The 72,089-nt window shown below is 42.0% G+C and overlaps 1 protein-coding gene across 10 annotated transcripts; it reads left to right on the top strand.

Annotated features, from left to right (window-relative positions):
- The first annotated feature begins 31,624 nt into the window (after positions 1-31,624).
- Positions 31,625-65,261, top strand: PWWP2A (PWWP domain containing 2A). 10 transcript variants are annotated; one of them, XM_058545080.1, is made up of 4 exons: positions 31,651-32,272; positions 48,979-49,943; positions 60,398-60,517; positions 62,973-65,261. In XM_058545080.1, the coding sequence occupies exons 1-4, from the start codon at positions 31,698-31,700 to the stop codon at positions 62,984-62,986; spliced, it is 1,674 nt and encodes a 557-aa protein (XP_058401063.1). In that variant the 5' UTR covers positions 31,651-31,697; the 3' UTR covers positions 62,987-65,261. The 10 variants fall into 10 exon arrangements, with proteins under 10 accessions (XP_058401090.1, XP_058401099.1, XP_058401108.1 ...); XM_058545107.1 differs by lacking the exons at positions 60,398-60,517; positions 62,973-65,261 and adding an exon at positions 37,194-37,267 and having other exon boundaries at positions 31,625-32,272; positions 48,979-49,044; XM_058545116.1 differs by lacking the exons at positions 48,979-49,943; positions 60,398-60,517; positions 62,973-65,261 and adding exons at positions 37,194-37,267; positions 39,399-39,477 and having other exon boundaries at positions 31,625-32,272.
- The last annotated feature ends 6,828 nt before the right edge of the window (positions 65,262-72,089 follow it).

Below are 72,089 nucleotides of genomic sequence, written 5' to 3'. Positions count from 1 at the left end.
GTCTGTTTAGGTGTGGTGATTCTAATCTCTAGTCAATCTTCTCTGGTTGCTCCCTGGGGAAGGGATTTATGACAATTGAGTTCTTTTGGGAGGCTATGCTTTTTTGTTTTTTTTTTTGTGAGGAAGATCAGCCCTGAGCTAACATCCATGCTAATCCTCCTCTTTTTGCTGAGGAAGACCAGCTATGAGCTAACATCTATTGCCAATCCTCCTCCTTTTTTTTCCCCAAAGCCCCAGTAGATAGTTGTATGTCATAGTTGCACATCCTTCTAGTTGCTGTATGTGGGATGCGGCCTCAGCGTGGCCGGAGAAGCAATGCATAGGTGCACCCCCAGGATCCGAACCCGGGCCACCAGTAGCAGAGTGCGTGCACTTAACCGCCAAGCCACAGGGCCGGCCCAGGGAGGCTATGCTTTTAGACAGATAAGAGATTTCAGGAACTCAAATGCCTTCTGCTCAAGTAATTTTTATGCAACAGTGGCATATTCTTGACCCCTTCACTGAGAAGTCCAGGGATTGAGACTGCATCAGTTAAAGCTGAATCCAGGAGCTCAAATCATTTCCTCAAGTCTCAGATCTCTATCTCTCTCATACACATCAATTAATCCGTCAATCTGTTCCCCTCTCTCTTCCTCTCTCTCTATTTCTCTCCCTCTCTTTTCAGGCTGTCTTCTTCTGTGATGGCTTCATTCTCAAAGAAGTTCTTCCCATGTCATGGCCAGATGGTCTCCAGCACCTCCATATGTGCACCAAACCAATTGCTGGCAATTGTCTTTTCCCAAGAGTTCCAGCAAAATTCCTTGGATTGAGTCTCATTGGACCCAGCAGGGAAAGAAATCAGCTGACCAGCCAGGCCAGGCCTGGCACATGTGCTCACCCGGGAGCCGGGCCGATAGAAAGGCCAGGTCAGCTTCACCCAAACCGCATGGACTGAGAGAAGAGGAGGGGTGGTTTCCGGAAGGATAACTAGGGTGCTGCTAACAGAAGGAGCAGAGTGGATTCCAGGCAAGGGAAAACCACAGACGTCCTCTATACCGGGAGAAGTCTACACTGTGAGAAAAGCTGAATCATAGAAACTGTGGAATCCAGTCTCAGAAGGTTGGAGCTGAAAAATCCCTTAAAAGGGGACTCATGCAGCCCATTATGTGACAGCTGCTTGCTGGGAGCTGCACCCTGGCCCTGGCTGATGCCTGAGTCCTGGATAGCCTAGGGAATCGGAGAAAGGGTTCCCCAGGTGTTCCCTCCCTCCTCACTCCTCTTCCACTGGAAGATTCTGGGTCACAGCTGCCCACCAAGAGCCTTGTTTATGCTCCTTCCCAGTGAGTTCTGGGCTCTGGCCATCTGCCCGGCTGGCAGTCAGCCACACCGACCATGGGCTATATACTCCCTCCCTGACACAGAGGCCCAATCAGAAAGACATCCGGGGCTCCTCCGGAGCTAGAAGCAAGGCAGGGAGCAGGGAGCAGTTCAGCCTGAGACTGAGGCCCAGGGCCCTCCTCTGGCCTAGGATGCTGCCCGCCCCCCTCCGCCCCCCAGCCCTGGGAGCCAGGGCCCCGCCTCTCTAACCACAAACTGGAGCATCCTGTTCAGACCTGCTCAGACACTCCTGAGACCTGGGGCCATTATGCTTCTCCCAAGTGAGAGCTGAAAGCCGGAGGAAAGGATGGTTAGCCTAAACAAAGCCTCACAGAATGGAAAGGCCAGGCCTTCTCTCTCTCCCTCCACCCGCCGCTGAACCCACAGAGGTTCAGAGGCTCCAGAGAGGCCAGCAGACCGAGGTCTCAGAAAGATTCCTCAGATAAAGCCATCCTTCCTTCCTTCCTTCCTGTCCTCCTTCCCTCTTCACTTCTCCCCCTACAGAATGTTCCAGCAAAAAGGAAGCTTTAAAAACACCTACTCCAGAGATTGCAGACTGGCAGCTCACAGTTCGGAACATGTTGTATTTGGCCCTCCCACTGTTTAAGAAAAATTCTAGCCAACATTTAAAAAATTGGGAGATTTCACATAAAAATTCATGTGTGTGGCTTTTTTAGAAAGCTTGTAAGCTCTGTTAACACTGGGCCTGCGTGTCCACGTGGCACCGATTGGCGATGCTGAGTGCCAGCCACCCCTCTAGACAGATTAGGCATCCCACAGCTGCCCATGTAGAAAAGGAGAGGGCCATAGTCCCCTTTTGTCCCCTGCACTGAGACCAAGTACCAATTGCCGTTTTCCTTTTCCTGTAGCATTTTTGTTTTTATTACTTTAGATAGGTTGCATCTAGGACTCCATCAGAAATAGAAAACAAAAGACTAGTGGGGGGGAGTGTGTTTTAAGGAAATCAGAAGAGAACCTACCTCTTTGCAGAGGAAATGAATATGTTTCCATCATTAGCTTGGCCCCCGTGAGCATTTGGATTTGCAACCCCAATCTAATAACCCCCCTAATTTTGCAGAAGGACTAATCTGGGCCCAGAAGGGTACAGTCCAGTCTCTTGACCAAGGATGCATGGTGGGCCAGTGGAAAGGTGTCCACACCTGCACTTCTTGGATGGGGAAGGGGCTTTAGGCTCCCTCCATCCACGCCTGCTTTCAGCAGGGATAAGGACATCTTTCTGATGCAGCATCATCCTCATCGCTGCACCTCTTGCTTGAAGAGGGAGCCTTTGCAGAGCAGACAAGCAGCAAGATGAGAGATCTGGGCCCCCTGCCTGTCAGAGCCTTCCAGGAAGGAGGGCTGAGGTGGGATGGACCGAGGGCCACCATCTGAAGAGCTGTCTGGGAGCTGGGAGCTGACTTATTCTCCAAGGCTCCAGGATCTGTGCAGTGGTCTCCGGGAGGCAGACGTCATCTCAACAGAAGGAAGAAGTTTCTATGGAATCTTGCTGTTTGAAGAATGAGCTGCCTGGAGAGGGAGGAAGTTCCTGCTCTTGGAGATGGTCAAGCAAGGCCGAAGGCCATTGATGGGGATGTTGTAGGAAGATAAGAGGTGGAGGGTCTGGGTTGAATGGAGGTTAGTTTTTGGAGGTTCTGTGATAAATATCAGAGATTTTGGAACCCTCTAAAATCACAAAGTGTTATGTGTCTGAGGAGAGTATTTATGGCTTTTTTTCCAGTTGACAAAGAGTCACCTGAGCCTACAAACAGGTTGTTGAGTGAGTAGGAGGGGAGTCTGCCGAGAGGCAGGACAGCGCAAAGCGAGGAGCACAAGATTGTCCGTGCCCAGGTTCAACGCCCAGCTCCGTTTATCAGCCATCAGCCGTGCAATTCCCGTGGCCACTTACCTAACCTCTCTCTGCCTCTGTTTCTGCATCTGTAAGACAAGAAGAATCATGAGACCTCCTTTGTAGTCTTGTTTTTAAAGGTTAGGTGAACTTACAACAATGGTTGATATTGTATTAGCTATTATTATTGCTAATATTCCTTTCAACTCTGAGATTCTACCGTGAACAGAGTCACACGTTTTGAATGTGTGCATAACTGGCAAGGCTTCATATAGTCTTGCATTTTTGCAGGAAGGGATGCTTGATCCACAGGCGGGACTCTTTAACAAGGGAACTTCAATGCGTGGCAGGGCAAGGAGGGGAAGCTACATAGCTCCCCGTATTAGAACGTTCTTAATACGGTCTTGAACTAGTTAAACTTCTTAGGGCCTTGGTTTCCACATCCATAAAATGGGAGTCATGACAGCACCTACTTTTTAGGGTAGCTTTGAAGATTAAATAACATATTTCATTTTAAGCATTCAACCAGCATCTCACACATATGAGAAAGCACTCAATAAACTATATTTGTCAGCATCATTCTGGGTAGGGGGTTCTTTATGAAGATCCTAAAATCACAAGGCACAGGTCTACTGCACTGCACATACTAAGCCTCAATCATCACACTTGTATTTTCTGAGATTTACTTTTTACATGCCCAGCCTCGCCTCTTAGACTCCTAAAGCCATTGGGGACAAGAAATGGCAACTACCACAGATAGTGGAAAGAGCATGAACTCAAGAGCTGCGAGCTCTAGCCTAGGCTCTGACATGAACTGGTAGTCATGTCTCTGTGCTGGATCTCAACATTTCACTTGGACGAAAATATAGCTAAGAGTTATTCAGCGGCTCCCCTGGGCTGAGTGGGCTATGCCGACCTTTGTGTGGCTGATCTCATTTAACCACAGGATAACTTAGTAAAGTAGCTTGTATTATTATCATCCCATTTTACAGATGAGGAAACTGAGGCTCAGAGAGGAAACAAACCTGACTTCAGATCACAGGGGTTAAGAGATGGAGTTAGTTTTGCACCAAAGTGTGCTTCACCACTAAGCTGCCCTGGTTCAACACAATGATTTCTAGGAACTCAACACACCAACATCCTACGTAGCCAACAGTCAAATCCTAGAAAAGCCGATCTCACTCTGGGTGGTTTTATTCCCCACTCGGTCTCTCTGTCTTACCCACCTCACATCCATCTTCTTCCCACCTCTACCCTCAGGACCCCAGTACTTCTCCTGGGTTACCTGGACACCGGGTTCCAGCAAAGGAGGTACTGGTACAGAAAGCCTTCCTTGTATTTACTCATCTTTTCTAGGCCCTGGAGATATGAACTACTCCCGGTCCACACAGATGAATATCTCTCTCTTAGGTTGATGGCTTCTCAACATTTACTGAAATCGTTTACCTAAAGTGCCCATTTGTTGTATGGCGATTTGAATAATCAAGGCTTGTTCGAACCCCAGAGTGACTCTCGAGTGCCATTTATTCCACAAATGTTTATTAACTGCCAATAATGTGCTAGACACAGCCCTAGCTACTGGGCCAATGGGTCAGGGTTACTTTCTAGTGGAGGAAGGGGGAAGAATGAAACCAACCAGTACACGCATAAACAATTTCAGATAAGGATAAATGTCAGGGAGACAATAACACTAGGCGAGTAACAGACTGTGAAGAGATGTGGCTGGTGTGGAGTGTTCTCAGAGGAGGTGCGGCTGAGGTCAGGCCAGCCGCCAGAGACTTCAACATTTTTTTTTTTCCTGCTGAGGAAGATTTGCCCTGAGCTAACATCTGTGCCAATCTTCCTCTATTTCGTACATGGGACACTGCCACAGCATGGCTGGTGAGTGGAATAGGTCTGCACCCAGGATCCAAACCCACGAACCCCGGGCTGCCGAAGCAGAGCACATGGAACTTGAATCACTAGGCCACAGGGCCGGGCCCTGCCAGCGAGTTTAAACTCCACCATGGGGGCCAGCTTGGTGGTATAGTGGTTCAGATCCCAGGTGTCGACCTACACACTGCTCATCAAGCCATGCTGTGGCAGCGTCCCATATACAAAATAGAGGAAGTTGGGCACAGATGTTAGCTCAGTGACAATCTTCCTCAAGCAAAAAGAGGAAGATTGGCAACAGATGTTAGCTCAGGGCTAATCTTCCTCACCAAATAAAATAAAATAAAATAAACTTCACCATGGCCTTCATTCCTCAGAAGACCGTCAAGAGGAAGGTATTATTATCCTTATTTTACTGAGGAGGAATGAGGCTTCCAGAAGTTAAATAACTTGCCCTAGTTGCAAAGCTTGGAAGTGGCCAGCTGGGATTTGAACCACAGCCATTGCGTTGACTTCTCTGGCTTCCCTGTGAAATGAGTGGGTTAGAGTAAGATGACTCCTAAAGGTCCTTTCTCTAAAATCGCATATATACAAAGAGTGTACAAAGGAGATCTGGCGGCAACGCATGCCTCTAAGGGCAGGTCCTCCGGCTCTTTTCTCTCTACATGAGGAATAAAATACTAATTACGACACAAAAGCTGGGAGGGCCAGGCTTACTTATTTTCTCTCTGCTCACCGGGGTTTCAGGAAAAGCAGATCAGTGGTTTAGCAGCTGCTGGAACAGGTCAGCAGTCAAGATACCCAATGCAGATGCCTCAGGCCTGGAAATTCCTGCCTTGCGGAGAAAAGGGCCAGGCCCTCAGGCAGCCCAGAGAAGGGCTCGCCCAGGTGGACCAGCACTCCTGCTAGGGCTGTGGAGTCTCTTTCTAGAGATTTATGGTCTGGTGGTTTCAGGCTCACAGGAGCTGCAGGCTTGGCCTCCCCAGGCCTCCCTCTCCCACTCTACGGCAAAGTCCCACTCCGGGGTCACCTCAGCTATGAAACGGTCCCTGACTCAGACCACAGACAGAGTTAGCCAACTCGCCTGATTCTGCATTCTCGCTCCTGGTTCCTCCCTTTCTTAGAACACTTTTAGGAAAAAAGTGATAATAATGAATATTTGGCCCTGTGCTATGAGGCCTTATAAAATGATCCCATTTAATCTTTTGTTGTTGTGGTGGTAAAATATATGTAACATAAAATTTACCATTTTAACCATTTTTAAGTGTACTAATCAGTGGCATTAGGTGCATTCACATTGTTGTACAGTCAGCCCCTGGGCTTATTCTAGCCATCTCACATAAGTAGAATCACAAAATACTTGTCCTTTTGCGTTGGGCTTTTTTCTCTTAGCGTGATGCTTTCATGGTTCATCCATATTGTAGCATGTATGAATATTTCACTCCTCTTTAAGGCTGAATAATATTCCATTGTATGGATATACCACATTTTCCTTATTCATTCATCCATTAATGGACATTTGGGCTGTTTCCACCTTTTTGCTATCGTGAATATTGCTGCTGTGAACGTGAGTATGCAAATATCTGTTCAGGTCCCTGCTTTCAATTGTTTTGGGTATATATATCCAGAAGTGGGGTTTCTGGATCATTCATTTAAACTTATTATTTAGTTAAGAAAGAAGGTACCAGTATCATCTGCATTTTACAGATGGGGAGACCAAGGCTCAAAAGAATTTGCCCAAGGCCAGGAAGTAGGTAAAAGATATGCTGTCCCTACTTTCTTAGGGTTTATAGTCTAGAGGGGGAGAAGAAAGACATTAAGCAGCTAGTTACCCAAAAAGTTATTTGATCACAGTTGTGACAAGTTCTAGGTCTTCTCCTGCTCTGCCATAGCCGATGATCACCAAGCCCATAGCTGCTCCACTGTTCTCAAGTCCACCTTCTCTGCTGTGTCTCCGTGGCTGTGGAGTATCATACTGATATCCATGATATCTCCATGATATCACGCTGTATCAACAGCCTCCCAGGGGCCTCCCAGCTTCCAGGTCCTCCAGGCCATTTCTCACCCAACAACCAGGGGGGCCTTTCTAAAGTGCAAATCTAATCCTGCCACTGAACCCATTAAGATTCTTTAGTGTCTTCCTTGGGTCTTCTAAACTGGCTTATCAGTTCCTGTGTGTTCCTACTCACCTTCCCTCCTATGATAGTGGGACTGAAGACCTCAAATGCAGCCCGTGCCCAGGGTTTCACTACCTTGACACTACTGACATTTTGGGGGAAACCATTCTTTGTTGTGGCGGCTGTCCTGTGCATTGTGGGATATTGAGCAGCATCCCTGGCCTCTACCCACCAGATGCCAGTAGTACCTCCTCATCCCAGTTGTGACAATGAAAACTGTCTCTAGACATTGCCCAAGATCCTCTGGGGGACAAAATCATCCTACATCCACTCACTCCTCTATCTTTTGTGGTTGCAGGAACATTTACCCAGAAGCATTATTTATCTGATGAAGTCATACACATTCTTCAGGTGTCCCTCCTGGATGCTCCCATCAAGCTGTATCTTGTGTTTCCCCCACTAGACTGTGAGCATCTCGAGGGCAAGGACCACGTCTAACACCTCTTGGTATCTCCAGCTCAGCACCTGGCTCTAGACTGAACCCAATAAATATATGTTGGATGAATGAATGAGTAAATTAAGTATGAACCATACATCTCTCCTGAAAAATAATGACTTCCTTTTGAGGAGAACCATCCATCTCTGGGTCCCTAGTAGTCCCAGGAGGGTTTGGGCTTGGGGAGATTTTTCTGTTTACATTCACATTCACATATCCCTTATCATAACTCACCATCTCCACCCACTGACAGATGGGTTGCTAAGGAAACAAAAGTGTTTGGGGGACGCCTTAACTTTTGAAGTCAAGGACAAAGGGGCAGCTAGGGGTAGTGGGTCCCGGGCAGTGCTGTCCAACAGACTTTCCACGGTGATGGAACTATTCTGATAACCTACTCTCTTCAAATACAGTATCCACCAGCCACATATGGTTAATGAGCTCTTGAAATGTGGCAAGTGCAAATGACGAACTAATCTCTCTATTTCATTTAACTTGGGCTAATTTAAATCTAAATCTAGACAGGTCTAGAGCATCCATTTCAGAATCAAGGGGCTTGGATTTTAGTCTTGCCTCTGACTTTGACTCATCTGTGTGGGCTTGGACAAGTGCCTTTCCTTCTCTGATCCTCAGTTCCTGACTCTGTAAAATGAAGGACTAAGATTAGAAAAGGGATGACAAATATGGTTCCTCTAGCATGCTAGCCTTCATGGATTGCTGATGGCTGCCTGGAGCACAGTCGGGAGGAGAATTCTGAAGCCTTGTACTGCCAGGGAGGAGGAATGCAACGTCTGAATGAGCACTGTGGTGGATCCTGAGGGTCTGCTGCAGGCTTACGGCTCCGGGACTGAGTCCTTCATTTGCCTAGCTGCTGAGAGTGTTGTCAGGGCCAACTCAGCTGAGCCCCTCTCCCGACTTGCCCTTGGCTGAAGAGCGCCACCCCACTGGTCAATGTGGGTCCAGGAGGCAACTCTGCACAGGTCATTCCAGCTTTGGAGCTTCCAGTAGGATGCACTGGGGCCTTTGTTACACCTACATCATAATTCAACTTCTCCCCTGCCCCATCCTGCTTCCCTCCCTCCCCACAGCTGTTGATCCTGAAAGCATCTCCAGTAAATTTCCTGTGTGAAAATCTCCATCTCGGAGTCTACTTCCCCAAGAACCTGGTTCTAAGACAGCACGGTGATGGGGGGTGGGTGAGATGGGGAGATTGGTGATACTGGGGATAAGAATTTGCCACTTAGGGCCTGGAGAGATTATAAATCAGGTTTTCCCACAATGGCCCCTGGTACCTATAGTGAGTGACAGAAAACAGCTCAGCTACAGCCCTGCTTCTAGGAAACTATATTCCCACCTGAACCAGCCTCTGGTGCTGCTGTTGTAAGCAGAGGCCAAGCGTGAAAACCCCGGGGAAAGCCCACAGTTCACTAATCTCTGATGGTTCTCTCCAGCTTCCGCCTTGCCCAGAAGACCGTGAGGCTGCTCTGAGTTCCCTGACAGGCTGGCAGGCCCCAGGGAGCTTTGGAAGGGCAGAGAACCATCTGACATTGACAGAAGAGACAGCCCTGGGAGGAGGGGACTCCAGGCAGCAAAAGTCACAAGCCACTTGTCAGGGCTTCTCTGCTGTGTGGGACGGAGAGAGTAGCACTAGCAGGGTAGAAGACAAGTCTCTTGGTGTACACATTTGCTGGGTGTGTCTCTGTATGTTCCAGGTGCAAGCAAAAGGTACATTACAGGCATTATCTAATTTAATTTGTACAACTCCTTATGTGTTAGGGACTCCGATCCAGTTTTATAGAGAAGACTGAACTGAGGTTCAAAAAGAACTAACTCACCCAAGATTGCATAACCAGTAAGCGGCATTGCTGGGATTCAAACCCAGGACTTTGTGGTTCTGATGCTCACCTGAAGTCACTCCCATGCCCTGCTGCTGTTGTGATTGCAAGCCCAGAGGCTCACATTCATGAGAATATCAGAGCTGGATGGGCCCTTAAAAACCACCCAGTTGAGGCACATGGGTAGTAGGTGCTAAGCTATGTGCCAAGTCTGATCCCTGAGTGGTAGCTGATTAAGTCACTGTATTGAAAAGGATTCTGAGGCTGACTCCCAGTAGTGCCATGATCAATTAGTGATATCTGCCAAGGCAGGGGTATGTGTGGCAGAATGTAGGTGTGGTCTTAGTCATCCCAGAACCGGTCCTACCCCCTCACTGCACCAATGGAGAAACTAAGGCCCAAGAAAGTGATGAGACTTAAGTAAGATACAGGTTTGGACGGTGGCAGAACGAGGACCAGATTTTGGGCAACCAATTCTTCCCATTGTTTCCCAAGGTCAGTCTGCTTTTTGTGCCTTCTGCCTTGGATCCTGGCAAAGGGACTGCTTGCTGTACTTAAGCTCAGAAATATTCACTTCTGGTGGCATTTAAATTGGTGGTGAGCCCCCAGAAGTCAGGGGTCTCAGAGCCACCTAGTGCCACCTGTATCACTGGACTGGGATGAGAGTCCTGATAGGGAAATCTATGAACGCATAAAGAAACTCGAGGAATAGTTCTGCACCCGAGTCTGGACCTCAGGGCCCGCTGGAATTGAGCAGAGGCCACAGCCTGACCAATTAGCAGTTTCACCCTCTAGGGCTCCATTTCTCATTTGTCAACCAGGTTATTGTAGGATTAGGGGCAATTCCCAGGGACTTGAACAAAACCAATGTATTTAGTCTATGGCACTGATTTTGAGAAAATGTTTGCTTTATACTCTTGTTTTCTCTGCAATTGCTGAAAGAGTGTCACTTTACTGTCCCAAGGGAAAGCAATTTTCGCTATCTCCCTCCCTCCCACCAGAAGGATGCCACAAAGACGTTTCATAGGGCCAGCCCCAGTGGCCTAGCGGTTAAGTTTGGCATGTTCTGCTTCAGCGGCCCGGGTTCGGTTCCCAGGTGTGGACCTACACCACTCATCTGTTAGTGGCCATGCTGTGGTGGCGGCTCACATCCAAAAAGAGGAAGATTGGCAACAGATGTTAGCTTGGGGCGAATCTTCCTCAGCAAAAAAAAAGACATTTCACAAATCAGTTGGGCACCAACTGGAGCAAAGAAACAGATTAGTCAACCAGAAAAAGCACTGCTGGAAGCTGCGAGGTGGCAATGGAATGAATTACTATGGCACTGCTTGTTAAGAGCTCAGGGGATGTTTACTGAATGAATGAATGAATAACTCAAAGGTTACCTCCTCAAAGAAACCTTGCTTGGCAATCCTATTTAAAGTAACTTACTCCCCATTTGACCTAGTCACTTTCTATCTTAAAACCCCCACTTAATTTCCTTATAGCATGTATCAATATCTGAAATGATCTCTCCAAAATGTATTTGTTTATATACTGCCTCCCTTCATTAGAATATAAGCCTCGTGATGGCGGGCGCTTGTCTGGCTTGTAAGTCTCTCTATCCTCAGTAACCAGAATGGTGCCTGGGGCATGATAGGTTTTTAATAAATAGAGTTGTTTCTGCTTTTTGGCTGTTATGAATAATGCTGCTATGAACTTTCACATACAAGTATTTGTGTGGACATAGGTTTCCTTCTCTTGAATATTTTACCTAGGATTGAATTGCTGGGCTAGGTGGTAACACTGTTTCAACCCTTTTGAGAAACTGCCAGATTGTTTTCCAAAGTAGATGCACCTTTTTACATTCCCATCAAGAGTGTGTGTGGGTTCCAGTCTCTCCATGTCCTGACCAAAACTTGTTATTCTCCATCTTTTTCTTTTTCTGCTGAGGAAAATTTGCCCTGAGCTAACATCTGTTGCCAGTCTTCTTCTTTTTGCTTGAGGAAGATTCGCTCTGAGCTAACATCTGTGCCAATCTTCCTCTATTTTGTATGTGAGCTGCCCTCACAGCATGGCCACTGATGAGTAGCGTAGGTCTGTGCCCGGGAATGGAATCCCGGGCCACTGAAGCAGAGCACACCGAACTTAACCACTAGGTCATGGGGTTGGCCCCATTTTTTTAATATTATAGCTGTCCTAGTGGGTGTGAGTGGTATCTCATTGTAGTTTTGATTTGCATTCACCTGATGGCTAATGATATTGAGCATCTTTTCATGTGCTTATTGGCCATTTGTTTATCTTTTTTTATGTGTGTGAGGAAGATCAGCCCTGAGCTAACATCCCTGCCAATCCTCCTCTTTTTGCTGAGGAAGATTGGCCCTGGGCTAACACCATGGCTAGTGCTTCATCCAGACAAAGAAGTCAAAGTGGTTCTGGAAACTTCGGTGAGTGTTGGAGGTGGTTTTGGTGGGAATGACAGCTTTGGTCATGGAGGAAACTTCAGTGGTTGAGGTGGCTTTGGTGTCCATCATGGTGATAGTGGATATGGTGGGAATGGGGGTGGCTATAATGGATTTGGTAATAATGGAAGCAATTTTGGAGATGTTGGAAGCTATAATGATTTTGGCAATTACAATTAATCTTCAAATTTTGAATCCACGCAAGGAGGAAATTTTGGAGGCAGAAGCTCTGGCCCCCATGGTGGTGGAGACCAACATTTTGCCAAACCATGAATCCAAGGTGGCTATGACCATTCCAGCAGGAGCAGTAGCTGTGACGGTGGCAGAAGGTTTTAATCACTGCCAGGAAATAAAGCTTAGCAGGAGAGGAGAGCTAGAGAAGTGACAAGGAAGCTACAGGTTACAACAGATTTGTGAACTCAGCCAACCACAGAGGTGACACGGCCTAGCTGCTATGAAGAAGACACATTTTAGGCAATACTCACATGTATGGGCAAAAACTCAAGGACTATATTTGTGACTAATTGTGTAACAGGTTATTTTAGTTTCTGTTCTGCGGAAAGTATAAAAGATGCCAACAAAGGGTTTTTTTTGTGTGTGTGTGTGAGGAAGATCAGCCCTGATCTAACATCCATGCTAATCCTCCTCTTTTTGCTGAGGAAGACCGGCTCTGAGCTAACATCTATTGCCAATCCTCCTCCTTTTTTTTTTTCCCCCAAAGCCCCAGTAGATAGTTGTATGTCATAGTTGCACATCCTTCTAGTTGCTGTATGTGGGACGTGGCCTCAGCATGGCTGGAGAAGCGGTGCGTCGGTGCGCGCCCGGGATCCGAACCCAGGCCGCCAGTAGCGGAGCGGGCGCACTTAACCACTAAGCCATGGGGCCGGCCCCAACAAAGGTTTTTAATGTAGAATTTTTTTGCATCCATGCTGTTGACTGCTACATGTAATAGTCTGATCATGATGCTGAATAAATGTCTTTAAAAAAAATAAATCAAACAAATCCAATCAGACATCCATAGCCAAAAAACAAACTTTGACATAAACCTCGGACCTTATATAAAAGTTAAATCAAAATGGATCATAGACTTAAATGTAAAATGTAAAACTACAAAACTTTTAGAAAAAAGAAAAAGAGTGAAAATTCAATATCCAGGGCTAGGCAAAGAGTTCTTAGACTTGACACCAAAAAGCATGATTCATAAAAGGAAAAACTGATACACTGGACCTTATCAAAATATAAAACTTTTGCTCTGTGAAAGCCCACGTGAAGATGAAAAGACAAGCTACACAATGGAAGAAAATACTTGCAAACCACATATTTGATAAAGGACTAGTATTTAGAATATACAAAGAACACTCAAATTCAGTAATAAAAAAAACAAGCAATCCAATTAGAATATGGGTAAAAGACATGAAGGAAAAGCTCATCAAAGAGGATAGATAGATGGTGAATAAGTACATTTTCATGTTCAACACCATTAACTATCAGGAAATGCAAATTAAAACCACAATGAGACATCACTACACACCCATGAGGACGGCTAAAATAAAAACTAGTGACGACACCAGACGCTGGTGAGGCTGCAGAGAACGTGGATCACTCACATCTTACTGGTGGGAACGTAAATGGTCTAGCCACCGTGGAAAACAGTTCAGCAGTTTCTTTAAAAACTAATTATGCCACCACCATGCCACCCAGCAATAGCACTCCTAGGCATTTATCCCAGAGAAATAAAAATGTATGTTTACACAAAAGCCAGTATACAAATGCTCATAGCAACATTATTTGTGATAGCCCCAAACTGGAATCCACCCAGATGTCTTGCAATGGGTGAACGGTCAAACAAACTGAAGTACATGTGTATCATGGGATACAGACTACTTACTAACATAAAGGAACAAACTATTGATGCACGCATCAAACTGGGTGTATCTCCAGGGAATTTAGGGGAAAAAAGGTCAATTCCAAAAGATGGCATACTGTATGATTCTATTTATATAACATCTTTGAAATGACAAAATTTTAGAAATGGAGGGCAGATGAGTGGTTGCAAGGGTTAGAGATAAAGAGGAGAGAGGGGAGGGAGGTTGGTGTGGTTACAAAAAGGCAGCACAAGGGATCCTTTTGGTGATGGAATGTTCTGTATCTTGACTGGAGTGTGGAGACAAGAACCTATCCAGGTAATAAATTGTGTAGAATTAATACACTCACACACACAAATAGGTACAATTAAAATGGGAAATCTAAATAAGATGAGTGGATTGTGTCAATGTTAGTGTCCTGGTTGTGATATTATATTACAGTTTGGGGTTTTTCTTTTTTTAAATTGTGGTATAAAATACACATAGCATAAAGTTTACCATCTTAACAATTTTTAAGCGTACAGTTCATTAGTGTTCAGCACATTCATTCACATTGTTGTGCAACCAAACTCCAGAACTCTTTTCATCTTGCTGAACTGAAACCCTATACATATTAAACAATAAGTCTCCATTCCTCCCTCCCTCCAGCCCCTGGCCACCACCATTCTACTTCCTGTCTCTCGGAATTTGACTATGTAAGTATCCTGTATATTGTAAGCAGAATCATACAGTATTTGTCTTTTCGTGACTGGCTTATTTCACTTAGCGTAATGTCCTCAAGGTTTATCCGTATTGTAGCATGTCAGAATGTCCCTCCTTTTTAAGGCTGAGTAATATTCTATTGTATGTATAGACCACATTTTATTTATCCATTCATCCACTGATAAACATCTGGGTTGCCTCCACCTTTTGCCTATTGTGAATAACACTGCTATGAACATGGGTGTACAAATATCTCTTCAAGACTCTGTTTTCAACTCTTTGGGGTGTATACCTATACCATGGTTTTGTAACATGCTACCATTGAAGTGTACTAGGGATATTTCTGTATTATTTCTTGCAACTGCATGTGAATCTACAATTATCTCAATAAAAATTTCAATTAAAAAAATCAAGCAAATTGCTCTCATCATGTTAGCCCCTGCTCTGCAGTCTTGAAACATCTTTGCACTTAGATGAGAACCCAAGACTGTGAGAAGTAATGAACTTGCCTGAGGACACACATTAGTAAGTGTTTGATTCCAAAACCACGTTCCTTTCACTCCCAGCCCAGTGAGGCCTTCTATCCTGGCTCCTAACCCACCTGAGGACAGCTCTGCCTCCCTGGCTCAAATTCCATGCTGTTAGCCCTTGTTTCGTTTGTTTATATTTTCTTTTTTCAAGTAACTTCTGGAAGATCTTTGATTTCCCCAAAGAGCTTGGCACAGGGCCTTGTTACGGTGACAAGTCTGGAAAGCTTTGGGCTGGTTGCCAGAGTTGCCAGATGGCTGCGTGAGCCAGCCCTGCCTGCCCTTGAACCTCACTTCACACCTCCCTCTCACTCCGTGCAGCCACACCTGCCTTCCCCCAATCCCTCCTGCCAAACGCCTTCCCTCTGCAGGGCCTTTGAATGTGCTGATCTCACTGGCAGGAAAAATTTTTCCCTCTTGTTTTAACTCCTACTCATCCTTCAGACACCACTTTAAATGTCATTTCCTTGACCAGGCATGTTATATGCCTGTAATTTTTCTCTACGGCACTTTCGTTTATGGCACTTTTCATGATTACTTGTTTATTGACGCTCTTCCTCACTAGACGGTAGGCTCCCTAAGGCCATGGCCTGTGTCTCTATGCTGACCACGGTATCCTCAGTGCCTAGTCTAGTGCCTGCCACGTAAGAGGGCCTCAATACATATTTGGTGATGGAAATAATGCATGGGAAGGGAAGTGCTTGGACTAGGAGATCTGAAGTTGTGGAACACATTGTGGGAAAGAAGAACCTGAGAACTGGAATGGAAAGAAGGCTTACTTTTCACTCTACTCTTCTGAGTGGTCTGAATTGTTCATTATGCGCATGTGTTCATTGGAAAAATGTTTTAATCAGAAAAAAAGAAAAGAAGAGAAGATCAGGAGGCCCACCTGTAAGGAGGAGACACTTGAATCTAGATCTTTACCCAGACTCTCTCACGTACCCATTCCCCCCTTCTCAGTGGAGCTTGGGAGAGTGACTTCAGAAATAAGTGGTCCATTGTCCGGGCAGATGAGGTTCTGCCAGTAGCTTGCATTGCCAAGCAGGAAGTTTACACAACCAAACAAAGACTCATGGGGAGATATTTTCGATTCTAATTTTTCCTTGTGCTTAAACATGCCACAACAGCCTGCCCCTACCAAGACACTGTCCTTCCTAGCTTGTCATGGGTCCTAGTCAATACTCAGGTCATCAGGAGTCCCAAATCATTCAGTCTCTTTAAAAATACTGACATTTATCTAGAAAGAAAGGAAGAGAAGGAGGGAGGGAGGGAAGGAAGGAAGGAAGGAAGGAAGGAGGGAAGGAGGGAGGGAGGGAAGGAAGGAAGGAGGGAAAGAAGGAAGGAGGGAAGGAAGGAAGCAAGGAAGGAAGGAGGGAAGGAGGGAAGGAAGGAAGGAAGGAGGGAAGGAGGGAAGGAAGGAAGGAAGGAAGGGAGGGAAGGAAGGAAGGAGGGAGGGAGGGAAGGAAGGTGGGAAGTAAGGAAGGAAGGAGGGAGGGAGGGAAGGAAGGAAGGAGGGAAGGAAGGAAGGGAGGGAAGGAAGGAAGAAAGTAAAAAGAAGACTCCCCTTTTGTCCTCCTTCTGTGCCTGTGAGTTGCTGTCTGAGGAGAGGGCTGGCAGGCCTTGCCCCCATTCTCAGGACAAATTTTTTCCCATTCATTCTGTCCTTTTGAGCTTCCCCATGTGGCCACCTGTCCAAGGCCCTGCTCTGGCCACCTCAGGGAATTCAGGGCCAGGCCTAACAAGTCTGTATCCTATCTACCTTGGAAAAAGGGAAAGGACCTGATGAGAGATGAGCTAGAATAGCAGAGGAAGTGTTCAGTGAGGGAGCAGGCAGAGGTGAGCAGAGGCCACAGCTACCTTTATATCTCAGCTGGAGAATGTTTGCTGGAAAATGCTAGAGCCTTATTAGAATAATCTTTAGATTGAGATGACAGAAAGAGATTGATTAAAGAAAGGAAACAAATGTGTTGTACACCTGCTGCTAGGTATCATGCATCGTGGTAGGTCGTTTCATGTACATTGTCATCTAATCTTCACAATATTCTAGAGGGTAGCAATTATTTTTTATTTTTTTATATTTATTTTTCCCCCAAAGCCCCAGTAGATAGTTGTATGTCATGGCTGCACATCCTTCTAGTTGCTGTATGTGGGACCCGGCCTCAGCATGGCCGGAGAAGCGGTGCGTCGGTGCGCACCCAGGATCCGAACCCGGGCCACCAGCAGCAGAGCGCGTGCACTTAACCGCTAAGCCACGGGGCCGGCCCGAGGGTAGCAATTATTAACTCACATGGCAGATGGAAGAACTGGGGCCCAGAGAGTAAGTGATGGAGCCGGGATGTAATCTCAAGGCTGCCCCCAAAGCTGGTTCTTTCGCTGGGTACCCTGCGTCTCTCTGAGGGCTGATGGCCACGTTGCCTGGATACTCTGATCAGCCCTGCCCGTCAAGCATTAGCTCTAGTCTCCAGCAGGTGAGCTGCAGGTGTGGCTGCTCCACAGGCCATTAATTAAATCACCAATCAATCAAACACCATAATATGAATTAATCGAGAGTTTCAACTTTGGAGTTCAACTGCCTGGGTTTGAATCTGGGCTTTGCCATTGACTGGCTTGGGGTATTTGAGCCTTTTAGACACTTAGGTGACAACTTCTATGCCTCAATTTGTTCATCTGTGAAATGGGGATTAGGTTGTTGCAATGACTAAGTAAGTTAGTACATGTGAAGTGCTCAGCACAGACCCTGGCACATAGTTGGAGGTCCATAAAGGTTAGCTATTATCTATTGAGTGCCTACTACATGCCAGGCCAGGGGCTAGGGTTTGGAGATGAGCAAAACAATGCCTGGTCCTTGCTCTCTTTGGTCTCGTGCAGAGGGAAAAAGCAAGTAAATAATCACATGAATAAACAGGAAAAGCTGTGTGTGGGGGTACATAGGTCCTATGACTCGGTAGGAAGTGGTGATCTGAAAGATGGATGAGTAAATGCTAAACAGGCAAGAAGGAGGGTGCAGGGCTCCAGGCTGGGGAAAGCCATGTTCCCTGGGCTCGGAAGATAGTAGATCATCTGAGTTTTTGAGAGCCTTTCTGTTAGCATCCTCTGAGCCTGTGTGCTGGTTTCCATTACTTCAAGGACAAAGTCACATCTTGAAAGCTGATCATTGGACCAAAGCCTTTGCAAAGACCATCAGTCTCTCTACCAAACAAAGATTCTTTGCAGGCAGTAACACAATATGGTTAGTACTTAAAAGGGTGAGTTTTGGGTTAAGATTGAACTGGGCCTAGGTCTTCAATTTTTGGTGGGTTTCAGGTCACCTGTTGAGACTTTTCAACACAGCCAAGGGCCACACCCCAGGAAGTCCCGAGTTGGTGACTTTAGGTGGGGTCTGGTAATCTCCATTTTCTCGTGCTTAGACAGGGATGAAACCCATGGAGTTCTCACTTTGAATCCTGGCTCACCAACCGTCTGGGTGACTTTGTGCAAGTTATTTAACCTCTCTGAGACTCAGTTTCTCCAATGAGAATAATAATATTTACTCATAGGGCTATCATGAAGATGAAATGATATTAATACACGAGTCCTTGGCATGTAGTAAACATTCCAAATATGGTAGTCATTTTTATTAGCATTTTTGGCTAACAATGGAATATTCTTTTGGTAAGGTTGGCAATGGGAATGATTTATTATGGGAATCCTGGCCCATTGCAGGCTGCCAATGGTTCTTAGACCAGCTGCCAGGTAGATCAAAGATGTTTTCAAATTAAGTTCTTGTCCTTCCCTTCTCAGTCTCTCTTCTTTGAACTACTGATTTTAAGTGAACATAACAGCATTTCAGCCTTAGGGGAATGTCAGTGTAAGAATGAATTCATTCCTTCTACAAATCTTTATTGAGGCCTCCTGACTGCCAGAGACTGTTCTAGGTGCAGGGGTAGGGGATGGGGAGGTGCACAGATGGGACAACAATTAAGTAACTAAGTATATAAGTAAATAAGACCTATCATTTCATACAGTGATCAGTGATGAAAAGAAAATGAAAGGTAAAGGGGTAGAAAGGAGAGGAGGAGGTGCAGAGTCTGGATACATTATCATACTCCCTTCAAACTAGTCACTTTGAGTTGTTTTACACTTACATGTTGGTATTATTCATTATACCAGATTTTCCTTCCCTTGGAATAGCTTTCAGAGACCAGAGCACATACTTTTGACTATTCTTTATAGTGGCCAATATTTATCCACTAAGAGAAAAATGTCCTTATGGAAAATTTTAATCATGCAAAAAACTAGAAAGAAGAAAAATTGCAATGGCTCCTATTGCTAACATTCAAACGTGACCATTATTAATAGTTTAGAGTATTTATTTCCAGGATTTTTTATGCATTTAAACATTGTTGTAATGCTTTCTTTCCTTTTAGACTTATGTCATAAACATTGTTCATGTTAATGCAAATCTTTATGAATACAACTTTTAAAGTTGCATAATATACCAGAGTGGCCATATAAGTTATTCATCAATCCTTATTGGTGAAATTTAGATTGTTTCTTTTTTCCCCCCTTTAATAAAGTATGTAGTGATAAACTTCTTTATATATAAAGTTTTTAATAATTACTTCCTTAGAAATCAAATTGAAAAATTAAAGTCCTTGTATATATTATCAAATTGCTTTTCAAAAAGGAAATAAATTGTAGAGGCTTGAGTGCCTCAAAGAATGCTCATCTCACCTCACTTGGACTCATATTTGGTATTATGGTTTTTTAAATCTCTACAAGTTTGCTGGGGAAGGCACGGTCTCATTTTTGTTTTAGCTGGAATTCTGGCCCCATCACTTACCAGCTATGATGTGACCCTGCGCAAGCTAGTTCACAGTTTTAAGCTTTGGAGTCTGACAGATCAGGCTTGGGGTCTTGACTCAGCCATTACCAGCTGTGTGACCTTGGTTAGGTCACTTCACTTCTCTTAGCCTCAGTTTTCTCATGTGTATGATGAATAAGACCCACCTTGTAGGTTGCTATGAGGACTGAATGATACTATGTTTGCAAAGCACCTAGCAAGTGACAGTCATTACAGTCGCAAAGCCCAATATGACTAAAAGACATGATTATTGTGGCCTCTCCTTATACTTGTGGCTTTAAGATGCCAGCCTCCCTAATCCCTCACTGTGCAAATCTTCAGCTTCAGGACTGGAATCTGGAGTTGGAGAAGGTCAAAGCTGAGCACGTCTCCCCTCAGCTTTAGAAGTCAGGCGTGAGGGCTGAGCTCTGAAAGCGCAAAGCCGGGAGCTGGACAAGTCAGAAATCACTGTGACTTGGGCATGGGAAACTCAATTCTAAATCCCCTGTCAGGTGGAAAAGGGCTGACGTGGAGCAGTAATCCCCTGGCAGCCTCTGGTCTCCCGGGGCCACGGGCACTGCCCGGAAGGATGCAGATGCAGCTGTGGGTGAGGAGGGGGCAGCAGCCCACCTACCGCCTGGCATCACTGGACGGGGGGCACAGGGCCTTTCTGGTGGGCTTGGTTTGGTAACCAGAGCTTCCTGACATTTCCCAGCAGGAGGGAAAATGAGGAGGGCTGGTTAGATAGAAATCCCTCTTCCATATTCACGCAGGATGAAGGCAGATGTGTTCACTTCCTTTTAAGCACGTGTGTCACTTCAACTGTAATTACCTTTTCCAAAATTCAAGAACAGACTAGGGTGGGGTGGGGAGGGAAAGGATATGAATCTATAATAGGATTCTAAAAAAGAAAAAAACCTCATCAAATGCAACTGCAATCATTTCCTGGGAGAATTATGGGGAGGCAGAACTGATGGAGAACAGATCGTAGAGTTTACCAGATGGGCTTCAGATCCTACAGCCCCACTTATTAGGCATGTGGCTCTCAGAGCTTCAGTCTCCTCATCTGTTAAATGGGGATAATAATAGTACTGACATCATAGGTTTTACAGAACCCAATAAGATAAAGCATCTAGGGCCGGCCCCATGGCTTAGCAGTTAAGTGCCCGCGCTCCGCTGCTGGCGGCCCCGGTTCGGATCCGAGGCGCGCACCAACGCACTGCTTATCCGGCTATGCTGAGGCCGCATCCCACATACAGCAACTAGAAGGATGTGCATCTATGACATACAACTATCTACTGGGGCTTTGGCGGGGGGGGGGGGGGGGGGAAGATAAAGCATCTATTAGTGCAGTGTCTGCAAATAGGCTGTTAAGAAATGCCAGCTGCTTTTATGAAGGGAGATAGCTGTAAAGCAATGTATTGTTTTACATAGTTGAAATGTTCAATTTTGTTGGTATTAAAAAGTCTTTTATGAAATGATGATATTACATAATAATAGTGGGTTCTGGCAACCCTACCTAGCAAAATGAAGGGTTGGCAGCCCTAAGCTTGTCCTCCAGGAGTAAAATGCAGATAACAATACCTTCCAGACCATATTGTTGTGAGAATTAAAGGAGAGAAACGTGGGGAGGTGCCCTACAGAGGTTGGCTGAGCTGGAATTAGATTTTTCTATACCAGCTCTGTCTTGTAAAAATATAATGTGAACCACATACGTAACTGAAAAATTCCTGGTAGCCATATTAAAAACATCAAAAGAAATGGGTGAAATTAATTCTAATAATGTATTTTATTTCAATTATCATTCCAACATGTAATCAGTATAAAAATTGTCAATGAGATATTTTATAATATTTTCTCCCACTGAGGTTTAATGATCTGGTATGCATTTTATACTTATAGCACATCTCAATTTGGACCAGGTACATTTCGTGTGTTCAATAACTCCGAGTCTGGCAGCCACCGTGTTGGGGGGAAGAACAGAACAGCTCTGGGGGGGGGTATCGGCAGCAAAGCTATAGAGAGACACCGATTTCAACTCTTCCCTTCCCTTGTCTGAATCTCTTAAAAATGCAAAATCAAGCTATGAAAAGAATCTTTCAAATTCACTTTCTTCTCTTTGGAATGTCTTTTTTTCAAGTGCTCAGTTCCTGGGCTGACACAAAGGAAGGCATTGGGCCGTGGGTAAGCCTGGAAGTGGCATGCAGATTTTCTCTTTTTGTCTATGACCAGCAGATCTAGCAGGAGAGTACATACTTTCTCATTTTGGAATAATAGAAACCACTTATTAAGTGTCAGGCATAGTGCTAAGTGATTTACATGCATTACTTTAATCCTCACAATGACCCTATGAAGTAGGTTCTATTATTATTCTGTTTTTACAGATGGAGAAATAGAGGCTCAGAGAAGTTAAGTAACTTGCCCAAAGTCACACAGCAGGGAAATGGCAGGACTCGTTCTCACTCAATCTGAAGTCAGTGTCTATACTAATGAGCTGTTATGCCATTCTTTATCATTAGTAAATTGCAGAGTTAGGATTCAAATTAACCTCTGACTTCAAGTTGATCCATTCAACCACTCTCTGAAGCCCCAGTTTTCTCAATTTAAAAGAGAATAATAGTGGTCACTTTGCAGGGTAATTTTGGGCATTAAACGAGTGAATTTACTTGCAAATCTGTACTGGAAATGGAACTGCTTTGTCTCACTGCAGGAGCTCTAGCTCAGGCCTTTCACTATGGCTCGAAATCAGATCTATCAAGTTCAGTAACCTTTAGAGACAGTCCCAGAAAGTGTGACCCCAGTGCTTGGCACAACAGGCCTAGAAGTTAGAAAATCTGGGATGAGACCGTGGGCCCTGCACACCGCTGTGTGATGGAGTGCAGTGAGCACTGGGCTAGGAGCCAGGGCACTCTTGTTCCAGTCGGGACGTCCCTCGGAAAGGCTAAGAAACCTTGGGCAAGTCCCCTCTCTGTAAACCGGGAGTACACACCCACACCCACACACACACACACACACACACCGTTTAAAGGCCCTGCGTCAGCCACGTGACTGCGAATGCACGCGGCGCTCTGTTCCCCAGTGGGCGAAAAACGCAGAGGTGGCCTTATTATGAATGGATACCGAGCAAGAACCCCAGGGTTGAGGCTTCAGAGAGAAGTCACTATGGTGACCACAGCAGAGGGAACGAGTGCGGGCTCCAAGAGCCCTCCAAGGTCTCTTGCCTTTCATTCCAGAACTGCCGGCTCCCCGCACCGCGAGCTCTGCCAAGTTAAGTGCCTCAAGGTCAAGGGAACAAAGAGAGGATGACAACTAAATTGGCTTGTCTGTTTCCTTCTTCGTCAGCATCCACAGCCCTGGGTGGAGTGGGCTGAGTCTGGAAGGAATTCGGCTTTGGATACAGGAGCCAACTCATACAGAAGAGGGTCGCCTCTGAAGGTCCAGGGACGGTTGGGGTGGGACAGGGTGGGGCGGGAGCGGCGCCCCCTCCAAAGCGGCGCCACGAAGACAGCCGAGCCCCAGGCCTCTGCTGCAGGAGTAGAGCTGAACCATACGAACCGAACCGTGAAGAGTCCTTGACACACTCTTCTGGGACTTGCTCCTTGCCTACACCCAGCAAACACACCAGAGCAAAAAATAATGTGTTGTGACCCAACGGAGGACAGAAAGAGCTGGCTGGTGGAGCCTCTGGATTCTAGGATGGGGACTCTCTTGTCCCTCCTCCCCATCAGATCCCGGGCAACCCAGTCAGCCTGCGGCTCTGCACACTCCCTCCACAGATCCCGTGTTTGGAATCCTCCTCTTGCAAGACTGCCAAGGCCCTATTTTATTCACTTATTTATATATTTATTTACTGAAGTAAGAATTGAAACATTTCCCCCCAAGAAATACAGGTTCATTGTAGAAAAATGAAAAAATAAGGATAACTGGATAGGCAGAAAGAAAAGAAAACCCACAGTGATCCTACCCCCGAGAAATAACTATTCACTTAGTCATTTGTTTATGAATTCTACAAATATTTTTTGAAGGCCTACTATATGCCAGGCACTGGGCTACGTGGGAGAGGTGCGATGATGAATAAGATAGACATCACAAAAAAAAGGGGCTTTTTTCTATGTACACACATTCCTTCCTAAAAAAATCTCCGCTGTTTTTAAAACAAACAAATACAAATAAAACAGAGAGTAGGAATTTGGTATAAAAAGGAACCAAAGCAACTTAGAACTGAATAGTCAGGTCATTTTTATATTAGCATATGTAGCAACTATGTAGTCAGAGAAATAACTGGGGATTAACACTGAAATAGCTGCTTGGAAGTGAATAGTCATGAAGTAAACAATAAGACTAATGCCTGCCCCAGCTTCTGGCTCCGAATTTACATTGGATGAGCCAAACGACCTCCATGCTCCCGGCCAGGCCTCAGACCTTTGGGAGGGATGATAAGAATAGTTACTGCTTCAAGACATGGTCCATTTTAACGTAACCTTCACAGCACCTATTTGAGGTAGAGATTATTATTACCATGCCCATATGACAGATGAGGAAACTGAGACAGAGAGAAACTGTGATGACACAGAAGCAGTCCTATCAAAATGATCTTGGATTTGTGGTTTTTCAAGGATGGCTCTCATATCACATGTACTTTTTTTTTTTTTTTTTTGGTGAGGAAGATTGGCCCTGAGCTAACAACTGTTGCCAATCCTCCTCTTTTTGCTTGAGGAAAATGGTCCCTGAGTTAACATCTGTGCCAGTCTTCCTCTATTTTGTATGTGGGACTCTGCCACAGCATGGCTTGATGAGTGGTGTGTAGGTCCACACCTGGGATCTGAACCTGTGAACCCTGGGCCACAGAAGCAGAGCACGCAAACTTAACTACTAGGTCACTGGGCCGGCCCTCACATGTACTTCTTTAGCTGAGGTTTCCACCCATTTTTCAGAAAGCTTCACTTAAGGCTGTCAGAGCAAATGATAACTTTCCCAGAGAAAACACAGGGAGCATTTTGTAATCAATGAGCAAACAGGTATTACTCTCTGGTACCTATATTTACCAGCTGTGTAACTAGCTGTGTTACTAGTGACCTTGGGCAACTTACTTAAGTATTATTACTTGACCTAGCACTATGATAAGAAGCTATAAAATCAAGTCCTTACTTGATAAGTCTAATAATCTAATAGCTACTACATTTGAAATGATGGGCGAGCCCAACTGAGAGGAATGTCAAGTAAATAAATGTTCTTAGAACTTTTTGAGGGGGGTGGGTACAATCAGGGGTGTTTAGAATCTAAGGTCAGGTTTAACCTGTGGGCTTGGAACTAGAAGTCTGGACAGAAATGCACACTGATATGCCATTAACCCAAGGATTCTGTCCTAGGGGACAGCTAAGGAAATATAAGAAACAGCCAAAAGATCAAAGTTGCCAAGAGCACATTCCTTGGAGACTGACAGGCCCAGTTCCCATCCTAATCCCAGACTCCAGCTCTGGAAGCCTTCTTTGACCTCTCTGAGGCTCCCCCTTGCTGGGTTGTTGCAAGATCAGTGTTCATTTCTGCAAGACACGCAGCATGAAGCCCAGCCAACTCTCACGGTTTTCCCAGGACTGCCCCACCTTTGACACCGAACGTCCTACATCCCAGGAAACCCCACGGTCCCAGGGGAAACCAAGATGGTCAACTTAGAACCACTCCCTCCAAGCAGTGCCCTTGGGGTCCATTTTTAAGGAACTGTGTTGACACGACAGCTGTTGAGAATATACAAAGAAGGGATGAGGAACTTGTGAAAGAACTCCCGAGACCGTGGAGGAAGATGTCTCAGGACAGTGCCCACCTTTGATGTGCTTGATCCCCCCCAGGCTCATCTGGTTGCTCTCTCTGCCTGGCACACAGTAGGTACTCACTAAATGTTGGATGAATGATAGCTCTCCTTACAGAGATTGTCCTCAATATTGGGATTCACCTTTGTAATATGATGGTCTCTTCCACCTGCCAGTCTGAGGTGAGGATCTGTTACTAGAGGGCAGGTGGTATGGGGTTTAAAAAATCTACATAGAACAAGAGGCTTTGGCAGAGTCTATTGATGAGTATGTAGGGGTGGGGGGAGGTTTGGGGAAACATCTGAAATATTTTTCCTTTTTATTTTTTTAAACCTTTAAATTCTGTGATAATCATTTCCCAATAATCTCTGCCTCTTAGTACTCATGCCCTTGTATAATCTCCCCTTATATGTGGGCTGGACCTAGCGACTTGTTTCTGAACAGAAAACAGCACAAGTGATGGGACGCCTCTCTGAGATTAGGCTATAAGAGACTGGACTTCTCTCTTGCTTGCACCATTTTGCTCTGGCTCATCTCCTATGCTTGGTCTGAGGAAGCAAGCTGTAAATCCTGAACAGTTCTATGGAGAGGCCCACGTGTCAAGGAGCTGAGGGCAGCCTCTGGCCAACAGCCACCGAGGTACTGAATCCTGCCAAGAATCATGTGAGTGAGCTTGGAAGTGGGCCCTTCCCTAGTCTAGCTTTCAGATGAGACTGCAGCCTCTACTACCATCTTGATTATAGGCTTGAGAGAGACCCTGAAGAGATGATCCAGCTAAGCCATGCCTGATTTCTCCCCACAGACACTGTGATAAAATACATGTATGTTGTTTAAGACACTAGCAGTAATAGATAGCTAATACAAATCTACATACAGAAAAGCACATATAAGTGTACAGCTTGATGAATTTTTATAAGCTGAACATACCTGTGTAACCAGGTATTTTCTGAAGAAGCAGAAAATTATCAGAATCCCAGAAAACCCCACTCATATTCCCTTTTAATTACTAGCTGTACTGTTCCCCTTTCGCCACCAAGAATAACCTCTATCCTGACTTCTAATAGCATAAATTTGTTTTGCTTGTCTTTGTACTTTATATAAATGGGATCACACAGTATGTAAAAAATAGCCTTTTAGCAGATTCTTAGAGAGATCCCTCGATACATTGAGAACCACTGAGACACATGGAGAGAGAGCCAATGATTGACATGTTTGTCAGTAGTTATCCATCACAGTCTTGGTCTGGGAATAGGCGATCTGATGTTAGAAGAGAAATATTAACAGAAATAGGCCTAGAACAGGAGGAGCGATTCATCCAGCCACTGTGCTCTGCAGCCATGTGCTGTAAATCAGTTCCTGTTGTTCTGAGTCTCTGTTTCCCCTGCTATCGTCTGTCTGTAATTCGATTTCCTGAGAGACCAGGCCCAGAAAAAAAAAAAAACACTAAGCCATAATTAGCCATATTTATCCCTCTCCATGAACCAACACCCCAGTGTTCGGGTTTTTACCTAGTCTTTCACAAGTGTGGCTTTGGGAGTCAGAGCCCCTGGAGTATGATCAACCCCAGATCGATAAGACTGGATCTAGATCTAGTTGCTAACAATTACTGAGCTAAGTTTACCATGATTTAGGGTCTATGTTAAGCACTTTAAATATGTTACATAATTTAAAAACAAACAAACCCATAGGAAGGTGGTTATTATTAAGATATTTTATAAATGAGGAAACAGAAGTTAAGCAACTTGCCTAAGATCATGCTCAGATCATACAGCTAGTCAGAGGGCACATACAGGTTCATTCACTTCTATTCTCTGAGTATTTAGCCACCAAACTATAGTATTCCGCAGAGCTCAAGATCAAAGTCTGCTTGTGACAGTGAGGATCAAATTGAGTAGTCAGCTGGATTCCTTATCCCTGCCATCATCTATCCGTCCATCCTTCCACCCATACATCCATCCATTCAACAATCTGTCCAATCAACCAACTATCCACCTGCTATAGTCTGAATGTTTGTGCCCCTCCAAAATTCAAATGTTGAAATCCGAACCCCCAAAGTGATGGTATTAGGAGGTGGGGCCTTTGGGAGGTGATTAGGCCATGAGGACAGGGCCCTCATGAATGAGATTAGTGCCCTTATAAAAGAGGCCCGGGGCCCCCCCATGGTATAGTGGTTGTGTTCAGCGCCCTACACTTCGGCAGCCTGGGGTTCGTGGGTTCGGTTCCTGGGTGCAGACCTACACCACTTGTCAAGCCATGCTGTGGCGGCAACCCACATACAAAATAGAGGAAGATTGGCACAGATGTTAGGGGCCGGCCTGGTGGCATAGCAGTTGAGTCCACGTGCTTCGCTTCGGCGGCCCGGCATTCACAGGTTCAGATCCCAGGCGTGCACCTATGCACCGCTTATCAAGCCATGCTGTGGCAGCATTCCATATAAAGTAGAGGAAGATGGGCACAGATGTTAGCCCAGGGCCAATCTTCCTCAGCAAAAAAGAGGAGGATTGGAAACAGATGTTAGCTCAGGGCTAATCTTCCTCAAAAAAAAAAGAGGCCCCAGAGAGCTCTTGCCTGCTTCTGCCAGGTGAGTACACACCGAGAATTCTGCAACCTGGAAGAGGGCACTCACCCAACCATGCTGGCACCCTGATCTTGTACTTCGAGCCTCCAGAACTGTAAGAAATAAATTTCTGTTGTTTATAAGCCATATAGTCTGTGGTATTTTGTCCTAGCAGCTTGAATGGACTAAGACATCATCCAGCCTTCCAACCATCCATCTAACCCTCCACCCATTCATTCAACCATCCAGCCAGCCACAAATACCACATGGCTATCCATTCCACAAATATCAAGGGCCTCCTCTGTGCTGATTCTATGCCAAAAGGAGGCTGAATGCAGAGGTGACTAGCATACCACAGCACATGTAAAAGCTAGGTTCCCACTAGATTTGGAACGCCCTGAGGGCAGAATCTCTTGTTTTTATATCTGTAGTACATAAAGTATGATTTGGCTCCTGTTTTCCTTTCCAACCTTATCTCACTTACTTATCTTCCTGCTCATTCTTCTTCAGCCACACTGGTCTCTTTCTGTTTCTGGAATAAGCCAAACCCTCTTTTCCCTCAGGACTTTAACAATTGCTTTCTTTTGATCCAAATGTTCATTCAGCAGTGTCAATAGCTGGCTCCTTCTTATCCTTTGCATTTTAGCAAAAATGTCTTGTCCTCAGAGAGGCGTTTTCCGACCACCTTCTCTAAAGGAGACATGCTCTGCCTCTCTCTCAGCTGCTCCTGATCACCTCACTTTGTTTATCCCTTTTATGGCATTGCTCACAATCTGTAATCATCTTGTTTATTCATTGCTTATTTTCTAGCTCCCTCGCTAGAAAAATAAGCCCAGGAAGCCAGGTGCTAAGTCTTTCACATTCTTTCTGCATACCTTCTGCCTGCCTAGCCCAGTAACTGACATATAGTAGGCCTTCAATATTTATTTGTTGAATAAATGGATGAAAGATGCATGATCAGATCTTCCCAGTATTAGGAAGCTTGAAGAGTAGTAGAAAACAGACCTTGAAAGACGGAGTAGGAACAGAGAAGGCCTTGAAAGACAAGCAGAAGAGGGTACACTTAATGTGAATGTAGGGATCCAGCAGAAGCTCTTGAGTTGTAGGATGAAACTAGTGATTTAGAAAGGTGACTTGATATGCCACAATCTGCTATAAATCCTTAATTTAAACAATTCACTGCAGCATCTTGCAATGAATTACTGCAAGAGGTAATCAGGTTCTAGGACCTGAACCGTATTTTTCTCCCTGTGGAAGATTATACAATGTGGGCACTCAGTGTGGGTCTAGGAGTTTCATAGAACGACATGTTATGTTTAATTAACTGATTGTGGTGAACTATAGACAAAGTGATCTTGGTGAAAACTCTGTAAGGTGGGATCCATGTCTGTTTACTGCAGACATCTAGCCTGCAGGAGAACAAAAAATTATTTCTTCAATGAATGAGTGAGTGGAACAATCATGTACTTGGAAACAACTAAATTAGATACGATCTGCTGCTAGCTATCGGTGTAACCTTTAAGAAGATCTTTAACCTGGCTAAGGGTCAGTTTGCTCATCTGTAAAAGAGGGAGAAGACTTAACTTACAGGATTTTAAATGAAAGCTTATGGGAAAATCTCTGGCACAGAGTGGACACTCAGTAAATTCATTTTGTTCTGTTACTTTGGAGATGCTGAACCTGCCCTGACTGGTATTTCCTACTGGCCTTTTCCCAAAATCCCCATGGCCTGAAACAGAGCATATGGTGATATTTACTTTTTGCCACTTTTAGTCCTTTCAGTCTAAAACTGGAATTCTGACTCTGCAACTTACTAGCTGAGTGACCTTGGGCACCCTCTTTGTGCCTCAATTTCTTTATCTATAAAATGGGCATAATAACAGTACTCACCTCATAGGAGTATTGTAAGGATTAAAGTGTTTGCACTAGGGGGCCGGCCTCGTGGTTCAGCGGTTAAGTGCGCACGCTCCGCTGCTGGCGGCCCGGGTTTGGATCCTGGTCACGGGCCGACACACTGCTTGTCAGGCCATGCTGTCGTGGTGTCCCATATAAAGTACAGGAAGGTGGGCAGGGATGTTAGCTCAGGGCCACTCTTCCTCAGCAAAAAGAGGAGGATTGGCATGGATGTTAGCTCAGGGCTGATCTTCCTCACAAACACACACTAAAAAAAAAAAAGTGTTTGTACTAGTGCCAAGTGCTTAGTAGGTGCTTGATAAATGTTAGCTGTAATTATTCCTTAGAATTTTATTTTTCACTCTCCTTAATGCTGGCAACTTTTCTCCTCTCCCTCCTGTAGGCACTTTCAGGGCCTACAATCCCTTCTGGCAAAAAGGCTGACTCGCAGATGCAATTTGAGAGAAATGGGTTCAGTAGATTCTTCCAGACATAACAAACCAACAGACTTAAAGTGGGAATAGAGAAGTGAGGGCATTAGGACACTGAAGAGAGAGAGTTTTGTACCTGTGGCATAGGAGATGCCAGGAAAGAAATAGGCTTAAGTAAGAAGCCAGGTGCACCCACTTTCCAGTGAACTTGGAGAGAACAAGCAGTGTTCACATGAAAGTCCAGCAATGCCTCAGGACTGCTCTCTGGAACATTCATCAGCTTAATCCAGTGTGCATGGTGTCCCTCCTCTTTTCATTAGCATTTTCCTACTTTGAAATAAGTAGGTGCATTGTTCCTAGAAAGTGGAGAGGTCAAGGAAAACACTCCTTGTGTGGGGGTTGGAGTGGCTGCCACGAGGTTATGGACAATGTCTTGCACATCATTCTATCCCTAGCATAGGAGGAGTTAAAAAGCGTTTGTAGAATTATTTTCCAACTTTAGTTGCCCTTCCCAAAGAAGCTCGTCATGCCCACACGCGGCCGCAAGCAGGTCCGCGCCTAGAAATAACATTTATTCTAAGGACCTCTGCGCAGGGATTCTTGGGAAGCGGTGCCCCTCCCACATTCCCATGTTACTCCGCCCCTAGGTCGCCTTTGAAAGAACTGGCACGCCACGTGATTCCACCCTTTATCCCGCCTCTGAAAGCCTGGCTGATAATGGGCAGGAGCGTGGGCCAACCATAAAACTTATATCTCCTCTTCCAGCCAATAGAAAGAGGCAATAAGTCTATGGCTCAGCTTCTGTGACTTCCCCGCACCTCCCCCCCCGCCGCCCTCCCCTTCTAAGATTCGACATTTGACAATTCATCCGGCCAATGAGAAGTTCCTGCTCTGTATGGGAGGGATGCGCTGACTGGATGATAGACGTCCCCAGCTGGCCAATGGACTGTCAGAAGTGCGGGAGGGGTGTAGGACGGAACCAATGGCACGGTGCCAATAACGAGCATCAGGGAAAGGGCGGGACGAAACTGTTCGCGGGAGGGAGGGGAGGCCCAGGGAACCAAGCAGCGCTGCCGCCGCCGCCGCCGCCGCCGCTGCAGCCGGAGTTGGAGGAGGGAGAAGCCAGGAAGAAAATGGCGGCCGTGGCTGCAGAGGCGGCAGCGACTGCAGCGTCCCCCGGGGAGGGGGGCGCCGGCGAGGCCGAGCCGGAGATGGAGCCCATCCCCGGCAGCGAGGCCGGCACTGACCCCCTCCCGGTCACGGCCACTGAAGCATCTGTGCCGGACGGCGAGGCCGACGGGCAGCAGTCCTCTCCTCAGGCCGACGAGCCGCCGCTCCCGCCGCCACCGGGGGAGCTCGCACGCAGCCCGGAGGCAGCGGGGCCGGAGCTGGAGGCTGAGGAGAAGCTGCCCGCCCGGGTGGGGGAGCCGGCGGCAGCCGCGCCTCAGGAAGGGCCCGACCCTCCACCTTCCCCTGCCCCACCGCCCGAGCAGCTCCCGGCTCCCGAGGAGCGCCCGCAGCCGCCGCTGCCCCAGCCCGCAGCCCCGGCGCTCGTGCCGCCGGCGGGCGGGGACTCCGTGGTGTCGCAACTGATCCCCGGCTCGGAGGTGCGGGTCACGCTGGACCACATCATTGAGGACGCGCTCGTCGTGTCGTTCCGCCTCGGGGAGAAGCTCTTCTCCGGGGTCCTCATGGATCTGTCCAAAAGGTACCGCGCCCGCCCCCAGCACGCCCCCGGGGCGCCCCGGGCCGCTCGGTCCCCAGGGAGGGAGCGAGCCAGGGCGGCCCCTTCACCCCGGGCTCCCGGCGCCCCGCCGCCTGCACCGCCCTCGGGTCCCGCGCGGCGCGGGGCGCGCGCTCCGAGTGGGGCTGGCGTGCGAGGGCGGGCCCTGCCCCAGGTGGGCGCCTGCGAGGGCAGGTGTGCCACCGGGTGGGGGGCGCGGGGGCATATCGGGCTCGCGGTCTCACCCCCCAGCCCCTTCCGCGCCCTGGCCTGGCTCACCCACACTGGGGCGGGTGGGTTCATGCAAAAGGCAGAAGGATTTTTGCAGAGCACAGGGTGCTGGGCGGAGGAGATTGCCTGTGAGGCACCTCTGTTCTCAAATTAACCTTTAACGTGAACGAGGTTGGAGAAAGGGGTGTGTGCATTGGGGTTCCCAAAAGGTTAACTGTCACTCCTCATAGGGCGGGAGAACATTTATTAAAAATGAGCCTTTTGACTGTTACTCTTACTGTTAGAACTAGTTTCTCTAGATAACTGTTCAGTAGGGAAGCACGTTTGGCTAATTATAATGATAGTTTTAAGAAAAGTCTGAAGAAGACATCAGATTTTTTTTTTGACCTTTAATATTAAGATGGTGTGGTACAAAGGTGCGCAAATATCTGACTTCTAATACAGTTTAGATTTATGTACTAGTTTATGTATTTTTACATATTTATGTATTAGTTTAGATACAATTTATGTATTAAGGACAAGAAGGTTGAGTTCCCCCACAAACCTGGATCTTAGCCACCACATCTTTTGATTTACTGTTATGGGCATTGCTTTAAACAGGTAAAGAAGGTAGGTTCTAAGTCTCGAGTTGAGTTAATCTTTTTATTCTCTTCTTTTGCAGATATGAAGTGCAGAGACTCCCTTTCACGGCTCTCCACTCTGTTTCCTGCAACAGCACACACTCTGATGGTATCTCACCTGTTTGGAAATGGCTTATTTTAGTATGTTTTACTTTTAACTCCTTGCCCTCCCATTAAGACACAAGAATCTTTTCCCATTTGGAGAAAAAAGCCATTTAAAATACATATTGAAGTATGGTGTTTGGGGGGAAAAGATGGGAGCTTTTGCAATTACTTCTGTATATTGTTTAATCTCAATTTTTTTTTTTTTTTAGTTTTTAAGAATTTTGAGTTAGGACTTTTGCACTTTTGTTTTCATAGTTAGAAAGCAGAATAAGACCAGTGTGCTTTCTATTGATGTATTTAATAGTGAAAGAGAGTGAGACGCAGTAGTGTGTATGCTATTGAATCAAACAGAAGTGAAGGCCAGTGATTGTGTGAGAATCTGGATTTCAAATCTGCAAAAGGAAGGTGCAGAAAGGTAAGTTGTTTCTGGAAATGGAATGGATAGTGTTTTCCTGTTTTGAGTGTTTTCCTGTTTCCTCATTGTGTTGGTGTTTTATTTTTAAAAAAATTTTTTTGGTAGGGAATTGCAATTTTTTGAGTTTTGATCTATTTTGCTAACAGTGCTTCTTATAAACAGCAATTTATTTTGTTGGGGAAGCTATTCCTATTATGAACCTTTTACATTTTAATGTTTTGAAGTGAAAGCATCCTGTTATTAAAGTATTTTTTAAAAAGCCATTAAGGGAACCATATCAACTTTTCATTCAACAAATACTTATTGAGCATACGTTGTGTAAGGCACCCTTCTAGGTATTCTGAATATTACATATATGAGACACAGTCCCTGCCTCCTAGAAGCTTATATGGGAGGCACCCATTGTGGAAGTGGTGAGGAAATAAAACACAGTATTTTTAAAATTTAGCACTTCAAGGAATTATTATTGGACCAATGATTGACTAGTTGGGTATCCCTTTTTCGTAATTTAATATAATTTGGAAAAATGGATCTGCCAATATATTTTGTAATCTGCGCTTACCTTGGTTGCATACTTTCATGTATAGTTTGGGGGTTAACTGATGATCCAGGGGAGACTCTTGATAGATTTGTCTAAGACCTTGACTGTTGGCATCAATTGCTTTAAAAATAGTTTGTGTCCTATTTGAATTGGCCATTGAATTAAAGCTTTAGGTAAAAATAGCAAGAGCTTCCTATTGAGTGCCTGTTATATACCAGGCATTGTATCACATGCTTTAGTCTTTATAACTCTGGTGGTATGTTTCATTTATATAGGAGGAAATTGAGGTTCATTTAATTTGGCCAGTTGTTTAGCTTGTAAATGGTAAAATAAGGATTCAAATGTAGGTTGATCTGATTCTAAAGCCTATACTTTTTCTGCTTTCATATTAGAAAGTTAGTTGGGCTAACAAATTTTGTTTTAAACAATGAGTAAAGAGTTGCATATTTCTGAAATTTAGTGCTTATCTTGATTTCAGTAGCTGTGTGGGATAATAAATAGGGATGGGGGCTGGAGCCAAGCAGATTCTTTAGTTAGCTCACAGCCATGGAACCCTCTGCTCTGGAAACTCCCCATTTCCTTAGCTGTATATTGGGGAACACATAGTAGGCTCAGAAGTCTTGGTTCTTGCCTGTTCAGTGAGATAGTCAGGAAAGAATTAACATTTGGGAGACTACTAAGTGCATCAATGTATGTGTGCTTCTCTTCAGTCTTCTAAAGGGCCAGTTACTGCTTTTATTATTCTATTCCGACATTAAACGGTACAGAAATGTCTTTTAAAGTTGGAAGAGTTGTCCACTGTGTGGAAAAAGTGTTTGATCCTAGCGTACAGGATTTCATATACGTGTGGATTGATCAAGAGTCTGCTTTTGTAAGCATTTGACATTCTTCACCTTCCTGTCATCATATAATTTTTGCCTTATTTTTTAGAGTTATTTGATTGAAGAACACATTTTTGAGGAGACTCCTGTGGAAAAAAGGAGCAGGACACATGTAATTACAAAACTGAAAGAAAAGTGGTACAAAATAGTAGGTTGATCTGAACAGACTGTCAGGGTACTTGGGTTTTGACTTCTCGAACCAGCCTCTCCAGTTAACACTGTGACTTGAGGCAAATCGCTGTGTTCCAGTCTCTAGTTCTTATGAGACTAATTCATTTTGACTTTAGGCAGTTCACTTAAACACAAAAAAGCAAACAAACTTGATGCCTCAGTTTACATATATGTAAAGTGAATAGGGTGACCCAGTGGTGGTCTGATTTTACGTACCATCGTGGTTTGATTGTTACCTTTTCCTCCTTTCTTTCTTCAAAGTAGCTTGCTTTGGCTAATAAATGACATGGTCACCCTAAAAATTAGGATGTTTGAATATCTGGTTAAAAACAGATTTTATGTAGCATAGTATTTATTTGAAACTGAAGACTGTTAGGGTGAGGCCTGCATTCTCTCCTGTACTTGAGACTCCTCCCTATTGTTGTATACCCAGCCCTCTTGGGTAGTTTAAATTACCTGCCTACTCCTGAATTCATTAGCAACGTCGAATGACGATAGTCTGATACTAGCAGATAAAAATAATCAACTAATAATCAACCCACAAATTCAGTTAGGTTTTCCTATTCCCTTTTCTTAACCTTATGCTTTTGAAATTTTGACATAGGTAAATTTGTTTCTTCATTTACTGTTATTTATAATACGCATTCCTTTAGGTTGCTAAACTGTCTTAATGATTATTTTAGACAGAATAATAAATCAGTGGTTGTACCATAATTTTTGTTTAACTTTTTATTATGGGAAATGAACCTCCATGTAGGTATCGCGGTTGCTTTGACATTTATCAACTGTTAGTCAAACTTGTTTCATCATATGCCCACCTCCACTGGATTCTTTTGAAGCAAATCCTAAACATACCACTTTACCATAAATATTTTGGTATAGATCTCTAAAAAGATAAGGACTTAAAAAATCATAACTGTACTACTATTATCACACCTAAAATAATAGCAACAGTTCCTTTATATCATCATATATTCAGTCAGTAATAAAATTTCACAGGTCGTCTCAAAATTAACATCTCAATTAACATCTAAGTTTTATTCAATTTAGGATCCAAGTAAAGTTTATACATTGCAATTGGTTGGTAAGTTTCATGTGTTTCATCGGTAGTTCTCCTGCCATTACTCCTGCCTTATAGCTTGTTTATGAAACCATAGACTTTGGGAGAATTTTCCACATTATGGATTTGTTTTCCAATTGTATCCCCTTGGGTGGATTTCTAAAATGTTTTTAAAATAGTTCTTTTCCTTCAGGAGCAAACTGCAGGGACAACAACCACAGTTCTCTGAGGGCCTCCTGTGAAAACCTCCTGTCCCTTGTTTTGGGTCAGTAGAAATGATATGGGTATCTCTTGCCTGCCTGCAAACATTTAGACCTATCCCTTCTACACAGCTCCAACTTTTAGTAATTCCAAACATAGAAAAATTTAACCAGTCCAGATTATCTGCAAAGGGCATTCAGCTCAGGTTTCTGAAAAGATAGTTTCTCTGGCTTCTCAATCCGTACCTGAAGGGACATTTACTGGGTCCTGTTGCTTCTTCCTACACAGAGGGATCATTTAAACTGTTTATTACTGTTCTCCACATCTTAGAAAATAGTTATAAAGCCACTTTGAAATCCTGAAAAATCTTCCTGAATTCCATTTTTTTGGACCTGATATGAATTAAAGAATCATGAAGTAAATACTTATGCTTAAAAACCCTTGTGCATTTTAATTTTGTGATACATACTTATTAAAGGTAGCTAATTGTATTTCTGAATTGATCTTTTATGGATATTGACTTTTTGTGTCTGTTATGTGGGATACTGTTGCATTAAAAAGAATTGAGGTGATTTCTTTAGGAAACTGCAGCTTTCACTAAGTCCTTAAAACAATTTGTGGAAAATTTACTTGTTTTTTTAAGGAAATATAAACCAAGACAATGATTTTTTTTCTTTACAGAGACCATGAAACAAACGTATGGTGCAATAGCCCTACTTTTGGTGGGAAAAATATACAGCCATTCTGGTGAAGCAGTGAGTAGTGGTATCAGTAGCTTATACTAAGCGTCCAGGTTGAGAATTTAGGCCTCAAGTAGAATGCTTGAATGATTGTGTTGAGTTATACATATTTAAAACACTTAAATATTTTTTGGTGATTATTCTGCTTATGTCCCAAGGTGTTGATAAAAGGTTTCCACAGTAAGATAGCATAGAGGCAAGTGCCAATCACTTTCTGACCCAGACAGCTTTAGGACCCCCACTACTGGTATACATACTGTATTGAGAGGGAGCTCTTCCATCGCATGTTGGACTGCGATGATGCTTTTTTTGGAAGTGATTAGTTGTTGGACATTTAAAACCTAGTTTGAGTGTAAAGAATCCTGTAACATCACGGTATTAAAAATAAATTTTATAAACTAGATAACTAGATGTGTTATACACAAACTATGTCAGGCATGTTTTATCGGACTTGCGGTTTCTAATGAGGTTTATTTTCAGCCTTTTATGTGTAAATAAGACCATACTTCACTGTGTACTGTTTTAAAGCAAAGCTCTTGGTGAAACTAGGTTTAATCTTGCTAAGATCGTTTTGTCTGTGGGTGGCTATTAAAGAGTTTGTGTATTATGTACTCAACTCCTGTTATGGCTGAGTTAATTACACATTGATAAAAAATAAAAAATGCTCTTAGTAGTTATTGTGCCTATGAAGTGCAGCCTTATTTCTTGATATTTATCTGCTCTCTTCTCCCTAAATTCTCCAATTAGTTCAGGTACACGTTACCAGCAGAACAGAGCTTGCTCTAGCGGCAGATCTTGCAAGAAGAAGAAAGTGGAGGTTAAGTTACACTCTGGATAGATTTAATATAGAATGTTTTTGCTGGGGCTGGCCCGGTGGCGCAAGCAGTTAAGTGCACGTGCTCTGCTGCGGCAGCCCGGGGTTCGCTGGTTCGGATCCCGGGCGCGCACTGACGCACTGCTTGTCAAGCCATGCTGTGGCGGCGTCCCATATAAAGTGGAGGAAGATAGGCACGGATGTTGCCCAGGGCCAGTCTTCCTCAGCAAAAAAAGAGGAGGATTGGCAGATGTTAGCACAGGGCTGATCTCCTCACAAAAAAAAAAAAAGAATGTTTTTGCTAAACACTTTTGGACAGTGGTCCTCAAAACAAATGTGCTTAAGATTTCTGAGCTCCACTCCACCAATTTGCATTTTTACCAAGGTGATTCTGATGCAGATGATTCTTGAACCATATTTGGAGATAACTGATTTTTAGGGGGTAGTTTTGCCAAAATAGTAGGACCATAAATTTGTTAAACCTATTTTAAGTTACTGGTTAATTTCAATTGAGATGTAATTGCAAAGTAAACAATACCTGTGGGGATGGGCCACTTGGGTGGCACATCCAGATCCTTACTGTAGAACTGGTAATTAGACTTGCAAATGGTTTCTTAAATCTGGTTGCCCACTAGAAGTTGAAGTAGTCCATAATTTTCATCTCTTCCCCTTGGGACCAGTTTTATATAGTCAGCTTACAATAGAAGAGTGGTTTTCAGCTTTTAAAATTCGTACCTACTATAATATTTGATTTCACTTTTCTGCCTGTTCCCTCCATCTAAGGAGGTTGCCAAGCTGTGCTTTCTGTAAGTAATAAGAGCTACTTTGTATTTCCCACTCTTTTGCTAGGCACTGTCCCAAGTACTTTGTATACATTGTTTCATTTTGCTCTGGAAAATCCAATGAAGTTAATTCTGTTAATCCCCATTTCACAGATGAAGACACTGAACCTCAGAGAGATTAAGTAAATTGCCTAAAATTTGAAGTGGCAGATATTAGTAGGTATATTGAAGATGCCTTTTTTGAATGGTAGATACACAATTCTCTTAAGATTTGAAAATAATCCTGTTCTAATTCTAATACACTTAGCTATATTTTACCATTACCATTTAGCTTATGATTTTGATGGGGAGTTACCCTGGTAGGTAGAAATGATCGAGCTCTCTGCCCCTCATTCAATCAGGCAACAGCTGCTGCTTTTAAAATATGAGCTGCTGTTCAGTTCTATTTAGTGAACTCTTGGGCATTTTTGGAAATGTGATTTCTTCTTCATATATGGTCTTTGGTGTTAAATTAAATGTTTTCCCTTGGTTGGCCTGGCGCTGGTAACAGTGGAGTCCACCTGTTCTTGAGAGGAATCACAGAATGTCACATTTGAAGCTCATTGAGCAGAAGATCAGCATTCATTAAGTGCTGGATGATTGAACTGGAAAAGAATTTAAAGACTAAAATACAGTAAGGCCAACGTGTTTTTGGTAAAATAGGAATAGTGAAATAAATGGAAGAAGGTGCCTTTTTAAAAAAGCCCATCTGTTGAGAAATACTTAGACCTCTGTGTAGTGGACCCTGCTGGATATAATACAAAAGAAATATTAAAAGTTCATAGAGGGCCGGCCCGGTGGGGCAGTGGTTAAGTGCGTGCGCTCTGCTGCAGCAGCCCAGGGTTCAGATCCCGGGTGCACACCAATGCACCGCTTGTCAAGCCATGCTGTGGCAGAGTCCCATATAAAGTGGAGGAAGATGGGCACAGATGTTAGCCCAGGGCCAGTCTTCCTCAGCATAAAAAAAAAGGATTGGCAGATGTTAGCTCAGGGCTGATCTTCCTCACCAAAGCAATAAAATAAAAAAATAAATAGAAGTACATAGAAATCATGATGGAAACATAGAAAACTTAAAACTGCTTATTGGTATCTTAGAGCCAGGACCAAAGGAATTGTGTCCAAGTGTTTGAAAACTGATGAGTACTTCCATTAATAATTAAAAAAGATCCTTTTATACCACTGTTCATTTTCTTGGGAACATGTCAAGTATGTTGCTGTAAGTGATGTTGTATGCAAGTGAAGTCAGGATTTGTCTGCTCTTAAAAATATTTTCCCACTTCGTGTGTATTATCATTTTTTTGGATGGTTATTTTATCCTTTTTTTTTTTTTTTTTTTGTGAGGAGGATCAGCCCTGAGTTAACATCTGCCAATCCTTCTCTTTTTGCTGAGGAAGACTGGCCCTGGGCTAACATCCATGCCCATCTTCCTCCACTTTATATGGGACGCCGCCACAGCATGGCTTGCCAGGCGGTATGTTGGTGCGTCCCCGGGATCTGAACCAGCGAACCCTGGGCCGCTGCAGCAGAGCGCACGCACTCAACCGCTTGCGCCAGCGGGCCGGCCCCAGGATGGTTATTTTAGAAGAATTATTTACTATTAGGGAGTTAAATAATTTGAATACTATACAGCTGTTATTACTATTTCTGCTTTTAAAAAGACTGAAGCATAAGTGTTTATCTATAGTTGGTTCCATTTTTATTTCCAAACCTATTTATCCAGGTAAGTTTTTTTAAAGGATTGTTGGAAGGTACATGATTGGGAGCTTAACCTCTAAATTATTAGTGTTTGACCTCTTTCTTCCCACCAAAAAGCTATCTGTGATTTTATAAGAGAGGATTGAGTAGATTTTTTAAAAGATTGAGTAAATTCTTATAGTTGGAGAGATGTTCTTTTAAGACTTGGATGCAGCTCCCTCCCTACCAGTTAATTTTGGAAGATATTTCCTGGTATTCATGTTCAAAATTGGTGGATGGTTTTTATGTTGCTAATGTCATCCTCCCTCCCTCCTCATCCGTTTTGGTATCTGTAGTCCCTGCAGAATGCTCTTGTAATACTTGGGGCTTTTAATTAAAAATATCATCTGTTCACTTACAGTTAATAAAATTGAATAATTTTAATATAATAATTACCATATATCGTGCCTACTTACTGTGTACTAGGCCCTATGGTAAGCAATTATGTACATTGTTATTTAATCTTGATGACAATTCTATCAAGTTACTTAATTACAATTCCAAAAGCCAAAAAGCTCTGAAAACTGAACTTGTTACTTTTTTGATACTTTTTTTTGGTGGCAAATCCTGACTTGAAATTATGTGAGACTATTAGATCTATTTATCCCATTTAGTGTGAATGTTCTTTCATTTTGTTGTTGAAATATTAATATGCTTGATAATAGGGTGCTTATTATCTTTTGCAAACCAGAAAAATTATGAATTCTGAAGGCTGTGTGCATCCCTGGGATTCAGAAAAAAGCATGTGGACCTGTTAGCTCCTCCACTCCCTTCGTGGGGAACTGGGCTGGAGGACAGGGGTTAAGAACTTGATGAGGAGAGGCAGTAGTTAAGAACTTGACTTTGGGCTGATTGCTTGGATTCCTGTCCTGGCTCTACTGTTTACTAGCTGTGTGACCTTGGGAAGGTCACTTACCCTCTCTGTTCTTTAGTTTCCTCAACCGTAAAATGGGGATAGTCATAGCACTTTAATAGGGCTGTTGTGATGATTATATCAATTAATGTAAATGAGTATATATTTAGAATAGTATGTGCCATATAGTAAGTGTTAACTATTATTCTATTATTACTTTTATGAAGTAGCTACTAAGTGGCACAACTAGGATGAATGACAACAGGTATTATAGTCAATAATGGGTTTGCTTGAATAGCCACTCAAATCCATTGTATTGTGGCCTACAGTATAATCTGCATCTTTAAAATACCTTTGAAAGACTGTAGAAGCTTCAGATAACACTGGTGAAGTATAATTAATAAGGAAGGATGACATTTGTGTTTTACTAGGGAGTGAGATAACTAGGAGTTTCTTGCATAATGGACGGTGGGAGATGTTTCAGGCTTTTCTTCCCACTAACCCCTGGGGCAGATGGTTAGTGAGGAAATTAGGGGCTTTGTCATGAGGAGAAGGTTACAGTCTCATTAGGGAGATTGAGTCCTTACAGTCTCTGCTTCCTATATACTTTTAAAACAATTGAAAAGGGCTCGCCTTTGAGCATGACACATTTCAAAGTTAGGGAAAGGAAGATATTTTTGTGCTCTTCCTTGTGCTTATTACATGATGGGACCAAACTAGTATAGCTGTGCTTGTTTTTAACAAAACGATTTCGACGTGTTCGTCCCTATCACTACGTAATCAGAAGCCTTCATTGGCCTCCTCTTGTTCTCCGTCCTCCACACTCGCACCTGACCCTCATGACAACACCGCCTCTCTATCTGCCGTGTGGTTACCTTTATCTTACTGCTTGTGTAAGCTTCTGAACCCTTACCTGTCTCCCACAGAGGAGGGAATCAGGTGCTGACTGGCGGTTCCTCTGCTGCATCTGCTCATCTCTTGGTTTTTACCTCACTTGCTCAGTGTTTTACTTTTTAAACCAGCTTAAACTGGTTACCAACATTCAAAAATAGGTAACCACTCTTCACCATGCCCTACTTCACTCTTCCCTTAATCTGCTTGGGCCCTTCTAGGTGCAAAGCCCATTCCTGAGCACTAATCCATGGTGGTTTCTTTCTTCTGCAGTCTTCAGCCTCTTGGCAGTGACTCTTGCCTTCTGCTCGCACCTACCGAAGTTGGGTCCTACAGCTGGGACCTAGTTTTATACTGTCTGACTAATTAGCATACTTGTATTTGAATATAGAGTTTTTGCTTAGTGGTCCTTGAGGTGAGTTTGCTGGTATTTACACTTAAGTACCACGAACTTTCTTTTTTATATACTTTGTTTACGTTTTGGTGGAACTGAGGTAAACTGAATTTAAGATTAAACTTAAAAACTAATTTTTTAAACTTTTTATTTTAAAATAATTTCAGACATAGCAGAGAAGTGTTATACACTCTTTATCTAGATTCACTAATTTTTTATTTTTTTATTTTTGGTGAGGAAGATTGGCCCTGAGCTCATATCTTCCTCTATTTTGTACGTGGGATGCCGCCACAGCATGGCTTGATGAACAGTGCATCAGTCCGTGCCCGGGATTCGAACCTGTGAGCCCTGGGCCGGCGAAGCTGTGTGTGCAAACTTAACCACTACGCCACTGGGCTGGCCCCCTAGATTCACTAATTTTTAACATTTTGCCACATGCTTTATCATTCTGTATATAAACATATTTTTCTTAAAACTATTTGAGAGTGGGTTGCACACATCATTCTCCTTTACCCCTTCATAGTCTAGTAATTGTGTCCTGAGATCAAAGATATTCTCGTACATAACCACAATATAGTTTTCAAATTCAGGAAACATTGATAGAGTACTTTTATCGAATTTGCAGCCTGTATTTCATTATTTTGTCAGTTTTGCTAACAGCATCCCTTAAAGCTTTTTTCTTCCTCCAGTAAATGATCATATATTGCATTTAGTTGCAGGATAATATAGAATATATGTAATAGGGATATTCCTCGGTTACGTTCGTCTAATATTTGCAACTGTCAGGTCGCACAGGCAGTGTTGTGTTCTTGGGGTACCACAGCTGCAGGCATTTGCCCTCTTTGGTGACGCTCACTTGGATTTTCCCTTAGGTCAGGATGTTGTTCTGTTATTCTCCTGGGCAGTTACTGTTATTTATTTCTCTTGCACTAATAATTCTTTTACCACCATGAAAACTTTACTGCTTCTCATCAAACTTTTCCCTCTACATTAGGTAGATATACAATTAGAAATTTTTTTAATTGTGGTAAAAAAACACATAAAATATACCATCTTAACCATTTTTAAGTGTATATTTCAAAAAGTATTGGTAAGTTCATTCATATTATTTTATTTTTTTTTTTCACATTATTTTAAAAAAGATCTCTAGAACTTTTTCATCTTGCAAAACAAAAACTCTGTACCCATTAAACAACTCCCCATTTTCCTCTCCCCTTAGCCTCTGGCAGCCACCATTCTGCTTTCTGTTTCTGTAAATTTACTACTTTAGATATATCAGTGGAATCATACAGTATTTGTCTTTTTGTGACTGACTTATTTGCCTTAGCATAATATTCTCGAGGTTCATCCACGTTTGTAGCATGTGACAGGATTTCCTTTTTAAGTATGAATAATACTGCATTGTATGTATATACCACATTTTGTTTCTCCATTTGTCCATTGATGGGCACTTGGGTTGTTTCCACCTTTTGGCTATTGTGAATAATGCTGCTTTGAACATGGGTGTGCAAATATCTCTTTGAGACCCTGTTTTCAATTATTTTAGGTATATACCCAGCAGTGAGTGTGCTGGCTCATATTTTTAATTTTTTGAGGCATAGATGTACATTTATTTTGTAAAATTTTTTATTGCATTTAGTTGACTATTGAATTAATTTCATTTGTGCTGAGATTAAACTTTGACATAACCAATCTCACAGAGATGAAACGTGAACTAAAATAACCAAAATAAGTTTTCCTCCCTTTATGATTAAACCTGTTGCTAATTTAAGGAGAGGTGGTTTCTAAAAACATCTACTTGAGCTGAAATAAATCTGGATACTATTTTTCAAGTGGTTAATTGCATATAATTTTTTCCTACTGTAGATTCTTTAAGAGAAAACAATTCTGGGAGGGGAAGGATTCTTTTTGTCTTCTGTTGATCTGTTTGTTGGAGAGAGGTTTGGTCCAGCCAGAACGCTGGGGCCTGTCTCACCTAACCCTCTTGAACTTTTTTCCTGAGTGTTGAATTCCTCAGGACCTCTATTTGCTTTGCCTAAAGTTTGTAATGCCTTAGTTTTTTGTTTCTTCATTTTTAGTGTATAATATTTTAAAAAAGAATTTCCTCCTACAGTTGGCGCTTGGCAACCAGAATTGGAGGGAAGAAAATGAGAATCAGTTGAGCACTATTAAACTCTTGTAAACAGGAAGGAAAAGAATGTAATCCTAGGTCAGAGATGAGTTGATTTGAGTTTGCTGTGAAGTTAAGGCTGATGAACACTACATCAGCACTTTAAAAACTTTTAGAATAAGAGGTAAGAATTCTAAATATGTCTGACTTTTAAAAAAAAATTGAATAGTTGTTGTTAAACATTTTAAGTTTTGTTTGAGGTATTCCTTTGGAAAGGGAATTTGGATAATATGAGCTTCACTCCAGGAAATGAGGCATATTTAGGTATAGGATTGATTGGTAATGCTAGAAATCTTGAGCAAATACCATAATTTTGTAGAGCTTATCAGTGGGGGAATAAAGGCTTCATTTAGTCAAAGCTGTTGTTGAATTTTAGTCATCAAAAAATGCAGACAGCTAAAGTGGAACCCAAATACTAGAAATATCCTACTTCCTATAATAGCCACATTTTGTATTTTGGCTTAAATGCTCTACATTTATATTTGTTTCACCTTTACATTAGCTGAGGATTCTTTTTCATAGTGATTTTCTCTTGCCTTGACACAAAATAACTATTAAGCCTCCAGTATTCTCCCTCTTCAAAATTTTGGCACTTATTACTCCTGAATTATTAAGAAGATAGCTATTTTTAAAACTTTTTATGGATTCACAGGAAGTTGCAAAGATAGTACAGAGATGTCTCTTGTATACGCACCTGATTTTCCCCAGAAGTTATTTTTAATTAAGCCATAACACCTGAATATTTTTCCTTTAGAATTTTTGGGTAGTGATTAAAGAAGCCTAAGAGCGGGTAAGGGTTCGAATGAGTCACCGATACGTTAATAAATACCCTCGTGCTGCACAGAGAAGGGGTGCGGGAAGGAGGAGAGAGACTTTGTGTGTTATTACTCAACTCCCTGGAGTATTTGTAAAAAGTTCTTTAGAAAAAGCTCAAGCAAGGGCTATTAGTCAGCCTGCCACCTCTCACTGATCATTAAAGCCTTCCTCTGCCGAGGTCACCCTTTGGTGAGCATGCACGTGGGACATAAATATCTTCACCTTAGAAAAAGCTAAAGCAAAAGTGCTTGCTAAAAATGCAGATCCTGGGTTCCACCCTAGGGGAGTCTGATTCAGTCTTGGGCAGGGCTTTGGAATCTCCATTTTCAAACACCAGTGAGTGCTGTGTTGCCGATTTCCACAGACTGTACTTGAGAAATTAGATTTTAGGATTTTCAAGAGACTATAGTTTTGTTGGTACTTTATATTCTTACTAAGGTTACAGTTTTATAAGTTAGTGGCTTTCAAACTTGTGAGCATTGTTACAAATATATTTTACATGTGGATCCCTATATACATGCATACATACATGAAACAGATTCATTGCAGTTACATATATTTACATTCTGATTTTTATTTAAATCATAGTTGTGACCCTTGAAATTGATTTCACAACCAATATCCCCACCCTCAGATTGAAAACACTGCCATGGAGTTAAGTGCTGTCCGTGTTCGTGTGACAACATGATTACTGAGATGGACTAGTCCTGATCTCCCTTTTCCTTTTAGAGTGATTTGTCTTTCTGGTCCTTTGAGGGAGTTTTATTATTATTTAAACTATTTTTCTGCTTTTGCCAATCATATCATCCGCCACCCACAATTACCAGTTTGGCTTCTTTTTTTCCATTTGGTGCCTGCAATTTCCATTCATCATTACACACTTAATTGCCTCCCTATGTTCTTAAAAACATTTCACGCTTGTATTTTATATGCTTAAGAAGGAAACGCAAGGGAAAACACACAGATGTGAAGTGAATGTTCTCACTAAACTCCCTGAGGGTAAACATATCAGATTCCAGAGCTCATCTGATATAAACAGCTTTAAAATAATTGGCTGGTTAGCCTCACATTGAGATTATAAAAATAGGATCAAATTACTTAAATGAAGTAAATTTTAGCCAAGAAAAATGGCTAACCTTATTGACCTATTTAATCTTCACCTGAATACTTTAAGGTAGGAAATAGTGTTACCCCATTTTACATGTGCAAAACTGAATTTAGGGAGGTTTAGTAGTGCCTGAGGATACAAAGTTGATAAGAGACAGCTGTGAAACTTCACCTTAAACATTAAGATGATTATAGCTTAGTTATTACTAATAAAAGGAAGGAAATTTGTTGTTTATTCAGCTATGGAAACATCATGTGAAAGAGTAATGGGGGCAAAATGATGGCTTCTTACAAGTTTGAAAATTTTATTGTTAATAAAATAGTGGTCTCACCTCAGATACGTTATATTTTATGTAGTTCTACATTAAAACAAAAATCACCTCTCTCTTGTCCTGTCATCTTGAAAAAGTGGTTATTGAGCACCTATGTATAAGAAAAGGCTAAATGCTCAGAGTGCCTTGCAATTAAGTAGTCAGGAAGCAAACACTTAGGTCCCAGATGCTATGCTAGAATAGAAAGCCACTTTTTGCACAGTCTGATACAGTGAGGAGGGTATCCTTCCTTTGTGGACTAGCCCAGACCCAAACTTGTCCCACTCTAGGTAAAATGGGCTTTCCTCTTTCTTTGTGGTTTGTAAGTATTTGCTTTGAGTTGTTGGATTGTGGTAGCCAAGCTAACAAAAGACTTTAGGAAGAAAACTATTTAGGTGTTAGAACCGGACATCCTGGTGGTGTTGGCTCTTCCTATATCCCTGTCTGAGTTTAGGTGTGTCTATAGCCGTAAGTACCTAGTCTCAAGATTTCTTCCCAAGAAAGGTATTCTGAACGTTTTTGGGGGCTTAAGGACATTTTAGAGAATCTGAGAAACAAAGACTCCAGGAAAACAGACACATACAAAATATTTGGGGATTCTACCTGAAGCTGATCCTTGGCTTCTAAGCACCTGTGCCTTAAAGGATTGGCATTAGAATTGTGTTGTGTTTAACACTGTTTGAATCAAATAGTGCTTAAAATTAACATGTTACCGTGTACATGATGAAATTATTCGGTAGTGTGATCCTGTTTTTATGTGCAGGAATCTGAGTATAGCAAGTTTAACTTAAAGATTTTTGATGTTTAGCCCAGATAGATTGAGCCACAGTTATTTCTAATTCTACATGAGAAACAAGGTTATTGATCCCTGTTTTCTAGAAACTGAGAATTGTAAAGATTTGTGTTCTATACCAGTGCTTTGTAAACTGGGTCTGGATCCATAAGGGAGTTTTGAAATCCACTTAATGTGTCTGACTAACATTAAAACAAATGAAATAGAGCAGAGTAGAAAAAAATATCATTATGCATCACATAAGTTTAAGTATTTAGTGAAATTTTTGCTTAATTGTGTATTGTATATATATATGTGTGCATGTATATGTACATAAATGTTCTTATTGGATTGCAATGTGAAAATATTTCCTAATGTGCAATGTGATTTTTAAAAGTTAGAAGGCTGCAGCTCTAAACCTGTCTGTTTTTGAGGTGATTTGAGTATCTGATTTCTGGTGTTCTTGTGTTCTTTTGGTGGGCGGGTGAGGGGTGTGGATGAAGGGCTCCAGTGTGAGGATGCAAGAGTAAAGGAGCAACTGCCCTTGAATCTTTATCGATTCACCAGTAAAGTTGAGGTGGGAATTTATTGATTTAGTGTTTTTGGGTAGTTATGGCTGAATTTGTTTTGTGAAGCTTTTGAAAGCTATTATAACCAGAGGAAGATGTGTGTTACAATTTTACAGTTACATTTCCTGGACATGTTGTCTGTAGTTCAGTGAACATAATATCAGATGACGTTTAATATTAAATCTATCTGATAGAACATCCTTTCTAATGCAAGACTTGAAAGGTCTCTTAAATTGGATCAGCTGTTCTGGCATTGCTTAGAGCAACCATTTGAGTATTTCTGTTTATACCTAAAATGTAGGATCAATAAAATGTGGGTGGGCTTTGGGATTTTTGAGGGGAAATAGTAGATTTTTGTTTTTGTTCTTAATAGCTTTCAGGAAGGTCATACAAATAAACATCAGCTGTTGTTTAAAAAATTCAATTATAGACGTTAACTTAATGGCTTCTTTTTTTCTTTCATTTCTTTCAAAGGTTTGGGCCCCATGGGATCCCTGTGACAGTATTTCCCAAAAGGGAATATAAGGATAAACCTGAAGCCATGCAGCTCCAAAGTAATACATTCCAAGAAGGGACAGAAGTCAAGCATGAAGCGAGTGGTGCTGTTCCCGGTGACCCCTCTCCTGTCCCACCTCCCGAGCCGAGCTTGGCTGAAAGCCTGTGGACTTCCAAACCACCTCCTCTCTTCCATGAAGGAGCACCTTATCCTCCCCCTTTGTTTATCAGGGACACATATAACCAATCAATACCTCAGCCACCTCCTCGGAAAATTAAGCGACCCAAACGAAAGATGTACAGGGAAGAACCTACTTCAATAATGAATGCTATTAAACTACGACCCAGGCAAGTCCTGTGTGACAAATGTAAAAACAGTGTCGTTGCTGAAAAAAAGGAAATTAGAAAAGGTAGTAGTGCAAGTGACTCTTCTAAATATGAAGATAAAAAACGGAGAAATGAAAGTGTAACTACTGTGAACAAAAAACTGAAAACTGACCATAAAGTGGATGGGAAAAACCAAAATGAAAGCCAGAAAAGAAATGCTGTGGTTAAAGTTTCAAATATTGCTCACAGCAGAGGCAGAGTAGTCAAGGTTTCTGCTCAGGCAAATACATCAAAAGCTCAGTTAAGTACTAAAAAAGTGCTCCAGAGTAAGAACATGGATCATGCAAAAGCTCGGGAAGTGTTGAAAATTGCCAAAGAGAAGGCACAAAAGAAGCAAAGTGAAACCTCTGCATCCAAAAATGCACATTCAAAAGTCCATTTCACACGTCGCTATCAGAATCCTAGCTCAGGTTCCCTTCCGCCTCGGGTTCGTTTAAAACCACAAAGGTACAGGAATGAAGAAAATGACTCTTCTCTGAAGACAGGACTTGAGAAAATGCGGAGTGGCAAGATGGCACCCAAGCCCCAGTCTCGCTGCACCTCTACCCGCTCAGCAGGTGAGGCCCCTTCAGAAAATCAGAGTCCCTCAGAAGGCCCTGAAGAGGCCAGCAGTGAGGTTCAGGACACAAACGAAGTGCTTGTGCCTGGTGAGCAGGATGAACTACAGACACTGGGCAAAAAGGGCAGCAAAAGCAATATCTCTGTTTACATGACCCTAAATCAAAAGAAATCTGACTCTTCCAGTGCTTCAGTGTGTAGCATTGATAGCACGGATGATTTGAAGTCCTCTAACTCCGAGTGTAGTTCTTCTGAAAGCTTTGATTTTCCTCCAGGCAGTATGCATGCACCTTCCACCTCCTCCACTTCCTCCTCTTCAAAGGAAGAGAAAAAGCTCAGTAATTCCTTGAAAATGAAAGTGTTTTCCAAAAACGTCTCTAAATGCGTCACACCAGATGGCAGGACCATATGTGTAGGGGACATTGTTTGGGCCAAGATATATGGCTTCCCTTGGTGGCCAGCCCGTATTCTTACTATAACTGTGAGCCGGAAAGATAACGGCCTTTTAGTCCGACAGGAGGCCCGTATTTCATGGTTCGGGTCTCCAACAACGTCTTTCCTTGCTCTTTCGCAACTGTCCCCCTTTTTAGAAAACTTCCAGTCACGCTTTAATAAGAAGAGAAAGGGCCTCTATCGCAAGGCTATCACAGAGGCAGCTAAGGCTGCCAAGCAGCTGACGCCTGAAGTGCGGGCTCTGTTGACACAGTTTGAAACGTGAACATGGACAGTAAGGTAGGCAAGAACCATTGGAAGGCGCCACAGATTCTCTAATCCAGTTAGAAGTAACTTCTATGAAATAGCCTGGCCAAATTGGAGAGAGAAATTGCACTCAGTTGGCTGCTTTTTTATACTTATCTTATAGCCATTTTTAGAACTGAGAAGCTTAAACTGAACAAGCAATCAAATTTTGTCTTAAGGAAGTGAAATTTTAGCAGGATTTTTCAGTTTTGAAGTCTAAAACCATCCCAAGGCATAGGAGCCATAGCCTCAACTGAAAATGAATTTTTGCAGGGACTGTTAATTGCCATTTGTACCTAGTACTGTGTGTATGTGTGTATATGTATACACACACGTACATATATGTGTGTGTATATACACACATGTATAAAATATAGCCTGTCACTGTGTGACACAGGTTGCATATTTGGGATTGCAGTAAGGGCTAGTGAGCTGGGGGGAATAGTGTGGATATTTAATGACTACTTGTTTTTTAATTAATGAACACTCAGCCTTTCTATGTGCATAATGGCGCAAGAGTTTGATACTTAGGTGTTTGAAGAGCTTAGATGCTTGCTATTCAGTTGCAAACTGGGGAATTAGCCCAGTATCTGAGATTAAAACTCTCAAGGCTGGCGAGGTTTGAATCATCACTCTCTCTTTCGTCCAATGGTTATTTAACAGAAACTTTCAAACTTCTGGTTTGGGAGTTTAGATAGGTTTGTCTTTGGATATGTAAATAGTTGATTGCTGAATTTGGTCAGATTTCTCCTGACTGGCTGTTCCTAAATTCTTAGGATACGTCCTGGTAAATTACACTTTGTGAATTAATTGTCATATGTGTAATTGTTGCATTTTGGATGTACCTAATTTGATAATTTTTAAAAAATATTTTCATTTAAGGTATCTGTTTGCAGGTCAGAAAATGAGAAAATGTAATTGTGTAATGCTCTGAAATGTAAAAAAACAAGCTGTAAATAAAATCAACTAAATCCAAATTATTTGTGTGTGTTTCTCAAAAAGCTTTGAAAAATTTCAAGTTGGTAGAAAATTATTCTTTGTAATAGTGTGTAGAGGAGGTGAAAAATCAAACTTTTATTTTCCTATTTGCCCTATCAAAGAATATATTATCTGAGCATAGGTAAAATCAAGTAGTAAGTGATTAATCAGTATATTCTTAAAATCAGGTTTTGTAGTATAGAGGTCTGAAATGCTTCGAGATTTGAGACCCTCCTCCTGCCAATTTCTCATAAATGTGTGGGTTTTAATTTTTTCGTTTTTAGCCATACTATTTCATCACATTGCTTCATTTTTTTTTTTCTTTTTAAATTTATATTTGGGTAATTACAACCAGTCTCTTTCCTGCTTGGTCTTCTGCCTCAGGTCTCATTGGCTTTTGGGGCTGGTAACTTAGCCCGCTATTTTCTACATAGTCCATCTGTCCCTAAGATTTGATTTCTTACTTTCCATTTTTAGCTTTGTATTGTTAGTGAAAAATATACCCAATTGCCTGTGGAGGCAAGTTTATCCTAAGGTTTTTTAAGTTGCTTTCATACTTTGTGTCTGACTTAACTTTTAAATTTGATACAATGTCAATTTGACACTTTTGGAAACTTGAAACTTAAAAGAGCAACTTTTTGTGGGTTTCTAGGTAATCCAATTTGAAATATTTTAGTTACTATGGAATTAAGATGAAATGATTAATGGAGATTGAAAATCAGTAGTCTTGTGTCAGCTTCCTTAAGGTTATGGACTTCTATGATTTAGGTACTGATTTCTGCAAAATTAAGTAGAATTTCTTCTGGGGAACTCAGTCAATGCTTTTTGATTATAATAAACACACAATGGAAAAAAAAGATGTTTCACTTGAATAGAACATATTCTTTCCTGCAAACAGAAACAACTATACTATTTTTAAAATTCTTTGATTATAACAGGTTGAAAGAAGTTTACAGAATTATTGGGGGTTTTAAAGAAGTATCTTAAATTTTCTGAGTATTTGTTTCAGATTAATGAACTTGTTCATTCAGATATTTTTGAATAAGAATTTCATATAATTTCATATTTGAATTCGATTTCAATCGAAGGCTTAGAAAGATTTAAACAGGGCAGAGCAAAAAGTCACCTCAATATGTAATTCCAAGGCTTTATGTAAAGATCCAGGTGAGTTTATAACAGTGGTTTTGACAGTGGATACTGGTAATATAGTCAAGTGCTTTGGCAAATGTGCTCTTATGGCATAAATCAGATTTCATTTGTTTCAGAAGCTATGGGAAAAAAAGAAAAAATAATAAAATCGTGATTGTTGAATACAAAAGTAACACTCAATTTCATGTGGTCCATACCTTTGAGGAAAAGGTTGAAGCATAGTTACAAGTGTGCATGATCTCTAATTATCACGCCAAATGATTCCTTCATTCTAAACTGGCCGTTTGGCATATTTTATCTGACGTTTCAACAGGGAAACAAGTTTTAAAGAATTTCTGTAATCTTAAAATACATATTCTATACACTAATCCAGTAGCTGCATATTAACGTTTTATTCAAATAGGAATTTCTTAAGCAGCTAGATAAATTTGTCCAGTGTCTACTGCAGATGGAGACAGAGATGAATTGGGGAGTTGTAGCCATTTTTCTTTTACATTTCTTTTTAAAATGATAAAAGGAGGCATTTCCTTTTTGTATGGAGATAACCAAATGGGTTTTTGCCCCTTGCAAAGAGAACTTGGTTTAGGCTAAATCTCCAGTGATCTAAGAAAAGTGGCTAAAACCAAGGATTAGCAAGGGAGACATCAAGCAAAGTAGAGCTATCAAAAAAGCCAAAGATGTCTTTATTTCTAGAAATTATCAGAAATTTAAAGCATCAGAGTATTTTTCCCTTTTAGTTAATTTTAGATTAGAACTAAGTAGAATAGACAGGAATATAGATCTGAAGACAGAATATGGAACTTACTGAAATCAACTAAATGAATGTATGTCTTCCTTAGTGGGTCTGCATTTCTAATTTACAAAAATTGAGTTGCACCTGTATTTGAGCAAGTTGTACTTAATATTGGCTGTTAAAGATACACATTTACATTCTTTTATATGTATATACATACCTTTATATAGAATAACTGAATTGAAATACCTTTAGAAATCTATAATTTGAATCTAAATTTAGATTTTCCCTTTTATTTTTATTTTTTTGTGAGGAGATCAGCCCTGTGCTAACAACTGCCAATCCTTCTCTTTTTTGCTGAGGAAGACTGGCCCTCAGCTAACATCTGTGCCCATCTTCCTCAACTTGATATGGGATGCCGCCGCAGCGTGGCTTGCCAAGCAGTGCGTCGGTGCGCGCCCGGGATCTGAACCGGCGAACCCTGGGCTGCCGCAGCGGAGCATGTGTACTTAACCGCTTGCGCCACCGGGCCGGCCCCTTTCCCTTTTAAATTGTGAATTTTCTGTGGTTTGTGCTGCATTGATTCACTTTTGTTAAGTACTCATAGCAGAGAAGAGACTGACAAATGTCTAGAAAAGTTGATAATGTTTTGATTCAGGATATTTTGATTTGGGCCCAGTGATGGCCTCCAATAGGGAATTTGCCAGAGAGAATGAAGACCCTTTTTCTAAGGTGGGACAAATTTAGTGTTTACTTTGGGATTGTATTAATATGGCTGCTATTAAAACAATCTCTAACTGAAATGCCTGATATAGGGAACTCAGAAATAGAACAAGAGGCTGGTGCCATGCCAATTGCCAGGAGAAAATAAAACAACGAAGCTGCATTAATTACTCTGATCTGGTTCTGACTTAGTTAATAGGCTCTTCATATTCTGTATTTACAGTTTGTAAACTTACTGTATTCATTCAACAAAGTGAATAGAATTAAAAAATGAAAGCTCTAGCAATTAATATGCTGTTGTGCTATTTTGAATAAAGAAATAGGAAGTTTAAAGTCATAGTGATAATAGATGGTCGAAATATTTTTAGTTTTCCAGGATGTCTTGGTGTCTATCATGGATAGTTGACAATAAGATCAGAATAGAAACAGTTCACCTTTTTTTGTTTAATCTTTACTCAAGAGACTTAACATGTATCGACTCAAGGACATTTTTCCCTTCACTTTCCTTGTGACTTTAGGTGGAAATAATTTTCTCCTTGTCATATTAATAGAGCACTGTAATTTTTTTTTGTATTTTAAAAGTTGTTAAATATATCTAACAAATTTTACCATTTTAACCATTTTTTTTAAAGTGTACAGTTCTGTGGCGTTAAGTACATTCACAATGTGCAACCATCACCACCATCCGTCTGTAATTTTTTTGATAAAAATCTTTTATTTATTTATTTATTTATTGTGAGGAAGATCAGCCCTGAGCTAACACCCATGCTAATCCTCCTCTTTTTGCTGAGGAAGACCAGCTCTGAGCTAACATCTATTGCCAATCCTCCTCCTTCCCCCCCACCAAAGCCCCAGTAGATAGTTGTATGTCATAGCTGCACATCCTTCTAGTTGCTATATGTGGGACTCGGCCTCAGCATGGCTGGAGAAGCGGTGCGTTGGTGCACGCCCGGGATCCGAACCCAGGCTGCCAGTAGCGGAGCGCGTGCACTTAACCGCTAAGCCACGGGGTCGGCCAGATAAAAATCTTTTAGATTTGGGATGGTATTGTTCTAAGAGGTGTTTGGAAATTAAGTCACAGAAGTATTCTTCTCGGTCAGGCAGCCTGGCTTCCAAGATTCCTTCCTAATCAACCTGCAGTCCTGCACAATGCTAATAATGGTGCCCCCATTTTTAAGAACTGTTGGGGGCCAGCCCAGTGGCGTAGTGGTTAAGTGCCTGCGCTCTGCCTCGGCTGCCTGGGTTTCGCAGGTTTGGATCCCAGGTGTGCACTGACGTACCGCTTGTCAAGCCATGCTGTGGCGGCGTCCCATATAAAGTAGGGGAAGATGGGCACGGATGTTAGCCCAGGGCCAGTCTTCCTCAGAAAAAAAAAGAGGAGGATTGGCAAATGTTAGCTCAGGGCCGATCTTCCTCAGCAAAAAGAGGAGGATGGACATCAGATGTTGGCTCAGGGCTAAACTTCCTTAAAAAAAAAAAAAAACGATAACTGCTTCTTGGTGAAATTTTTAGGTAAATTAGTGTGATTGCATTTACCCATTAAATACTCAAGAGTAGGTTTTTTTAGGTTAAAACTATCCCTTCCCAGTGACAAAAGCAATTGTTTTGGACAATTTTATGAATGTGGAAACCATTTAAATTATTTTAGTAATGGAATTAATTAAATTAGTTTCCAAAAACTTAAATTATTTACATTCCATCACATTTTTGCTGTATTTTCAAATTTGCCGTATTTTCAAATTTTTCCACTTTTTGTGTCAGTACAATTAATGGAAAACAAATATGCCTTGATATATGTAGATTATTAAAATTCTAAGATCATCTTGTGTACCACATTTTGGTAAAAATACTGATTTAAATTAGTTTTTACATCATGTCTTTTAATCCATCTTGGGATGGATTAGTCAAATTTTAATGCATCTAATTAATCTCTGAAAAAACTAATTGCCAAACGAGTTTTTTCTTATAGATTTCTGTGTTATGGTACAAATTACAGATTGGTTGTAGGGAGCTGTAAAGGAAAAGAAGAAACTAGCCTCAAAAATAATCAGGATTTATCAAAATATTGAATTTGTGACTCAAATTGTCATTTTCCAATTGAAGAAATTAGATGGCTTTTGTTTGTAAAACAATTTCTTAAACCTTTGATGTGAAAACAGACCAGTTTTAAAATACCTGGTGTTAAAACTTGGTTTAAACGTGAATTATTATTTTTTCTTCAAATTCCTGGTATTTTTGTAAGGTCTCATTAAAAATAAATTGAAAACACAGCCATTATGTAAATACTGAATTTTCTTTGTGTCATAAGAATGTGACCTTAGAAATCTGTCTTAACCAGAAATCATGATTTAAAACTTCTTATAATTTTTTCTATCTTAGTATCTAGAAGGGAAGCTGGATACTCCATAGCTCAAGTGCTATGCTATCACACTTTTTTCCTTTTCACATAAACTAAAAAACTTGAAATTATAATGCATACCAAGTTTTAGCGAGGGCTCATTTCTTCTTTAATATGTAAGATAATTTTATAACCCTGAGTGTCCCTCATTTATTTCTCTACAACACAAAGATTCACTTAAAAGCTATTGAAATGCCTAGAAGAAAGATAATTTTTTCCCCTGGTAAAATAGATTTTTTTGTTTGCCTGGGGAGAATATTTTCGTAGAAATGTGAGGGTCATCCTGTTGAGTGTAAAAGATAGAAATGCATACTTAGGGGGGCTGGCCCCGTGGCGTAGCAGTTAAGTGCGCATGCTCCGCTGCTGGCGGCCTGGGTTCCGATCCCGGGCGCGCACCGACGCTTGTCAAGCCATGCTGTGGCGGCGTCCCACACAAAGTGGAGGAAGATGGGCACGGATATTAGCTCAAGGCCGGTCTTCCTCAGCAAAAAGAGGAGGATTGGCATGGATGTTAGCTCAGGGCTGATCTTCCTCACAAAATAAATAAATAAATAAATAGAAATGCATACTTAGGAGTATATGACTTGCCAGTGAGGCTGGTGAGTTGAAGCATTCATTAACGTTTTTGCACCAGTAGTGCTTGGGATCAGGTTTTTATTGAGCAAACAGTCATTCTCTTCCACTTTTCAGGCACATGGTTGAAAGTACAGGCCCTGGAGCCAGATTGCCTAGATTCAAAGTCTGACTTGGCTCTGCCACTTCCAAGCTGTGTGATCTTAGGCAGGTTACCTTAATGTCATCATCTGTGAAATGGGGAGAATAATAGTACCTCCTCAAGGTGATTGTGAGAATTTAAATATTTTAAAGCAATAAAGTGCCTGGCACAAGGCCTGTATAAATACTTGCTATCATTACCACAACCACCACTTTCTTTGTCTGGCATAGAAATTTCATTCTGGTAGCTTTCGGTATTTCTGCAACATACACAGTATAAATGGAAAAAATGTTATAGCAACGTTATTCTTACCTGAAAATTACAGTAATCATAGTATGATCATAAACATCTAGAAGTAGGCGTGAACTATTTCCAACAAGCATTTGTGGAGGACAGCTGGGTTGGAGGTCATGGGGATTATAGTGAAGGAAGATGCATTAACATCACATTTCAGGTCTTGCCCCATTCATTTATGTATGGCATAAATTCCAGGAGTCTGTTACTCTTCCATTTCTGTTCTCCCTTTATGCCAAGCACAGGGCCTGACATAGTAGAAATGATGGTCTACTTGTGAGCGAATGAGGAAGAGTAATTCTGGTTCAGACACTTATGTACTAACGACCAATAACTGTCAGAAACCTGGCACATCGCAAATCCTTTCAAAGAGGAATGAGAAGTATCCAGGCTGGTGGGGGTCAATGGAGGAGAGCTCCTCTTAGGAGAGCTTTTTGAAGGTATTAGAACCACAAAGGTACAGTTGTCAGCTTTTAAGTAGTGTAAATGAGCTGATTGGCACAGATGCTGTTTTCCCATGGGACTCTGGCGTTTTATTATTCTAATATTTGCCAAATGGTGAAAAAGTGGACATTAATTTGAACATTCCTTTTTATTTTTTATTGCTACTAGTATGAGTAGGAGATTTTTCCCCCTTTCTAGGAGGGAAATACCTCACATTCCAAGGCCTTGATCTGTTTGCGTTGTGGCTGTATATTCCAGAGGGTAGTCATTTTTACCCATGGCTCATTTTTGAGATGCTGTTGATTACAAACCTATGATTTCCGGCCCCCAGTTTAAGTTCTAGCAGGGCATCTGGCTGGAAGTGGCACATCTTGGTGTGAGTCCTGGTATGCTGGGAAGAACTATATGCGGTTTGTCTAAAGCCCTAGAAAAATAACTAGTTAGAGAAAATAGCGCTAGGCTAGAAAACCAGAAGTTCTCTTGTAAAACAATAATATTCTATTGTAGAATAATAAATGAATGGCTATTTTTCTAACCAGTTATTTATGCTTTTTCCTGCTTGTTCATGTTGCAATATACTGTATTGTATAAGAGAAAATTTATATTGACTGTTCAGCAAGATAATAGGTGCATGTACGTAATCTTAATTATATAGGTTTTAATTCTGGGCTTTGCTGAAAGAGCACGACCTTGTGCTTGCTTCTTTCGTGCACTTTAAAAGGGAGACTGGGTGTTTCTGTCCCCTGTTCTGATTTGCCCCTTAATATCTCTGCTGCCTTCCAGGAATAGTTGCCATTGTTGCACATAAGCTTTCTCTTAAGGACAAAATAAGTAATTTCCAGTGAAATCGCTGCTCTTCCTGAGGGTGTCTTTCCATTTACTGCATTACTGCCAGGACTCCCTGGCTTTCGCTAATGGGTCCTGTACGTGTGGTCAATTTCTAAAGAAAAACCCTTGAGACCCTAAAAGCATTGAGGGGAAACGCATCTTAAACGTGAGCTGAAAAGACTCATGAGCCAGGCTCTGTGGACCCAGGACTGGCAAGTTAATATTTCACTGGATATTTCAGGGGATGGCAGGGGGAGATGCACAGGGAAAGATGATCTTGCTCTGAGGCAGATTCTTGACTCTTGCCTAGAATCAAAAAGGAGGTTCTTCAGAGTGATTGTGGAACCCTAACAAGTCCTTACGAAAGGAGAGGTTCAAAGATAAATTGTGCATTCAGATTACTTTTCTTCTTGTATAACTGCTGTTGGGTTATAGTTAATAGTATATTTAAAGTATATTAAATATACTTAAATAGTATAGTTAAGTTTTCCCATGAACAAAAGGGTAAATAACCTCATTAAACTTCATTTGAGAAAATTGTTCTCTGAGTTAAAATTCAGAAGTTTATAGATCAGGTGTATAAAATATCTCCTTTTCAATGTCAGAAAAGCCTTTTTTAAAGTTTTAATTATATGCTACTGCTTCTGATTTAACTTGCCATTTTAAAAATAATTATTTTACGGTAAGGATTGAACATTGTCTAAATCAATGATCCCAGAGTTGCCTACACTGATGAGATAGATGAATTGTGTATTTATACTTAACGAAGGGAAGTAAGCAGACAAGCAAATATGTTAAAAAAATAGGCTTACACTAACAGTCATTCATTTGAATCATGCTTAGTATTTGAAGTCTCTGTTCTGAAAGCCTAAGTGAGGAAGCTTGTCTTGTCACGCTTACTTCAAGCAGGTATGATCTCAAGCAGTCACTTCAGGCCCTCAACAGTAGCACTGGTGGGTACTGGTGGGCACTGGTATTCAAGGAGAAAGGGATTCAGACAGTTTTTGGTCGTTCTGCAAAACAGGGTCTCTGAGCTCATTAATGACAGAATACGAATAGGGATGACCTTCAGCCCTCCATACCGAGAAGATCAGGACTATTCCAACACTAGGCTAGTGTTAGGCTAGTGAACATTTTTTGTCAGAACATTAAATGTGAGTTAGCGTTGGAGGGCAGCATCTTGGCGTGCCCTAAGGCATCTCACTGCTGAATTGACTTGGGCCGGAGAGTGCCCTCTCCTGGCCAAGGCTGGTGTGTACACACCTCTCAAGTCTGTTTTCCTTTAGTACCAAAGCTTCACATTCTGTGTGAAGCCAGCAAATTATCTAGAATAAATTCATTATGAAAATTCAACTGAATTTTGGTCTTATTTTTAAATTTTTTTTTGTAAAATGGATTAAAAAGAACTCGAATGACTGCTCTATTTTTGTTAACTTGGTTTTTTCTACCATAGGTCTCAACAAATGGCAGCTATTACATCAGACAGTGACGAGTCCTGCTGCTCCCTTACAGTGTCTGACAGACCACTGTGGATTCAGACTGGGAGCATTGAAGTTAACAGTGAAACGGGCAGGTCTGTCTGTGTTAAGCCCTGCCACAAGTGAAGAGGGCATCATGTCATCACTTGATCATTCCCAAAGCAGATTAGGCTAGACGTACAAGAATTCAGTAATTCTTTTTCCTTAGTGTTCATTGACCTTGGTAGCTGGGTGTACTTCATGTAGGGGATAGTTTTAATGACTGAAAATAAGTTGCAATTGATATTACCTGCTGTGGTAAAAAAACAGAGCCAGCCTTCTTCCAGCTTCCATGAATTGAGAGGCGTTTCTCCTAGGGTGGCAGAATTATGACAAATAGTAATGGAGTCTCCATGGAAAGTCAAATAGTGGATTTCTTTATCTTTTCACTATCTCAGTCTTTCTTTGTCAGTTTATATTTATTACTTCTTAATGTATAGGTAAGGATATATATATCCATATATAAACATATATATATTCTTTGTGAATTAACCTCAAAACCATTGTCATTTACATAAGGCAAGTCAAAACTCAGAGGGTGGCAATATATAATGCTGAAATGTAGTTGTAGTCTATTTAAGTACATTTATTAAAACCCCCTTGGATAATGCCTAAAAGGCTTATTTTGGGCTCTTAGCACGAAAGGCTTAGGGATTTTTGTTGTGCTGCTTTTGAACTATGACCTTTTGCTTCCCTGAATTAAGGCTATGTAACCCTCTGGTGTTAGCGGCTAGGGGAGAGCTGTAATTGGGCTGTATCGTTGCATATGAGCTATAATTTGCAAGCTGGGTCAGAATGGCACATTTTGGATGAGAGATTGAAGCTGGGATATTTTGGACTCTTACCTGTATGGGGTGGTAGCTACCCTTGCAGCAATCTCTTGAGGGAATAGCGTTTTTTTAGTTTTTTGCAGCTCTCATAGGATATTAAGATCTGCTTCAATCCTTGGCTTTCCTGCCAAGTTGAACAGGCCTCACTAAGGTAGAAGCCAGATATTGAGAGAGTCATAAGTAGAAGGAAATGGATTTGTACATGGGATTGGCTATTTACTTTTCTCTTTCAGTTTATAAAATGGGGATATTTACTTCCAAAGTTCTGTGTGAGTCTAAATTTATTAGTAGTATGATCGTATTAGTATAATATCTTAGTTTTAGAAAATAAAAACTTTTCTTAGCTCAACGTCAAATTTTAAAACAACTAGTGTTAATCATTCTGTTTCTTCAGAAGCAAGGACTGCCTTCACCTTCCATTCTGATATGTGCGGTATTTATGGCTAGCAGTCATTTTTCATTGCCGGAGAAGAAACGTGATAGAATGCCCTGTGAAACTTGTTTGACAGGCCCGACCCAGTCAGTGAATGAAGCACGGCAACACTGGGAAATTAACATAAGATCTGGAGTTCTGTCAAAGACTGGGAAAGATGCCTACTTTGAAATGTTTGGAAGTTAAATATTGAGAAGGATAGGGTGGTTTTTCTTTTTTCCTTTTTACTTTCTATGTTTATTTTGTCTGTTATTATTCCACTGGAAATAGCATATCTTTGGTTTAAAAATACATTTGACCAAAAACATCATCTTTCTCTTCACGGATCACCTCTTTTGGAATTCAGACCTTTAGTGGTACTTAGGCTCCCAGGTTTGAGAGGCATAATCAGAGATTGTAGAGGGTTTCAATGGGGTTCTTACCACGTGTTGGTATTAAAGGGAGATTGGTAATGTTGGGCATTCTGGTCATGCTACTTGGCAGTAATTTTTATAAGCCTTGCCCTTTAAATGTTCTGTTCAGAGTCCTGCTTTTTGTTGGCGGTCTGGTGCAGAGTGCCTCTGCTGACAGTCAGGTTTGCTGGTGTGACAGGGGACACCACGGTCAGTCTAACCAGCATGCGCAAGTTGTCTTCTAGTTAAAATGGTCCTCTTGATGCCTTCTGATGTGCTGTGTCTACCTCGTAGGAGGCATGCTCTGCCCCCTCTTTTTTGCTTTTTGCATATATGTAGACAGTGTGATCTGCAGCTGATTTTTACATAGCTTGGGTTTGTATATAAATTTGCTTCTTAAGCCTGTAGGTAGCCTGTGCTAGAGGAAGGCTGCTGGTGCTTCCTAGCAGTCCACAGCAGCCAAGCTGACTTGCAGAGTTTAGGATTGTTACCTGTGAAATGGCAGAATAAAGGACAAAGCTAAAATTCACCCTTTATTAGGCAAATATTCATAAACAAGTATTTTTAAAAATACACTCAAGTGCAGATTGACTATGTGAAGGTGACAACCATTTTATTTGTGTTGGAGTTTGGCCAGATATACTGCCGAAATAACATGAATGCTTCTGTTGGTTTAGAGTGGCATTAAGTTGTTTTCTCAAAAAAATATTGGTCACGTTTAACTGATTTAAAACAAAAAGTTAGGTGTGATCCCACAATCTATAGAGGGCTTAATTTAAACAATGAGGACATCATTTTTCTCATATAATTACTTGTGCTTAACTACATTCTCTTCCTTTTCTTTACTATATTTCAGCACAAAGACATTAGCAGGCTGCTGGTTTCATGGACCTGTACCACAATGACACAGAACACCAGAGCATCAGGACTGAATGCAATTGGAGACTCAGATTTTTAAAGCTGCACTGAGAAGTAAATGTTAAGGCAGTGGTTAAAATCAACAGTCTATAAAGGGGCACTTGCAAATTGTGCTATAGTAAACCGAAGAAAAGCTATTAGGGGACTATTTTATAAAAAATGAACTGTCGCAATAAATTATGAATGAGATGAGGAGAAAGGTGATGTGAAATACACATACAAAAAACTCACTTGAATTTTATGTATGGAGAATCACTGACAGTAACATCTTTTGAACGTGAAGTTTTTATCAGTACAGTTTAGACAGGCCTAAAAGGCATAGGAGAATGGCAGAAATATTGAATTATTTTTCATACTAAAACTTTGTGCTTTCTCCAAGGTTTATGTTAATCAGTTTAGATATAAGCAGAGCTATTTCTAAAATGGCTCTCCTATGAAACAGCAATAGTCACATATGCCGAGGCCAATGTTTCCTTCAGGGTGCCAGTGGAAATGACAGAAAAGATTATCTAACATCCTACTAAAAGGATAGCAAAGTGCTCCACCCCACCCCGCAAAGAAAATTTGGATCTTTTCTTTAATAAAGCAGGGCTGTATTATCTTGAATATACGTTTGCTTGTTAGAACATATTAAGATGTATTTATTTGCCACCAGTATTTAACATTTTGTGCACATTTTCATAATACATTCTAATCTTTCAAATTCTGACTCAGAGTGGATAGGCTAGTGTTGATCTTGGAGTGAAAACGTATACTCTAAGAGCCAGTTCTTAATTCTACTGAGCTGGAAAGGCTTATATTATTCTCCCTCTCCTTACTGGTTTTATCTAGTTTAGAAAAGGTGACAGTATCTGAATTTTGATGTGGACTTCTCTCCACAGAGACCCCCCCCTCCTTCTGTCTAAGTGCAAGAAATTCTCACAGGGGTCAGGTGGGACTTGACCCTGGAGAACAAGCAGCAGGAACAGACCCATAAAGACAGCTTCGAACTTTTCATGCCTGGAGCATGAATTCTTATTAATGGAAACCGTAATGTTTTTCTTGTCTTTAGAAAATACATATTGTGAAAACCCTTAATTTTTCTTTTTTAATGAATGGAGAAAACATTAATGAGAAAACCAAATGGACCTGTTAGTACTACATTTTTAAGGCATTTTATATTTGATGGTGCCGTGCTTTTAATAATAAAACAAGTTTTTTAGTGGCAATACTGATTTATTTTTTAAACCAGAAAGATAACCCATATTGATAACTTACTACAAAAAAGGGCAAAAAAATGCCAAAAAATAAAAAAATACAAAATTCATTTGAAGCAACATAACAGATAACTGAGCATTTGGCTCAAGTGTTCAACCTTTCCATAATATTACTGTATAGGCTTGGAATTACTTAGTAACCCCTCAGGATTAATAAAAGGTTCTGGGTGAGAGTTTTAGAACACTCAATATAACAGACTAGGATTTGTTCTACAACTCAAGAAGAAAAGATAGGCAATCTTGCTTCTAGTGAGCTTAATGCAAATCCTAAATTACACTGCGAGTTATTAAAAGTTTTGATCACATGCTAAAATTGTGGAAAGTTCTTTATCATGAAGTCATTATACATTTGATCAAATCTGAAAAAGTCAGCTCAGGAACTGTAGCAGCAGGGAGTTCTAAAGATGCTGCGTACTTCAGTGGGGCCCTGCTCTCCATGGCCCTAGGGCTTCAGCTCGGGTCTGTCCGGTTCTTTCAGATATGTAACACCAGCAGTACCTTTTAGGCTCACTTCAAGAACCAGATAACTCCCAAGCCATGGAGGATTGTATAATCAACATTTTTAAGCTTTAGAATTCTTTATTTGTGCAGAGTGATGGAAATGACCAAGAAGTAAGATAAAGGCAAAAGAATTGGGAGAGGTCAGGTTTTAAGTATCTAAATATTTTTTCTCATGACAAATTCGCAAAGGTGTTTTGTTATAAACCAGATTTTCATTTTTTTAAAAATGAAACTTGGTGGTATTTAAAATCTAGACATACCATGTTGCTGTTTCACTTTCATTGCTTTAGTTGCTTAATATTTAAGCTTTGCTTCATGCTACCTTTGACTGTATTTCATATCTTCACAAGCCTATTTCATTTTGTAGACTTGAATGACAAAAATTGTTTCTCATCTAAAGTATGCTGAGACTTAAATGTTAAAGAATGTTGTGTGACATTTATCCAATAAAGTCTTGATTTTTTTTTAAATTTAGTTATTTAAAAACTATTTGTTTACTTTTTAGGAGTTAGATTTTAAAGGTTATATATTTTTTTTACTATTAAAATTGAACCATAGTTCTTTAGGGAGCTGTTTTAAGAGGCATTGCTTCCTTAGGAGAATGACCTGTAAGTTTTTAATCACTGGGAGGTTTTACGGGAACTCACTATGACCAGGGATAGAGGAAGGGTGAAGAATTGTGCACAAACATTACTGTTTTCTGATGGAAACAACCTGCCATTCAGAGTTGGATGTAATTAAACAAACATATACTGGTGAGTTCTTTTGTTTGTTTGTTTTAGTTTTAAGGAGTCCTGCCCTTATGGATACACGGTTGCTTCTTGAAAAGCCCAGCAATTTCAGTGTGAGGTCAAGTGTTGGGCCACAAACACTCAGTTGTCAGGAAAAAACTAGCGTCTTAAAACCTACGAGACAGTTGAGATTTTTTAGGACTGACCCAGAAACTTAGGTCAGTCAGTGTACCTTTTTATTCCCCATTTGAGTAAAGCCGTCCTTTAGAAGGCTACCTGTTCCTCCAGTATATACATGGTGTCTTTAATCGCATACATTTTCCCATTTCAATTCATGTAAATGAGTGTAAAAAGGCGGCTACTGGAATCTGGCTCTGTTAATATCTTTTTTTCCCTCAAGTTTCCCACTAATGAAAATGGAGCTAGGGAAAACCAGGGAAGGTAAACAAGCCACATGCACGTTATCTGGGAAGCCCTACATGAAACCCCCTCTCACCCCCATACCATATTCCTGATCACATTGTATACACGTGTTGCTATGTTTATAGACACAACTCCTACAAGATAGAGGGAATGAGTGACGAAACCCGTAGATGAAACTTAGGATCTTTTTGGTGCTGTCTTCAGATAAGGAAGTGTAATAAGTTTAGATTCATGCCTTGGAGTCACATATGGACTGTCCCAGGACCTCCCTGAGCATGCTGGGTATGTCACTGCAAATATGCTGCACTGTAGATAGATAAGTCAGCTGTTTTCCTGCTTTTATACCTGATAGCTCAGTACTTCTCCTCTTTCGAGTAATGAGTCTTCCTTCAGTGCTTTGAATAGAGCACACTGTGTTTCTTAAGCATAATTTTTCTACAGTGATGAGCGTCCTGCCAAATCTTTGCTTATTCACAATGAAACTTCATGGCCTAACAACGCCTTTGCTTTGATATTGAGAAGGTAATGAACCTGCGATGAAAGAGAATACAACTCAGGAATATCGCGTCAGGAAGAAAGAGCTGGCCACACACAGTGGCCGTGTCGGTGTCCTTAAGAGGGAAGAAGATGTAGGATCAGCCCTTTCATCACCCTCCTGCGGCCTGATTGTAGAAGCAACCCTCTAGCGGTAAGGAGGGAAAGTGAGGTGGTGATATTGAGAGGAAGACGCTGCTGTCCCAATACCCTGCTGCAGTGTAAGGTAGAGATGTGGATTCCAGTCTTAGTCCTATCAGTTCTTCTGTCTGTCGGTGACAGAAGAATCATGCAGTGGCTGCACTGGCCAAAACGGTGTGGAAAATAAGCGTCTCAACAAACTCTTCAGTTCCTACTCAGCCAAGGCCAAAAACATGGAGACATTAGAGAATTTTTGTCCTTGAGTGAAATAGTTTATAGTCATGTTTCTGAATTCTGTCTAAGCTCAGTGTCTAACTCCTGTGGATCCTGCGTAGACGGCTCAAACCTGCGATCTGAAGGTGAACGCTCAGCAATGTGAAGTGCCTTGAGGTGACAGGGAGCCTGCTGTGTCACGGCCTCAGAAAAGCACAGCCAGCGGCTTCAGTAAGACACAAGGCAACCTTACAGAAGACGGTGATGGGGGTGATCCTTCACGTGTTTACGTGCAGCTTCTTTAACACCTGTAGGAAATGAGGCAGGCTGGAAAAGCTTTTGCAGCACAAGCTGAAGCTATAACTCGGCCTCTGATGCCAACTCTGCCAACAGCAGAATCCAATCAAAGTGTCACACAGACCTAGGGAATTACCAGACTTTTTCTCCCAGTTAACTTCATGAGGCAAAGTTGCAAACAAGCATATTCTATTTTGAGGCAGTCAAACCATCCCTACAAAACTGTCTTGTGTACTTGAGACCAAGTACTACAGAGAGTCCACCAAAGCCTACATCTTTTGAAATTTAAACGCTATTTTCCCCACCTCACTATTCCCTTGCTTCCCATCCCTGGCCCCACTGAGGATGGCTTTGTCTTTAGTTTGCTTGAAGACTTGCACGTTTGTATATTTCTGACTTGCTACGTTTGGGGAGTTGGAGGGCATCAAGTGGCATGAGGCGGTTGCCTGGTGTGAGTCTAGGTTAGGGTGCCTGATGTAGACATCAGTCTGGCACAGCACCCCAGAGAGGGACAATGAGGCTCCAGTAACTTCAGATCTGTCTCCTCATATTTGGAACTAAGGGTTCCCTGCAGAGCCTCTGGGTTGGTTCCCTTCACATCTGTAGTGATGCCTCATGGCTTAGGACCCCCAGTGCCTGACAGGAGTTCCCATCTGGGTAGGCTGTACTTCTCAGCAAGCCAGAACTAGCAGCTGGGACTGAATCACGGCCACAGATTGTTAGCTGTGGGCTTCCTTGGCGATGAGGCAGCAGGCCCTGCCATCCTTTAGCTAAGGGAAATGTAAGCTTCCAAAGTTTCCCCATGAGTGAAAGGAAAAAGAAGGTAGGGAGTCATACTTCTAGTTCTGGCTCATAGAACTTAACTCCTGTATGATGGAGCTTATTCCTAGGCATGCAGACCTCAGAGGGTTGGAAAACTAGAAGCAAACCGAATATTTTTATTACAGACTATTTAAGACATTTGTACAACAAACAAACCCCATGTATCCGTCCCTAGCTTCAACAATTACCAACTCGTAGCCAGGAAGATTGAAAGTTTGCATGCTCTGAAATATGAGGGCATCCTCACTAGTTTTTGTAAGTAGTTTTATCATTAGTTTCTTTGATTGCCCCTTGAAGGGTTTTAAGCAGTCGTTCTGATAGTCTATGGTCATTTTAGCCCTACCTCTTGGGCTGGCTGGTGGCAGGTAATCCATTTCTCATTTGCAGGAACATTAACGGACTGGGTGTAGCGCAGGCTCAGGGCAGCTCTCCACACAACAGAAGGAAGTGACTGGAAATGATCACCTCCTTTCTCTACGGTTTTTAATTGTGCAGTTCCCCGAAGGAACAGATTTTTCAGCCACTTCTGGTGAGATGTGCACAGACTTCCTTTTTTAAAGGAAATCCAGGTGATGGAAGGACTAGGCTTGTTACTATGGAAGTGAAGAAGGGCAGGCTGAAAAGGCTCAGAAACATCTCACTGAAATCGGTTCAAGGATATTTTACTAGGGTTGTGGGTGTGTATCAAGTACACAATTTACACTGATAGGATTATTTGAGGAAGAGTTCAATGCCTTAAGAAATAAGGGAGGGATGAGGTAGAGGTGAAAGGCAGGATCAAAAGGGGACGTGATCACAGAAAGCAACACGACAAACAGCAGCAAGGCGGGCAGCCGCCCTGGGCTGCAGGCTCGCAGGTCGCACCAGAGACGGCTCCAGTGGCTCCAGGCTTTCCTTTTATGCCAACGGCACACTTAAGGGAAAGCACAGATGACACAGGAAAAGGGACAGGGGCTTAAGTCACACTGATTTTTCCTGCCCTATGTGGTGTCTCAGATTTGCACTCTGGTCTTTGAAGGTTATTGGACCCTTCCCTTTAAAGATCTTTCTCAAGGAGATTAAAGCAGCCATTAACTTGCACAGCTGTTCTCGGCCTCCTTGGCCTCCCAGCATAGCCTTCCCCTTTGACATCCCAAGTTTTGCTAAACCAGTTGTAAAAGACAGGATTTGCAGGTCTGCTTAACTCTTAGGATCAAACAACCCTTGCAAATACATCTTCCAATCAGGTTTACATTTAACACCTGCTGCCAGCTCCCCAATCCCACAAGTCTATTCAGACAGTAAAATGCCTCCAGAAAGGCTGTGTCTGGTTTTCCTAAATCAGTCTGGATTCTAGCTTGGGAGCTGTGTGAAATGTAGTAATTCAGCAATAGTCTTGGAGGCCAGCTCAGAGACCCGAGAAGCCCCAGGCCCGGCAACATTTCCTAAAGCAGTTCCCTATCTTCAAATACACAGACTATAGGAACTATGGCTCTTGTCATTTGTGGACTAAACAAACATTCACGCCTTTGACTATACCTGAGCAACTCTGAAGGTCCAGTGTGTGAGGTCATCACTTGACTGAAGCTCAAATGCAGGCCCAGTGCTGCGATGCTCAGGTCTTTAGCTGGTAGGCTCGGCCACTCCCCAGCCTCTGCATCTCGGCATGGTATAACAGTCTCCATTCCTATAAGCACAATAACTTGTAAAGTGATGAGCTATGGCATCTTTGGGGGTGGGACAAGGAGCAAAAGGATAGGGGAAAAAAACCCAAAAAAACAGCTACAGTGCTTGTGATGGAAGGGAAACGTGGAAAGTCAGAGTTCTTAGAAAAAAGAGCTTAGATTCTGAGAACAGAATTTAACCATAGCTTGGATCCATGATGTGAGGAAAATGAGCTAATCCACAGTGCACTTTGCACAGAAAAACCAGCAGATGAGTATGAATTTATTGTAGTAATAGTCCCAATTTCCTGGGTAAGCCTTCTGCAGAGGCTCCAGGGAATGGAAAAGCTGCTCATGTGGAAGTTGGAAATGTGGTAAGACAGAGTGTGGAAATGTACACAGAGAACATAAGTCAATGGAAGTGTGACCTGGGAGAAGGTGGGGAGGCTGAAACTAGAGGACAAGTTGGGGATTTCTGAAGTCTCAAGACAAATCCTTGCAAATATCCAAGATGCAAAAACGAAAATTTAAAAACCAAGAGACCTCCTTACAGGCCAGGTTGAATGCTCAACATCTGAGGACATTCTACATGGCTGCACAAGATGGGCTCGGCTGGCTTAAAGTGACTCTCCAAAATCTCTTACGCTTCATGGGTACAATTACTGGATTCACTGTTGAGAAATCCTAGTTGAGCTCTCCAAATTGGCCAGAACTGTACACCTCTCTGAATAAAACACTACTGCACAAAGTTAACTGGGACCATAAACTGCAGGGTACTGAGGCCCTTCTGGGCAATACACAGGGCAGTCACAGATCCACTGGCGTTGACCAGGTAAAACCAAGCTGTGGTCTTTCACCACCCCCACCGCATTCTTTGGAAGGTGAAAAATAGCATGTAAACCTTCTAAGCTGACATTTAAATCACTTGCTGGGTCTTAACATTTTGAGGAAGATGACTAGTTTCTACTTATCTTGAGATAACAGATAATGGTTAGTAGCACAGGAAACATTTTAAAAAACAGGTACTAAATAAAGGGCACAGATTCTGAAGACTTGTGGATAGCGATGGTTGTTCACACGGAGACCACTGCTTGTGGAATGTCCTTCAATACCGATTTACTAAGTTTCCAGTCAAGCAGCAGGTGCTGGTGCTACTAAGAACAGGAATATGGCCCTTACCTTCTAGGAGCTCGTGGTCTGCTTGTGGAGACAGAGAGGGAATCATAGTATTTTAAAAAAAGTGTCTTAGAGTCTTCAAGGAAGTTCTAGGAGGAGATCCAAAATTATTTTGATCCATTGCAATATCGTTGGAATAAGAATATATACAATGTCAAAGTGTGATTACCATAAAAGTAAATTCTGGAATACTTTTTTGGTGGGGGGAGGAAGGCATCCCAAACTTTATACATCTTAGCAACAGTGGGCAAATACAGGCCACCTGTTCCCTTACACACCTCCTACTTCTCAGGCCTTTCAGGACTTTTCTGTTGTCAAAGCTTTTTAAAAGGTTAGAATCTATCTTTTCTTCCAGATTTTGGAAGCAGAGAAATAAGAGTGGTAGATAAAAAACTCCTTGGCCCAAGCAAACTCACACCTACTTGGATTCCCTTCCTTCCCTTTTCTTGCATTACTTGGCCCACTCACTAGAAACATTTCATGTTGGCCTTGTTTGGCATCCTGTAAGATTTCAGTGTGGTGATGGAGGAGGAGGAGGAGGGCGAAAAGGAGGGGTGAGGCCTAAGATGCAAAACCACTACACCCTGCAGCAATGGCAGGGTCTTAAGGAAGGCAGTTTGTAGGCAAAGAAGTCTATCTCCTATTCCTTGGAGGCTCAGACAGTCCTTCAGGAATCTTAGCGCTGACCTTGGCATAGTCTCAGCCCTTGAGCTCCAAGTCATATTCTGAGAAAGTGATTCTCAAAATGTAGTCTGAGGCCCCAGAGGGCTTCCTCAGTCCCTTTCAGGTGTCCATGGGGTAAAAACTATTTCATAGTAATACTAAGGGGTTATTTGCTTTTTTCACTGTCATCCTGTCACGAGTATGCAGAATTTTCCAGACTACATGACATGTGATATCATGACAAACTGAGTACAGCAGCAGATATGAGAATTCTGCTGTCTTCTACAAGCGACACATTAAAGAGATTTGCAAAAATGTACAATGATGTCACTCTTCTTCCTAAAATGTGTTTTTGTTCTGGAAGATGTTTTTCTAAAATACTACTTATAGTAACATGAAATGTATTTAAAGCAATTAACTAAATATTTAAGAATTTTGTTTTAATTTCTAGTATGGTAAATGTCAATAGATATAATCCACATAAAGCAACACACTATGTAAATTTTTTCCAGTGTAAAGGGGTCTTGAGATCAGAGGGTCTGAGAACTGCTGCTCCAGCATAACAATGGCTGCACAGGAAGCACGCCCACTGACGGCTGGACCACAGCTTTCAGCCAAGGTTTCTGTACAACTTGTGTGATTTCTCACACACATC

This window comes from Diceros bicornis, chromosome 1 (genome assembly GCF_020826845.1).
Source record: "Diceros bicornis minor isolate mBicDic1 chromosome 1, mDicBic1.mat.cur, whole genome shotgun sequence".
NCBI lineage: Eukaryota > Metazoa > Chordata > Mammalia > Perissodactyla > Rhinocerotidae > Diceros > Diceros bicornis.
The sequence above is the reverse complement of the archived record's forward strand: the minus strand, read 5'-3'. Positions and strand labels throughout refer to the sequence as shown.

Excerpts from the sequence above, each read along its gene's own strand:
- PWWP2A (XM_058545043.1), top strand. The coding sequence starts at position 31,698 with ATGGCGGCCGTGGCTGCAGAGGCGGCAGCGACTGCAGCGTCCCCCGGG. Across the intron at positions 32,273-48,978 it reads CTCATGGATCTGTCCAAAAG|GTTTGGGCCCCATGGGATCC; the intron begins GTACCGCGCCCG and ends TTTCTTTCAAAG.